The sequence below is a fragment of the Siphateles boraxobius genome, unplaced genomic scaffold (genome assembly GCF_051911475.1).
Source record: "Siphateles boraxobius isolate OS27281-9 unplaced genomic scaffold, OSU_SipBor_1 19, whole genome shotgun sequence".
NCBI classification, from domain to species: Eukaryota; Metazoa; Chordata; class Actinopteri; order Cypriniformes; family Leuciscidae; genus Siphateles; species Siphateles boraxobius.
The window spans coordinates 797,179-867,891 of record NW_027508799.1 but is presented as its reverse complement, the minus strand read 5'-3'; the positions used below and the strand labels follow the sequence as shown (position 1 = coordinate 867,891).

The window sequence follows — 70,713 nt, the reverse complement described above, 5'->3', positions numbered from 1 at the left end:
TTTCTTTTCAGCATATCATGATGGAGCGGATCTTTGTCAAAAGTATGAAATATTGTCTTGTAACTTTTGTCAAAGTGGGTTGAGTATTGTCCAAGATGCCTAATAAATAATGTGCTTATAGTGGAACTCAAGACAAAGAGATAACTGAGTTGAATTGCCTAATTATAAGAGTACATTGAAATTTATTGTGAGAAAAATGCAAAAAGTTGCAAATAATGATCAAAAGTCAAATTTATGAAAAACAAATGAGAATATATGGATTAAAGTCCTGCTGTTAATGAAGGCAGAAAGGACACCACTCAGCCCACATGACCTTTCTACAGGTAACATCGAGAAGGACAATGGGACAGATGAGCAGATGATTGAAATTATATGTTGTTGTCACTAACAAAAATAATTAAGCTTTAATTTACAGATAGCAGCAGCTCAATTCCAGGAAGGATTCTGGGACGAGTCTGACAAAAAGAACCAGTAACTATGCTTTGTAATTTCAGAAGAAGTGATCAACAGTGTGACATTTGAGTCCATGCCTCTCAACTTAAAATAAACCAACTGACTTCAGCAAGCCCCCACAACTGAAGTGAGGGATCAAGGACATGCTGACAATGAGAGAAAGAGTCCATTGCAACGAACGACTCACTGGAGACACCCTGGTGAAAGATGTAATGATTGATGACAAGGTTAACAGAATAATCAAATCATGAATGGAAGAAAAGACAAACTTAACCAGAAACACAGGAATGAGAAGAACTGTGCAAAAGAGAGACTCAACAGAGATGAGTACAAGCTCAAACAATAGTCAACATCAACCAACTTTCCTATGATTGAATGTTCAGCCCTTGAATAGATTCAGTAGCAACTTAATAATAACCCCACCATAACAAAAATGATTGAAAGTAAAAATATATTAAAGCAACATAGAAAACAATGATAATGAAAAAAAGAAAAGAAACTAAAATAATGTTAACAATTAATTTAAGAAATTGATATAGCATAATGGGAATTAAGACAATACATGAAAGAAAATTTTAGAACTAAAAATAACTTTAAAATAAATCTTAACGGGTACTCAGATGTAACTTGTCAATACAAGGATATACTTAATTAATTTAAGGCTACAGTTGAAATTAAAGCAAGTATTAACACTGGGTATTAACAAATATTCAATGTCAAAATTGAATTTATAAGATTTGATTCAATAGGCAATTGACTAATATTAAGTAGTACTTATAGAAAGTTTATAGACTTACAAGAAGTTATTGAAATTCAGTAACAAACAAGCCCTTGTGAACAATCTAAATGGCACCAGAGGGGGGTCAAAAATAGATATTTGGCATTTCACATGAAGGACAGATTGTCGAACCAATGAATACTTTTGAATATTCTCAGTCCAGATGCGCAATGGTTTTAAACCAGTGCGCAAAGGGGGGAGTAAGATAAGGAAATTAAAAATTAAAATGAAGATAAAATTAAAGGCATTTTAAATTAAAAGGCATTTTTGCAAAGTTTTGTGAAATTTGTGGCAAAAACAAAGTTAAGAAAAGAACAGCGACAAAAATAGGCCATATATCAGTATACCATGTGGACATGATATAGATGGGTAAAAGCAATGAAATCAACAGAGGAGGGCAGGAACAGAAATTAAATCTCTGACAGAGAAGTAATCCTTAGATTGGAAGTCTAAGCAAAAATAACGTCAGATAATGGGTCAACTAAACAGAAGTATTGAAGATTGAAAATAAATTGCATACGAATACAAGGAAGTTTTAATAATAATTAAGTTATAATGCTAATGGTTTAAAAGGATGATAGACAAACTTTTAGATTGTTAGATATAAAGAAAAAGAAATGTACATATAAGGAATATGTAAGAGTGCAAAAAGTTGTTCTCTAGAGTTATTTTTCTAATTGTCTAATAAGTTTATTGAATGACTTTTATGAGATAAATGTAACATTGCTCTGAAGCTTTCTTAGTTAGAGTGATTACATGACACATAATTAGTTTATTCATGATAGTTTATTTAGAAATTAGTAGAAACGAAGAAAATGTATTCAGTTTAGTCTTGAACTGAGGAGCTACAATGAGAATGAGAAGCAACACGCAAGATTAAAAAGGTCAAAATGGAATTTATTGTTTAAATTTGGTAATAAAATAGAAAGTAAGTGAAATGTATTGCAATTTATTAGATGGGTGTAAAGTGTTCTGTTCACTAAAATTGACTGACTAAAAGATGGATTCTTCGAATCTAAGAAATGATATTCTCTCATAAGAAGTGATAAAAATGAGAGAGTTATGTTTACCCAGCCATATTTTGAATTAATAGTCATATGGATCAAGTAGAACAAAAATGCATAATAAATCAATTAGACTACTATAATAAGCAGATATTTATTATAATGCTTTGTCTGCATTAGGAGAAAAACAATTATATGAAAAAAGTAGAATGACTTATGTTTGGTGATCAGTGTTGCACTTTTACTAAACAATATTGCGCAGGGAGGAAAATTTAGCGATTATGATCATGTTAAAAAACCTTAAGAGCAAAAGTTAAGGAAAACTTAATGTAAAGTCTGGAAAATTATGATTTTCTCAATTAGAGATATTGAAAGTGGGTTATTATTCTGTTGTGTACTTTGTATATTAAGATCACTAGTTGGAAAACCACGGTTAAACGAATGAAAATGCGGGAAAAAAGATAATGAAAACTAATTTGAGAAGGCAACCAAATTGATATTTACAAACCCTGGATGTTGATTCCATTAAATGAGGAATTGAGGACGAAGAAGATAATTGATGAGCCAGACCCTAGAGGACATCTGCACCGCAAGAAAACTTTCAATAGTATAAGAGACTTTTATGTTTGATATAGTCTACATAACTGTGACAATAACATGCAATACAAGAACAAAGGTATACACACACTTATAACAATGTTTCAGTTTGTCTGACTAGGAGACCTCGATTCTTTTACTTTTTCCAATAAACAAAAAAGAAAGAACAACTAAAAGAAATAAAATGTATGGAAGAAGATGTTTGGCTCGAGTGCTCCTCCGGAGTGTGGTGGCTTAATCCAGTAATTGGAAAGGAGAATGAGTGACTCAAATTGAGTCACCAGGTAGCATAACTGAGGGAGCTGGATTTTGAAATTACACTCTGGAAAAAGCTAGTGAAAGTGAGGCTTAGATAAGCCTCAGAGGAGGGAATGTAGAAGATTTTATTATTTAGAAAACAAGTAATTTTGCTATATATTTGGACACAATTATTTCTTCTGTCTGTGACTTTGGATTTCCTCTGTGTATGTGAAAGACCTTGAATGGAATGTTGTTTGCTGCAGAAAATTCTATTCTGAGAAGTCACATGGTAAAAGACCTTTACCCAAAACTATCTATAGGGTGTGTTACCTTCTTTGGAAGAAGAAGTATGTATATAACTCTGAACCAAAATGTACTCGGGAGCGCACTGGAAGGCCAGAGGGCCAGAGAGCGTTAGAGCGCCGTTCTATGGAACGGGACGGCGTTCGAAAATAAAGTCTAATTATTTCTGGCATCAAAGATCTCTGTGAAGTTATTTTTCAGAAAGATTGAAAACCACAACATTGGCCCTCCCTGCCAACACGATCTTCCTCCTATTGGCCTCCTCAGTTGGCATAAACAGAATGTTACATAGCTGTCATATTCCTACTGAAAGTATTTTACTACAGCATTTCTTTTTTATGTAATTAATTATTATAATATTATAATAATTAATGAATATTATTATTATTATTATGAGCATAAGCATTATTTTTTTTTATACAACTGTGAATCACTTTGAATTGCCTTGTGTACAAATTGTAAATAGTGTGATGAACTTATTAATAAGAAAATAAATAACACTTCTTGGTACAATCTTGCTGGTATCATGCCATGCTTAAATCGTTTTGTTTTGTTTAGCTTTTGTGGCAGAGATTACTAAGAAACACCAAATATAACATAAAGGCGTTTATGACAATTCATAATAATATGATCATCAAACAGATCTAAAACTTAAAATGGTATATCAAATCGTTTTGGTATATCTTTTATAACATAGTTTAGAATCATTTGTTGAAACAAAAAAACACTTGTTTTTGCCTATTCATGTCTTTTTAAATATGTATAACATAGTATTTAAAAAGATAACATAAATATGTATACTGGTGTATAACATAGTATAGTATAACATGAATTAAACTTTTTTTTTTAAAGGTTTTAGTAAAAATCTTCTTGTGGTCAAAATAATGTAATGAATGACACAAAAAAATACTAAATTAACAACAACAAAAAAATGGTTTAAGGAGGATATAGCTTTATTAGCGGTCGGCTAATTATCTTGACAGTAGTGGCATGTTTTTTACTGTATATCATGGTAAAGTTGCAGGTTCACATGTACAGAAGAAAACGTGTGCTATTACACGCTAGCTAGCTTTATTGGCATGTTTAATTGTCTAAAAACAAACACTGTTTATGAATAAATAATGATCGATTATACAGTCGTGAAGAATAGACTTACCTGTTGCAAAGATGACGATAATTACTACTGATGACGACTACTTCCTGCTCAGCTACTGTTCGGACGCTCTCGCTTACTGCTCCGCGCTTTGCTCTATCGCTTTTATATTTCTATATTTTATCTCCTTTTATCACCTAATTTTAACTTCAGCAAATCAGCACAGTGCTCAAACGATTGGATTACTACAAAAAAAAGCAGAATTATTTTATTCGACCAGCCTCCCACTGAAAGCTTACATTCCGGGGAAGAGAAAACACAACTGCCTACATTCATAAGGATAAGAAAATGCCTCCTCTGGAATCTACTTGCTGCTCCAACTGCCACAGACTTTTACAAAGGATTGCAATTCTTGAAACAAAGTTAATTGCGGGACCACCAAACCAGACGGAACACACAACAGAGCTTCGTCATGGACGTCCTCAGCATACAGCCGGTGAGTCCCATGAATCTAGTGCTTCTCGACAGGCCATACTGAGTGTAGAGAAACAAGCCGATCGTTTTACTAATCGATGGCACAAACAGGGTGCGAGACCCAAAGGCACTCGAGACATCAGATTGTCACGAGCATCACATATTACTGCAGTAGCATCCTCTACCCCAGATACGGCTCTGACAAGGACTGCAAACACTGGTCTCCTACCACCGCCTATACATCTTGAGAACAGATTTGAAGTATTAATGAATGAGGAATCCCCAAATTTGATGAATGTGATCGCACACAGACAGAATCAGCCAGTAGCTAACACTGATGCTAACTGGGGCTCAAGGTCGAGCAGACAGCGGCACTCAGCTCACAGTGCAGCCGAGCCCAGGACTCTGATAGTGGGCGACTCCGTAATCAGAAACATTAATAGCAGGGATACAACAACGTGCTGCCTTCCACAAGCAACAACTTCTGATGTAAACAGGGAACTTCAGAACATTCTGATGAAACATAAGACTGCAAATCGACTCATCATTCATGTGGGGAAGAATGATATTCATAAAGAGCAGTCGGAACTTCTTAAAAAGGATTTCAATGAACTTTTTGAAACACTTAAAAGACTGAAAGTTCAAACATTCATCAGTGGACCACTCCCAGCAAGAGGAACAAACAGGTTTTCACGGTTGCTTTGGCTTAATACATGGCTGCAAAAAACCTGCAATATAAAAGGAGTGAACTTTATTGACAACTTCAATCTTTTCTGGAGTCAGAGGCAACTGTTTCAACAGGATGGCCACCACCCAAACAAACTTGGTTCAAGAGTGCTAAAGGACAATATCTACTTCTCCCTCCGTCATCCTTCTGCAATGTGTGCCAATCCACTCAACCTGAATGTCACACACACACCTGGATACAGTATGAATGACCACAGGATTTCACTTCAGCACCTGAATGGACATGCGGTTGACACATCACACAAGGACAGTGATAACACCACTCAGCCACAACAACCTCTGCTCACGGACACAATCTCAGCTGAGCCCTGCCCACAGAGCTCACCACAGACAGACTGTGACATACCAGCACTGCTCCAAGATACAGCACCCATAGACGACTTTCTGGAAAACAGCCAGGGAAACCAGGACAGCATATTACAGCCTCCAATAACACCAGAGCAAAAATCCCTCTCACCGGAAACATTATCACTCTCTCCAGCATCTCCACTTCTGTGCTTCTCAGAGAAAATGGAACAACTGGTGCATGCTGGAACTAGACTATCCCACTCTTTTGCTGCGAGCCCCCAGATACCAACCAAAAAAACGCCAGGCCCCACAACCACCAAAGCCTGCGGGCCCAGCTCGCCCTCCCCCTCCTCCTGTGAGAGCTCTTCGGCCTCAAATGGTAAATTAGCTCAAATGGTAGAGCGCTTGCTTAGCATGCGAGAGGTAGCGGGATCGATGCCTGCATTCTCCAGGGCTGTCCATCCTTTTTACGCCCCCCCTTCAAGGGGCACTACCTAGATGAGCTCTTGCGGCTCAGTGCTGCCGAAAAAGTTTTTTTGAACGAGGTACTGCACACATTCCTGGAAAAGCAGGTCCCACCGAGATTTGAACTCGGATCGCTGGATTCAGAGCCAAGAGTGCTAACCATTACACCATGGAACCTTGGCGTGTGTCAACTTTTCCCATGAGCACCAGAGATTTAAGTCATTGAGTCCAGAAGCACGATAGCAAGGAGCAAATGAAGCCTTTGCTTTTAAGCCCATGTTTCCCCGATTCCGACTCGGTTTGAGAGTTCCAATTTCACCGCCACGTCAGCAGTTGCGCATCACCTCTGTTTTTTCCCTACCTTCCACAAAGAACCTAAAAAGGTTCCACCGAGATTTGAACTCGGATCGCTGGAGTCAAAACGCAATTTTTTGATTAAATCTACAATTAAAAGGTAGCCAGTGCAAAGTTGCAAGCACAGAGGAAATGCGGCCTGTTTTTTTGTGGTCATTGGAAATCACGCTGCAGCACCTGCACACGTGCTAGGGATCGCGCCTCGTCTTTGTCTTTGAGAGCGATGGACACCTCTTCTCCATCATGGAGGGGAGTTAGCTCAAATGGTAGAGCGCTCGCTTAGCATGTGAGAGGTAGCGGGATCGATGCCTGCATTCTCCAGTGCTGTCCATCCTTTTTACGCCCCCCTTCAAGGGGCACTACCTAGATGAGCTCTTGCGGCTCACTGCTGTCGAAAAAGTTTTTTTGAACGAGGTACTGCACACATTCCTGGCAAAAGCAGTGAAGCAAATTTATTTGCTGTGAAGCAAATAAATGCTTCCCCCGCGCCAACGGTTCACATTGGTCGCCAGCAGTGGCCTGTTCTTAGTGGCAGTAGGTGGAGGAGGAACAGTCACAGTGGCAGTGGGCACAGCAGCAGTGAGGACAGATGCAGTGGGCACAGTGGTGGTGGGCACGTGGGCTAGAGCCTGCCTCTTCAGCACGTATGCTTTGAAAAGGGCCATATTGGTGTTAGGCCTGGCCTTTGCCTTCTTCAGGTAGGTGATGAGAGCCTGGGCCTCCTTGCTTGGGTCCTCATACACCTCCTTCATTGACCTACCCTTAAAATCCCCAAACTCCACCATCAGACATCCAGAGTCTCCTGTCCTCTGGGCCTCCTGCAGCATGACCTGTTTTTTTCTGATACACCTCTACAGCCTCGCCTACCTCCCTGATCTGCGAGGTGTATCTGAGGAACAGGTGTTTGTTGTCCGACAGCGGGTTATCCCTCTCCTCCTCCCCCAAAACGCTGCTGACCAGATAGCAGGCATACCCCAGTGAGTTCTCCAGCAGCCACAGGAACCTCTGACCCTGGTGTTTCCCAAACTGGATCTTGCAGTGAGCCAGAACCAGGAACTGGTCTCCAGGATTCCCTCCATTCTGCCTCAAATAGGCAGTGGCCTCAGCCAGGACCTCCTCCTTACACCTGGCCCTCCCTGCCAACACGATCTTCCTCCTATTGGCCTCCTCAGTTGGCCCCATAAGGAGTCGACCCTCAGAGGTTCTTCGTAAAACCGGGTATGCATACATAATCTGAAAGGACACAGGCATAAACAGAACGTTACATAGCTGTCATATTCCAACTGAAAGTATTTTGCTACAGCATTTGTTTTTTATGTAATTAATTATTATAATATTATAATAATTAATGAATATTATTATTATTATTATGAGCATAAGCATTATTGTTTTTTATACAACTGTGAATCACTTTGAATTGCCTTGTGTACAAATTGTAAATAGTGTGATGAACTTATTAATAAGAAAATAAATAACACTTCTTGGTACAATCTTGCTGGTATCATGCCATGCTTAAATCGTTTTGTTTTGTTTAGCTTTTGTGGCAGAGATTACTAAGAAACACCAAATATTACATAAAGGCGTTTATGACAATTCATAATAATATGATCATCAAACAGATCTAAAACTTAAAATGGTATATCAAATCGTTTTGGTATATCTTTTATAACATAGTTGAGAGTCATTTGTTGAAACAAAAAAACACTTGTTTTTGCCTATTCATGTATTTTTAAATATGTAAAACATAGTATTTAAAAAGATAACATAAATATGTATACTGGTGTATAACATAGTATAGTATAACATATATGAATTAAACTTTTTTTTTAAAAGGTTTTAGTAAAAATCTTCTTGTGCTCAAAATAATGTAATGAATGACAAAAATGAGGATGGAGGAATCGAATGAAAGCTTTTTTATACATTGGAATACTTGATCACTCGAGCGTCACTTCATAGCGTCATCAGCAGCGCTCAAAGGATCTGCCCTCATGTTGTTGCAGTTTGTTTATTTAAGAAATTCATAATAAATAATAATAAAGCAAGATACCCTGTTGAAATATGTGTAATGTGTGGTTTATATAAACTGCAAAGGTAAAGTACACTTTAAAACAGATTGTGACCGATGTGAAGGGGGAGGAGAATGTATACGTGCGTCACGTTTAGTCAATAAAACACTTCCGCATAGGATACACCTGTGTATCCTCGCTCATGACTCCTCTGAAAGCCTCCTCACTCCTCGATCCTCGCCTCCTCGCGGTGCAATTAGAGAATTGAGATGTCCTTCAAGATGGCTGAGCTCGATCGGTTTCCGGGTCATAGGATGGAGGACAGAGGAACGAGGAGACGAGGAGGGATATTGAGAAGCACCCTATGTTTCCCCAATTCCGACTCGGTTTGAGAGTGCCAATTTCACCGCCACGTCAGCAGTTGCGCATCACCTCTGTTTTTTCCCTCCCTTCCGCGAAGAACCTAAAAAATGTTCTACTGAGATTTGAACTCGGATCGCTGGATTCAAAGCCCGGAGTGCTAACCATTACACCATGGAACCAACACACCCTCCCAGCTGTCTGTCTGAGAGGCAGATAGCGATGAGGCTAGGTGGAATCAGGTAGCCTAAAGGAGGCGGGCGTGGTTCCTCTGCCGAAACCCGAGATTGAACCAGGGACCTTTAGATCTTCAGTCTAACACTCTCCCAACTGAGCTATTTCGGCCAGATACTCGTGCTGTTTAGCCTGGCAAATGAAGGTCCCACCGAGATTTGAATTCGGATCACTGGATTCAGAGCCCAGAGTGCTAACCCTTACACCATGGAACCTCGGCGTGTGTCAACTTTTCCCATGAGGTGCAGAGATTTAAGTCATTCAGTCCAGAAGCGCGATAGCAAGGAGCAAAAGAAGCCTTTGCCTTTTAAGCCCATGTTTCCCCAATTCCGACTCGGTTTGAGAGTGCCAATTTCACCGCCACGTCAGCAGTTGCGCATCACCTCTGTTTTTCCCCTCCCTTCCGCAAAGATCCTAAAAAGGTTCCACCGAGATTTGAACTCGGATCGCTGGATTCAAAGCCCAGAGTGCTAACCATTACACCATGAAACCAAAACACCCTGCTAACTGGCTGTCTGAGAGGTGGAATAAGGTAGAGTAAAAGAGGCGGAGGTTGTTCCTCTGCCGAAACCAGGATTGAACCAGGGACCTTTAGATCTTCAGTCTAACGCTCTCCCAACTGAGCTATTTTGGCCAGGTACTTGTGTGGTTCAGCCAGCATGGATGTATGGGAGACCGCCCGTCATTTTCGAGAAGAGCAGAACGAAGGTCACAGAGAGGCCCGTAAAGGGATCGAACCCGCGACCTTGGTGTTATTAGCACCACGCTCTAACCAACTGAGCTAACCGGCCTCTCTCTGGCACATTTTATCCCCAATTGCTCAGAAATATCCTGGTTGCCCTAATCAGGCTGAAGAGATTAAAAGCAAAGCCTAATAATGGGCTCGTCCGGGATTTGAACCCGGGACCTCTCGCACCCTAAGCAAGAATCATACCCCTGGACCAACGAGCCAAAACATACATCCTCCATGCTGCTGTCGGGCCGCAAACATTTCAGCTTCCATGGCTTAAAGCGCAATTTTCTGATTAAATCAACAATTAAAAGGTAGCCGGTGCAAAGTTTCCAGCACAGAGGAAATGGGGCCTCTTTTTTTGTGGTCATTGGAAATCACGCTGCAGGACCTGCACACAAATAATGAGAAGCTTACTTACAGGAGCCTGGTCTGCAACACTGGACCCAGTTGATGTTGCAGGAGCAGAGGCAGCACTTGGCTGGACAGAAGGCTGTGGAGGAGACTGCAGAGGAGGCTGAGCAGGGCGCAGAGGAGGAGACTGCAGAGGAGGCTGGGCAGGGCGCAGAGGAGGAGACTGCAGAGGAGGCTGGGCAGGGTGCACAGGAGGAGACTGCAGAGGAGGCTGGGCAGGGTGCAGAGGAGGAGACTGCAGAGGAGGCTGGGCAGGGCGCTGCAGTCCTGTGGGTGGCTGTAGTGAGGATGGTCCTGGTGCAAAAGGACAGGGGTTGAAAGCCTTGCTGGAAAGATGGGAGATGCTCTTTCCAGTGGACAGGAAGCTCTGCAGGCGACTGGGACACCTGGCCAGGGGTCCACAATGCTGGAGGAGCAGGATAAGGGGCAGGAGCAGGGGCAGTAGCACGAGCCGGGGCAGGAGCAGGGCCTCTCGAGCCTGCAGTGGCTGGAGAAAAAAGAAAAAACTTACCCACTTACAGGGTATGGCTGGAGACAAAATCTTTTGTGCCAGCTGTGAAGCAAATAATTGCTTCCCCCGCGCCAACAGGGCCTTCACATTGGTCGCCAGCAGTGGGCTGTTCTTAGTGGCAGTAGGTGGAGGAGGAACAGACACAGTGGCAGTGGGCACAGCAGCAGTGAGGACAGATGCAGTGGGCACAGTGGCGGTGGGCACGTGGGCTGGAGCCTGCCTCTTCAGCACGTATGCTTTGAAAAGGTCCATATTGGTGTTAGGCCCGGCCTTTGCCTTCTTCAGGTAGGTGATGAGAGCCTGGGCCTCCTTGCTTGGGTCCTCATACACCTCCATTATTGACCTACCCTTAAAATCCCCAAACTCCACCATCAGACACCAAGAGTCTCCTGTCCTCTGGGCCTCCTGCAGCATGGCCTGTTTTTTTCTGATACACCTCTACAGCCTCGCCTACCTCCCTGATCTGCGAGGTGTATCTGAGGAACAGGTGTTTGTTGTCCGACAGCGGGTTGTCCCTCTCCTCCTCCCCCAAAATGCTGCTGACCAGATAGCAGGCATACCACAGTGAGTTCTTCAGCAGCCACAGGAACCTCTGACCCTGGTGTTTCCCAAACTGGATCTTGCAGTGAGCCAGAACCAGGAACTGGTCTCCAGGATTCCCTCCATTCTGCCTCACAAAGGCAGTGGCCTCAGCCAGGACCTCCTCTTTACACCTGGCCCTCCCTGCCAACACGATCTTCCTCCTATTGGCCTCCTCAGTTGGCCCCATAAGGAGTCGACCCTCAGAGGTTCTTCGTAAAACCGGGTATGCATACATAATCTGAAAGGACACAGGCATAAACAGAACGTTACATAGCTGTCATATTCCAACTGAAAGTATTTTACTACAGCATTTTTTTTATGTAATTAATTATTATAATATTATAATAATTAATGATTATTATTATTATGAGCATAAGCATTATTGTTTTTTATACAACTGTGAATCACTTTGAATTGCCTTGTGTACAAATTGTAAATAGTGTGATGAACTAATTAATAAGAAAATAAATAACACTTCTTGGTACAATCTTGCTGGTATCATGCCATGCTTAAATCGTTTTGTTTTGTTTAGCTTTTGTGGCAGAGATTACTAAGAAACACCAAATATAACATAAAGGCGTTTATGACAATTCATAATAATATGATCATCAAACAGATCTAAAACTTAAAATGGTATATCAAATCGTTTTGGTATATCTTTTATAACATAGTTGAGAATCATTTGTTGAAACAAAAAAACACTTGTTTTTGCCTATTCATGTCTTTTTAAATATGTATAACATAGTATTTAAAAAGATAACATAAATATGTATACTGGTGTATAACATAGTATAGTATAACATATATGAATTAAACTTTTTTTTTTAAAGGTTTTAGTAAAAATCTTCTTGTGCTCAAAATAATGTAATGAATGACACAAAAAATACTAAATTAACAACAACAAAAAAATGGTTTAAGGAGGATATAGCTTAATTAGCGGTCGGCTAATTATCTTGACAGTAGTGACAATTTTTTTTACTGTATATCATGGTAAAGTTGCAGGTTCACATGTACAGAAGAAAACGTGTGCTATTACACGCTAGCTGGCTTTATTGCCATGTTTAATTGTCTAAAAACAAACACTGTTTATGAATAAATAATGATCGATTATACAGTCGTGAAGAATAGACTTACCTGTTGCAAAGATTGCAAAGATGACGATAATAACAGCGGTCGCCGATTGGTCAAAAGTAAGCCACAGGAGCAGAGCCAGGAGAGAAACGCGATTGGTCAAAAGTAAGCCACAGGAGAGAAAGGCGATTGGTCAAAAGTAAGCCACAGGAGAGAACAAGATTGGTCAAAAGTAAGCCACAGCAGAGAAACACAATTGGCTCACGTGGGCTTACTTTGGGCTTACTTTGGCTCAATCGGTAGGAAGCAGTAGGCGCAAGCGAGAGGTAGTGGGATCGATGCCTGCATTCTCCAGTGCTGTCCATCCTTTTTACGCCCCACTTCAAGGGGCACTACCTAGATGAGCTCTTGCGGCTCAGTGCTGCCGAAAAAGTTTTTTCGAACGAGGTACTGCACACATTCCTGGCAAAAGCAGGTCCCACCGAGATTTGAACTCGGATCGCTGGATTCAGAGCCCAGAGTGCTAACCATTACACGATGGAACCTTGGCGTGTGTCAACTTTTCCCATGAGCAGCAGAGATTTAAGTCATTGAGTCCAGAAGCACGATAGCAAGGATTTAAGTCATTGAGTCCAGAAGCACGATAGCAAGGAGCAAATGAAGCCTTTGCTTTTTAAGCCCATGTTTCCCCAATTCCGACTCGGTTTGAGAGTGCCAATTTCACCGCCACGTCAGCAGTTGCGCATCACCTCTGTTTTTTCCCTCCCTTCAGCAAAGAACCTAAAAAGGTTCCACAGAGATTTGAACTCAGATTTCTGGATTCAAAGCCCAGAGTGATAATCATTACACCATGGAACCAACACACTCTGCTAGCTGGCTGTCTGAGAGGCAGATAGCGATGAGGCTAGGTGGAATCAGGTAGACTAAAAGAGGCAGACGTGGTTCCTCTGCCGAAACCCGGTATTGAACCAGGGACCTTTAGATCTTCAGTCTAACGCTCTCCCAACTGAGCTATTTCGGCCAGATACTTGTATGGTTTAGCCAGCAGGCATGTCTGGGAGACCGCCCGTCATTTTAGAGAAGAGCAGAGCAAAGGTCCCAGAGAGAAAATGAGTGGCCCGTACGGGGATGAAAACCCGCCACCTTGGCGTTATTAGCACCACGCTCTAAGCAACTGAGCTAACCGGCCTCTCTCTGGCACATTTTATCCCCAATTTCTCACAAATATCCTGGTTGCCCTAATCAGGCTGAAGAGATTAAAAGCAAAGCCTAATAATGGGCTTGTCTGGGATTTGAGCCCGGGACCTCTCGCACCCTAAGCGAGAATCATACCCCTAGACCAACGAGCCGAAACATACATCCTCCCTGCTGCTGCCGGGCCGCAAGCATTTCAGCTTCCATGGCTTAAAGCGCAATTTTTTGATTAAATCTACTATTAAAAGGTAGCCAGTGCAAAGTTTCCAGCACAGAGGAAATGCGGCCTCTTTTTTTGTGGTCATTGGAAATCATGCTGCAGGACCTGCACACGAATAATGAGAAGCTTACTTACAGGAGCCTGGTCTGCAACACTGGACCCAGTTGATGTTGCAGGAGCAGAGGCAGCACTTGGCTGGACAGAAGGCTGTGGAGGAGACTGCAGAGGAGGCTGAGCAGGGCGCAGAGGAGGAGACTGCAGAGGGGCTGGGCAGGGCGCAGAGGAGGAGACTGCAGAGGAGGCTGGGCAGGCCGCAGAGGAGGAGACTGCAGAGGAGGCTGGGCAGGGCGCAGAGGAGGAGACTGCAGAGGAGGCTGGGCAGGGCGCTGCAGTCCTGTGGGTGGCTGTAGTGAGGATGGTCCTGGTGCAGAGGGACAGGGGTTGAAGGCCTTGCTGGAAAGATGGAAGTTGCTCTTTCCAGTGGACAGGAAGCTCTGCAGGCGACTGGGACACCTGGCCAGGGGTCCACAATGCTGGAGGAGCAGGATAAGGGGCAGGAGCAGGGGCAGTAGCACGAGCCGGGGCAGGAGCAGGGCCTCTCGAGCCTGCAGTGGCTGGAGCGTAAAAAAACACAACAAAATTATCTTATTGTTTTAGACTTTCACTGCATGACTTTCTCAGCTCTGCTGGACAGCTACTGCGATTACAAGGTTTACTGCAAAGCATGTATGATTAGTAGAGAGATGACAAGATGATGAAAAGATGGAAGGAAGCAGTGAAAATCATCCTGTTTTTCATCCAAGCACCATTAGAAGAAATACAAGAAGAAAAAAAGATGGGATCAGCCAAGTGTGAAGCGAAGCAGACCAAACACTACAACAGCCACTTATTCCAAGGGGAGTGGGGAAAGTCTGAGATGACAAGAATGAGCTTTAGTCAATGATTACGATAAAAAATGAAATAAAACCTTTTACATACACCTTTAAATTATCTTTTTTCCTTTGAGGATGTTCACTCAAAGAGTGAATGTAGATTGACACCTGAGAAGTGCCATTCCTCTGTGTTGTGAAATAAAATAATATGTCATTTAAAAAATACTGTTTTGTTTTATTTGTAATTGTTTGTAAAATATTGTTTAAGATTTACATACCTTGAGGAAGTTGTTCCTCAGCTTGCGAGGCTACAGTTGCCATCTCCAGGTCATCTTCCTCCTCAAAAAAATCCGTAGCAGCAGAGTCTGTAAAATAACATAAAACACTAAGCACATGTCACCAACACACTTGTATGCGTTAAGTGATACTCACTACATGTAAAGAGCTGTCTCCGGGCTGCGGACTCAGACGCAGGATGTACACGTGGTCCTGCAGCTGTTGAACACGTATTTTCGTTAGACATATATACTGCATAATATATACTGTAATGATTTTAAAGCTTGCAAATCACTTACAGGGTTTGGCTGGAGCCAAAATCTTTTGTGCCAGCTGTGAAGAAAATAAATGCTTCCCCCGCGCCAACAGGGCCTTCACATTGGTCGCCAGTAGTGGCTTGTTCTTAGTGGCAGTAGGTGGAGGAGGAACAGACACAGTGGCAGTGGGCACAGCAGCAGTGAGGACAGATGCAGTGGGCACAGTGGTGGTGGGCACATGGGCTGGAGCCTGCCTCTTCAGCACGTATGCTTTGAAAAGGGCCATATTGGTGTTAGGCCTGGCCTTTGCCTTCTTCAGGTAGGTGATGAGAGCCTGGGCCTCCTTGCTTGGGTCCTCATACACCTCCTTCATTGACCTACCCTTAAAATCCCCAAACTCCACCATCAGACATCCAGAGTCTCCTGTCCTCTGGGCCTCCTGCAGCATGGCCTGTTTTATATGATACACCTCCACAGCCTCGCCTACCTCCCTGATCTGCGAGGTGTATCTGAGGAACAGGTGTTGGTTGTCAGACAGCGGGTTGTCCCTCTCCTCCTCCCCCAAAATGCTGCTGACCAGATAGCAGGCATACCCCAGTGAGTTCTCCAGCAGCCACAGGAACCTCTGACCCTGGTGTTTCCCAAACTGGATCTTGCAGTGAGCCAGAACCAGGAACTGGTCTCCAGGATTCCCTCCATTCTGCCTCACAAAGGCAGTGGCCTCAGCCAGGACCTCCTCCTTACATCTGGCCCTCCCTGCCAACACGATCTTCCTCCTATTGGCCTCCTCAGTTGGCCCCATAAGGAGTCGACCCTCAGAGGTTCTTCGTAAAACCGGGTATGCATACATAATCTGAAAGGACACAGGCATAAACAGAACGTTACATAGCTGTCATATTCCAACTGAAAGTATTTTACTACAGCATTTCTTTTTTATGTAATTAATTATTATAATATTATAATAATTAATGATTATTATTATTATGAGCATAAGCATTATTGTTTTTATACAACTGTGAATCACTTAGTATTGCCTTGTGTACAAATTGTAAATAGTGTGATGAACTTATTAATAAGAAAATAAATAACACTTCTTGGTACAATCTTGCTGGTATCATGCCATGTATCATGTATCATGGTAAAGTTGCAGGTTCACATGTACAGAAGAAAACGTGTGCTATTACACGCTAGCTAGCTTTATTGGCATGTTTAATTGTCTAAAAACAAACACTGTTTATTAATAAATAATGATCGATTATACAGTCGTGAAGAATAGACTTACCTGTTGCAAAGATGACGATAATTACTACTGATGACGACTACTTCCTGCTCAGCTACTGTTCGGACGCTCTCGCTTACTGCTCCGCGCTTTGCTCTATCGCTTTTATATTTCTATATTTTATCTCCTTTTATCACCTAATTTTAACTTCAGCAAATCAGCACAGTGCTCAAACGTTTGGAATACTACAAAAAAAAAGCAGAATTATTTTATTCGACCAGCCTCCCACTGAAAGCTTACATTCCGGGGAAGAGAAAACACAACTGCCTACATTCATAAGGATAAGAAAATGCCTCCTCTGGAATCTACTTGCTGCTCCAACTGCCACAGACTTTTACAAAGGATTGCAATTCTTGAAACAAAGTTAATTGCGGGACCACCAAACCAGACGGAACACACAACAGAGCTTCGTCATGGACGTCCTCAGCATACAGCCGGTGAGTCCCATGAATCTAGTGCTTCTCGACCGGCCATACTGAGTGTAGAGAAACAAGCCGATCGTTTTACTAATCGATGGCACAAACAGGGTGCGAGACCCAAAGGCACTCGAGACATCAGATTGTCACGAGCATCACATATTACTGCAGTAGCATCCTTTACCCCAGATACGGCTCTGACAAGGACTGCAAACACTGGTCTCCTACCACCGCCTATACATCTTGAGAACAGATTTGAAGTATTAATGAATGAGGAATCCCCAAATTTGATGAATGTGATCGCACACAGACAGAATCAGCCAGTAGCTAACACTGATGCTAAATGGGGCTCAAGGTCGAGCAGACAGCGGCACTCAGCTCACAGTGCAGCCGAGCCCAGGACTCTGATAGTGGGCGACTCCGTAATCAGAAACATTAATAGCAGGGATACAACAACGTGCTGCCTTCCACAAGCAACAACTTCTGATGTAAACAGGGAACTTCAGAACATTCTGATGAAACATAAGACTGCAAATCGACTCATCATTCATGTGGGGAAGAATGATATTCATAAAGAGCAGTCGGAACTTCTTAAAAAGGATTTCAATGAACTTTTTGAAACACTTAAAAGACTGAAAGTTCAAACATTCATCAGTGGACCACTCCCAGCAAGAGGAACAAACAGGTTTTCACGGTTGCTTGGGCTTAATACATGGCTGCAAAAAACCTGCAATATAAAAGGAGTGAACTTTATTGACAACTTCAATCTTTTCTGGAGTCAGAGGCAACTGTTTCAACAGGATGGCCACCACCCAAACAAACTTGGTTCAAGAGTGCTAAAGGACAATATCTACTTCTCCCTCCGTCATCCTTCTGCAATGTGTGCCAATCCACTCAACCTGAATGGCACACACACACCTGGATACAGTATGAATGACCACAGGACATGCAGTTGACACATCACACAAGGACAGTGATAACACCACTCAGCCACAACAACCTCTGCTCACGGACACAATCTCAGCTGAGCCCTGCCCACAGAGCTCACCACAGACAGACTGTGACATACCAGCACTGCTCCAAGATACAGCACCCATAGACGACTTTCTGGAAAACAGCCAGGGAAACCAGGACAGCATATTACAGCCTCCAATAACACCAGAGCAAAAATCCCTCTCACCGGAAACATTATCACTCTCTCCAGCATCTCCACTTCTGTGCTTCTCAGAGAAAATGGAACAACTGGTGCATGCTGGAACTAGACTATCCCACTCTTTTGCTGCGAGCTCCCAGATACCAACCAAAAAACGCCAGGCCCCACAACCACCAAAGCCTGCGGGCCCAGCTCGCCCTCCCCCTCCCCCTCCCCCTCCCCCTCCTCCTCCTCCTCCCCCTCCTCCTGTGAGAGCTCTTCGGCCTCTGCCACAGTGCCAGGGCCCACACCCTCCTCCAGCGGCTCGAGGTGAACCAAAAACAACTGATACCAGCTCTCAGTGATATGTGTCGGGTCCCCGCTATGATAACAATAACTTTCTCAAATGTTTACAGAACAAGCGGGAACCCAGTGTGCCTGTATCTTTTTCTATTGCTGTTCGATTACATGATAGAAAGTCTAAGGCCTTCAAAAGCCGTACAGCAAACCCATCTAATCTGGTGCCTATTACACGATATACCAAGATTGCTGTGGGGACAAAAAGTAAGACTGTTAAGTTAGCACTTTTAAACATCCGCTCACTTAAAAATAAATCACTTTTAGTCAACGACTTAATAACCACATACAACCTGGATTTTATGTTGCTAAATGAAACTTGGCTAGAAGAAAGTTGCAGTGCAACAGTCCTCAATGAAACAGCCCCTCCTAACTTTACTTGTATGAGTGTCTGCAGAGCTGTCAGAAGAGGCGGAGGTTTAGCTGCTCTTTATAAAGATGTCTATCAATGTAAGCAAATATCATTTGGGAATTACCCGTCTTTCGAGTATCTGGGTATTGTGTTAAAAGGTGCTCCACGCATTTTACTTATCATTGTTTACAGGCCTCCAAAATACTCTCCAGCTTTTGCTGAGAACTTAACAGAACTGTTATCAACAATTTCCTCAGAGTTTGACTGCTTTGCCATTGCTGGAGATTTTAACATTCACATAGATAATGCAGAAAACAATATGGCAAAAGAAATCAAAACTGTTTTAAAAACTTTTGATCTGACTCAGCATGTACATGGACCCATACATAATCGTGGACACACTCTAGATTTACTTATCAGTAAGGGTCTAAACATTTCATCAATTGTTATTAAGGATGTAGCACTGTCTGATCATTTTTGTATTTTCTTTGATATATTGATCTCTCCTGCCATTGAAGCTAGATCTGTGTCTGTCAAGAAGAGATGCTTAAATGAGAACACTAGTGTACTATTTATGAAGGCTATATCTTTAACACCAAGCATATCTGCTGACTCTGTTGATTTTCTCCTTGATTCTTTTAACTCAAAAGTTAAGAGTGTAATTGATGATATTGCTCCTGTGAAAGTCAGGAAGAAGAGTGGCAGACAAAAAGCACCTTGGAGAAACTCAACAGCAGTGCAAAATATGAAAAGACAATGCAGAAAAGCAGAGCGCATGTGGCGGAAGACAAAACTTGTAGTCCATTATAACATCTACAAAGACAGCATCCATGCTTTCAATAAGGAACTAAGCAAAGCTAGACAGACTTTTTCTCGAATATTATAAACAGCAATATAAACAACACGCGCACTCTTTTTGCTACTGTAGAGAGACTGACAACCCCCCCAAGCCAGATTCCCAGTGAAATGCTCTCAGTGAGAAAGTGCAGTGAGTTTACTTCTTTCTTCTCTGAGAAAATCAATAATATCAGAAAGGTGATCAGCTCATCCTTGAGTTGCGCTGGGGTCAGGCAGATCAGACAACAGCACGAGAAAGTAGCCACTATGTCTGATTTCGAAGAAATTGATGGCAAAATTTTGGAAGAAACCGTACAGCAACTAAAAACATTAACCTGCGCCCTTGACGCACTTCCCACATCTTTTTTCAAAAATGTGTTACACAGCTTAGAAGCAGATCTCCTGGAAGTGGTAAATGCCTCACTTCTCTCTGGGAGTTTTCCGACCTCCCTGAAAACTGCTGTCGTCAAGCCCCTCCTGAAAAAGAGCAATCTGGATAAGACCATATTAAACAACTATAGACCGATATCAAATCTTCCTTTCATAGGCAAGATCATTGAAAAAGTTGTCTTCAATCAGCTGAACAAATTCTTAAGCTCGAATGGATACTTTGACCATTTTCAATCTGGTTTCCGACCGCACCACAGTACAGAGGCCGCGCTCATAAAGATAATAAATGATATTCGCTTAAATACTGATACAGGCAAATTATCAGTGCTGGTACTACTCGACCTCAGTGCTGCATTTGACACTGTCGATCACAAAATACTTCTTGACAGGCTGGAAAACTGGGTCGGGCTTTCTGGGATAGTCCTAAAATGGTTCAGGTCATACTTAGGAGGCAGAGGTTATTATGTGAGTATAGGAGACCATAAGTCTGAGTGGACATCCATGACATGCGGAGTCCCTCAAGGCTCAATTCTTGCGCCACTCCTATTCAACCTGTACATGCTCCCAATGAGCCAAATAATGAGAAAGAACCAAATCGCTTACCATAGCTATGGAGACGACACAGCTCTACTTATCCCTATCGCCTAACGATTACAGCCCCATTGACTCCCTTTGCCAATGCATTGATGAAGTAAACAATTGGATGTGCCAAAACTTTCTTCAGTTAAACAAAGACAAAACTGAAGTCATTGCGTTTGGAAACAAAGATGAAGTTCTCAAGGTGAACGCATACCTTCAGTCTAGGGGTCAAACAACTAAAAATCAAGTCAGGAATCTGGGTGTGTCTCTAGAGTCAGACCTTAGTTTCAGTAGTCATGTCAAAGGAATAACTAAATCAGCATATTATCACCTGAAAAATATTGCAAGAATTAGATGCTTTGTTTCCAGTCAAGACTTAGAAAAACTTGTGCATGCTTTCATCACCAGTAGGGTGGATTATTGTAATGGACTTCTCACTGGCCTTCCCAAAAAGACCATAAGACAGTTGCAGCTCATACAGAACGCTGCTGCTAGGATTCTGAGCAGAACCAGAAAATATGAACACATCACACCAGTCCTCAGGTCTTTACACTGGCTGCCAGTTACATTTAGGATTGATTTTAAAGTATTATTACTGGTATATAAATCATTCAATGGCCTAGGATATGCTCAGTGAATATAAACCCAACAGATCACTCAGATCATTAGGATCACATCGGCTAGAAATACCAAGGGTTCACTCTAAGCATGGCGAGTCTGCTTTTAGCTACTATGCCAGCCGCAGCTGGAACCAGCTTCCAGAAGAGATCAGATGTGCTCCTACAGTAGTCACATTCAAATCCAGACTCAAAACACATCTGTTTAACTGTGCATTTACGGAATGAGCACTGTGCCACTGTTCGTCCGACTGTTTGCACTGTATTTTATTTTATGTTTTAATTATTCTGATTTCATTTGATTATTTCTGTATTTTATCTTTTATTCCAAACTGTTTTAATTATTCTGATTTCTTTTGATTATTTTAATTTCTTCTATGTAAAGCACTTTGAATTACCATTGTGTATGAAATGTGCTATATAAATAAACTTGCCTTGCCTTGCCTTGCCTAATAATAGCGGTCGCCGATTGGTCAAAAGTAAGCCACAGGAGCAGAGCCAGGAGAGAAACGCGATTGGTCAAAAGTAAGCCACAGGAGAGAAAGGCGATTGGTCAAAAGTAAGCCACAGGAGAGAAACACGATTGGTCAAAAGTAAGCCACAGGAGAGAACGCGATTGGTCAAAAGTAAGCCACAGCAGAGAAACACGATTGGCTCACGTGGGCTTACTTTGGGCTTACTTTGGCTCAATCGGTAGGAAGCAGTAGGCGCAAGGGAGAGGTAGTGGGATCGATGCCTGCATTCTCCAGTGCTGTCCATCCTTTTTACGCCCCCCTTCAAGGGGCACTACCTATATGAGCTCTTGCGGCTCAGTGCTGCCGAAAAAGTTTTTTCGAACGAGGTACTGCACACATTCCTGGCAAAAGCAGGTCCCACCGAGATTTGAACTCTGATCGCTGGATTCAGAGCCCAGAGTGCTAACCATTACACCATGGAACCTTGGCGTGTGTCAACTTTTCCCATGAGCAGCAGGATTTAAGTCATTGAGTCCAGAAGCACGATAGCAAGGATTTAAGTCATTGAGTCCAGAAGCACGATAGCAAGGAGCAAATGAAGCCTTTGCTTTTTAAGCCCATGTTTCCCCAATTCCGACTCGGTTTGAGAGTGCCAATTTCACCGCCACGTCAGCAGTTGCGCATCACCTCTGTTTTTTCCCTCCCTTCCGCAAAGAACCTAAAAAGGTTCCACCGAGATTTGAACTCGGATCGCTGGATTCAAAGCACAATTTTTTGATTAAATCTACAATTAAAAGGTAGCCAGTGCAAAGTTGCCAGCAGAGAGGAAATGCGTCCTGTTTTTTTGTGGTCATTGGAAATCACGCTGCAGCACCTGCACACGTGCTAGGGATCACGCATCGTCTTTGTCTTTGAGAGCGATGGACACATTCTCTCCATCATCGAGGGGAATTAGCTCAAATGGTAGAGCGCTTGCTTAGCATGCGAGAGGTAGCAGGATCGATGCCTGCATTCTCCAGGGCTGTCCATCCTTTTTGCACCCCCCCTTCAAGGGCACTACCTAGATGAGCTCTTGCGGCTCAGTGCTGCCGAAAAAGTTTTTTTGAAGCCCAGAGTGCTAACCATTACACCATGGAACAAACACACCCTGATAGCTGGCTGTCTGAGAGGCAGATAGCGATGAGGCTAGGTGGAATCAGGTAGATAAGAGCTGGCGTTTGGTCAATAGACCACCTCGACTCAGAGAGGCGGACGTGGTTCCTCTGCCGAAACCCGGGATTGAACCAGGGCCCTTTAGATCTTCAGTCTAACGCTCTCCCAACTGAGCTATTTCGGCCAGGTACTTGGGCGGTCTAGCCAGCAGCCATGTCTGGGACACCGCCAGTCATTTTCGAGAAGAGCAGAGCGAAGGTCCCAGAGAGAAAATGAGTTGCCCATACGGGGATTGAACCCTTGACCTTGGCACTATTAGCACCACGCTCTAACCAACTGAGCTAACCGGCCTCTCTCTGGCTCATTTTATCCCCAATTTCTCAGAAATATCCTGGTTGCCCTAATCAGACTGAAGAGATTAAAAGCAAAGCCTGATAATGGGCTCGTCCGGGATTTGAACCCGGGACCTCTCGGGATTCAAGAGATTTAAGTCATTGAGTCCAAAAGCACGATAGCAAGGAGCAAATGAAGCCTTTGCTTTTCAAGCCCATGTTTCCCCAATTCCGACTCTGTTTGAGAGTGCCAATTTCACTGCCACGTCAGCAGTTGTGCATCACCTCTGTTTTTTCCCACCCTTCCGCAAAGAACCTGAAAAGGTTCTACCGAGATTGGAACTTGGATCGCTGGATTCAAAGCCCAAAGTGCTAACCATTACACCATGGAACCAACACTTCCTGATAGCTGGCTGTCTGAGAGGCAGATAGCGATGAGGCTAGGTGGAATCAGGTAGACTAAAAGAGGCGGACGTGGTTCCTCTGCCGAAACCCGGGATATAAATATCCTGGTTGCCCTAATCAGGCTGAAGAGATTAAAAGCAAAGCCTAGTAATGGGCTCGTCCGGGATTTGAACCCGGGACCTCTCGCACCCTAAGCGAGAATCATACCCCTATACCAATGAGCCGAAACATACATCCTCCCTGCTGCTGCCGGGCCGCAAACATTTCAGCTTGCATGGCTTAATGCGCAATTTTTTGATTAAATCTACAATTAAAAGGTAGCCAGTGCAAAGTTTCCAGCACAGAGGAAATGCGGCCTCTTTTTTTGTGGTCATTGGAAATCACGCTGCAGCACCTGCACACGAATAATGAGAAGCTTACTTACAGGAGCCTGGTCTGCAACACTGGACCCAGTTGATGTTGCAGGAGCAGAGGCAGCACTTGGCTGGACAGAAGGCTGTGGAGGAGACTGCAGAGGAGGCTGAACAGGGCGCAGAGGAGGAGACTGCAGAGGAGGCTGGGCAGGGCGGAGAGGAGGAGACTGCAGAGGAGTCTGGGCAGGGCGCAGAGGAGGAGACTGCAGAGGAGGCTGGGCAGGGCGCAGAGGAGGAGACTGCAGAGGAGGCTGGGCAGGGCGCTGCAGTCCTGTGGGTGGCTGTAGTGAGGATGGTCCTGGTGCAGAGGGACAGGGGTTGAAGGCCTCGCTGGAAAGATGGGAGTTGCTCTTTCCAGTGGACAGGAAGCTCTGCAGGCGACTGGGACACCTGGCCAGGGGTCCACAATGCTGGAGGAGCAGGATAAGGGGCAGGAGCAGGGGCAGTAGCACGAGCCGGGGCAGGAGCAGGGCCTCTCGAGCCTGCAGTGGCTGGAGCGTAAAAAAACACAACAAAATTATCTTATTGTTTTAGACTTTCACTGCATGACTTTCTCAGCTCTGCTGGACAGCTACTGCGATTACAAGGTTTACTGCAAAGCATGTATGATTAGTAGAGAGATGACATGATGATGAAAAGATGGAAGGAAGCAGTGAAAATCATCCTGTTTTTCATCCAAGCACCATTAGAAGAAATACAAGAAGAAAAAAAGATGGGATCAGCCAAGTGTGAAGCGAAGCAGACCAAACACTACAACAGCCACTTATTCCAAGGGGAGTGGGGGAAGTGTGAGATGACAAGAATGAGCTTTAGTCAGTGATTACGATAAAAAATTAAATAAAACCTTTTACATACACCTTTAAATTATCTTTTTTCCTTTGAGGATGTTCACTCAAAGAGTGAATGTAGATTGACACCTGAGAAGTGCCATTCCTCTGTGTTGTGAAATAAAATAATATGTCATTTAAAAAATACTGTTTTGTTTTATTTGTAATTGTTTGTAAAATATTGTTTAAGATTTACATACCTTGAGGAAGTTGTTCCTCAGCTTGCGAGGCTACAGTTGCCATCTCCAGGTCATCTTCCTCCCCAAAAAAATCCGTAGCAGCAGAGTCTGTAAAATAACATAAAACACTAAGCACATGTCACCAACACACTTGTATGCGTTAAGTGATACTCACCACATGTAAAGAGCTGTCTCCGGGCTGCGGACTCAGACGCAGGATGTACACGTGGTCCTGCAGCTGTTGAACACGTATTTTCGTTAGACATATATACTGCATAATATATACTGTAATGATTTTAAAGCTTGCAAATCACTTACAGGGTTTGGCTGGAGCCAAAATCTTTTGTGCCAGCTGTGAAGTAAATAAATGCATCCCCCGCGCCAACAGGGCCTTCACATTGGTCGCCAGTAGTGGCTTGTTCTTAGTGGCAGTAGGTGGAGGAGGAACAGACACAGTGGCAGTGGGCACAGCAGCAGTGAGGACAGATGCAGTGGGCACAGTGGTGGTGGGCACATGGGCTGGAGCCTGCCTCTTCAGCACGTATGCTTTGAAAAGGGCCATATTGGTGTTAGGCCTGGCCTTTGCCTTCTTCAGGTAGGTGATGAGAGCCTGGGCCTCCTTGCTTGGGTCCTCATACACCTCATTCATTGACCTACCCTTAAAATCCCCAAACTCCACCATCAGACATCCAGAGTCTCCTGTCCTCTGGGCCTCCTGCAGCATGGCCTGTTTTATATGATACACCTCCATAGCCTCGCCTACCTCCCTGATCTGCGAGGTGTATCTGAGGAACAGGTGTTTGTTGTCCGACAGCGGGTTGTCCCTCTCCTCCTCCCCCAAAATGCTGCTGACCAGATAGAAGGCATACCCCAGTGAGTTCTCCAGCAGCCACAGGAACCTCTGACCCTGGTGTTTCCCAAACTGGATCTTGCAGTGAGCCAGAACCAGGAACTGGTCTCTAGGATTCCCTCCATTCTGCCTCACAAAGGCAGTGGCCTCAGCCAGGACCTCCTCCTTACACCTGGCCCTCCCTGCCAACACGATCTTCCTCCTATTGGCCTCCTCAGTTGGCCCCATAAGGAGTCGACCCTCAGACGTTCTTCGTAAAACCGGGTATGCATACATAATCTGAAAGGACACAGGCATAAACAGAACGTTACATAGCTGTCATATTCCAACTGAAAGTATTTTACTACAGCATTTATTTTTTATGTAATTAATTATTATAATATTATAATAATTAATGATTATTATTATTATGAGTATAAGCATTATTGTTTTTATACAACTGTGAATCACTTTGAATTGCCTTGTGTACAAATTGTAAATAGTGTGATGAACTAATTAATAAGAAAATAAATAACACTTCTTGGTACAATCTTGCTGGTATCATGCCATTCTTAAATCGTTTTGTTTTGTTTAGCTTTTGTGGCAGAGATTACTAAGAAACACCAAATATAACATAAAGGCGTTTATGACAATTCATAATAATATGATCATCAAACAGATCTAAAACTTAAAATGGTATATCAAATCGTTTTGGTATATCTTTTATAACATAGTTGAGAATCATTTGTTGAAACAAAAAAACACTTGTTTTTGCCTATTCATGTCTTTTTAAATATGTATAACATAGTATTTAAAAAGATAACATAAATATGTATACTGGTGTATAACATAGTATAGTATAACATATATGAATTAAACTTTTTTTTTTAAAGGTTTTAGTAAAAATCTTCTTGTGCTCAAAATAATGTAATGAATGACACAAAAAAAATACTAAATTAACAACAACAAAAAAATGGTTTAAGGAGGATATAGCTTAATTAGCGGTCCGCTAATTATCTTGACAGTAGTGGCATGTTTTTTACTGTATATCATGGTAAAGTTGCAGGTTCACATGTACAGAAGAAAACGTGTGCTATTACACGCTAGCTAGCTTTATTGGCATGTTTAATTGTCTAAAAACAAACACTGTTTATGAATAAATAATGATCGATTATACAGTCGTGAAGAATAGACTTACCTGTTGCAAAGATTGCAAAGATGACGATAATAATAGCGGTCGCCGATTGGTCAAAAGTAAGCCACAGGAGCAGAGCCAGGAGAGAAACGCGATTGGTCAAAAGTAAGCCACAGGAGAGAAAGGCGATTGGTCAAAAGTAAGCCACAGGAGAGAAACACGATTGGTCAAAAGTAAGCCACAGGAGAGAACGCGATTGGTCAAAAGTAAGCCACAGCAGAGAAACACGATTGGCTCACGTGGGCTTACTTTGGGCTTACTTTGGCTCAATCGGTAGGAAGCAATAGGCGCAAGCGAGAGGTAGTGGGATCGATGCCTGCATTCTCCAGTGCTGTCCATCCTTTTTACGCCCCCCTTCAAGGGGCACTACCTAGATGAGCTCTTGCGGCTCAGTGCTGCCGAAAAAGTTTTTTAGAACGAGGTACTGCACACATTCCTGGCAAAAGCAGGTCCCACCGAGATTTGAACTCGGATCGCTGGATTCAGAGCCCAGAGTGCTAACCATTACACCATGGAACCTTGGCGTGTGTCAACTTTTCCCATGAGCAGCAGAGATTTAAGTCATTGAGTCCAGAAGCACGATAGCAAGGATTTAAGTCATTGAGTCCAGAAGCACGATAGCAAGGAGCAAATGAAGCCTTTGCTTTTTAAGCCCATGTTTCCCCAATTCCGACTCGGTTTGAGAGTGCCAATTTCACCGCCACGTCAGCAGTTGCGCATCACCTCTGTTTTTTCCCTCCCTTCCGCAAAGAACCTAAAAAGGTTCCACCGAGATTTGAACTCGGATCGCTGGACTCAAAGCGCAATTTTTTGATTAAATCTACAATTAAAAGGTAGCCAGTGCAAAGTTGCCAGCACAGAGGAAATGCGGCCTGTTTTTTTGTGGTCATTGGAAATCACGCTGCAGCACCTGCACACGTGCTAGGGATCGCGCCTCGTCTTTGTCTTTGAGAGCGATGGACACCTTCGCTCCATCATCGAGGGGAATTAGCTCAAATGGTAGAGCGCTCGCTTAGCATGCGAGAGGAAGCGGGATCGATGCCTGCATTCTCCAGTGCTGTCCATCCTTTATACGCCCCCCTTCAAGGGGCACCAACTAGATGAGCTCTTGCGGCTCAGTGCTGCCGAAAAAGTTTTTTCGAACGAGGTACTGCACACATTCCTAGCAAATGCAGGTCCCACCGAGATCTGAACTCGGATCGCTGGATTCAGAGCCCAGAGTGCTAACCATTACACCATGGAACCTTGGCGTGTGTCAACTTTTCCCATGAGCACCAGAGATTTAAGTCATTGAGTCCAGAAGCACGATAGCAAGGATTTAAGTCATTGAGTCCAGAAGCACGATAGCAAGGAGCAAATGAAGCCTTTGCTTTTTAAGCCCATGTTTCCCCAATTCCGACTCGGTTTGAGAGTGCCGATTTCACCGCCACGTCAGCAGTTGCGCATCACCTCTGTTTTTTCCCTCCCTTCCGCAAAGAACCTAAAAAGGTTCCACCGAGATTTGAACTCGGATCGCTGGATTCAAAGCGCAATTTTTTGATGAAATCTACAATTAAAAGGTAGCCAGTGCAAAGTTGCCAGCACAGAGGAAATGCGGCCTATTTTTTTGTGGTCATTGGAAATCAGGCTGCAGCACCTGCACACGTGCTAGGGATCGCGCCTCGTCTTTGTCTTTGAGAGCGATGGACACCTTCGCTCCATCATCGAGGGGAATTAGCTCAAATGGTAGAGCGCTCGCTTAGCATGCGAGAGGAAGCGGGATCGATGCCTGCATTCTCCAGTGCTGTCCATCCTTTTTACGCCCCCCTTCAAGGGGCACCAACTAGATGAGCTCTTGCGGCTCAGTGCTGCCGAAAAAGTCTTTTCGAACGAGGTACTGCACAGATTCCTAGCAAATGCAGGTCCCACCGAGATTTGAACTCGGATCGCTGGATTCAAAGCCCAGAGTGCTAACCATTACACCATGGAACCAACACACTCTGCTAGCTGGCTGTCTGAGAGGCAGATAGCGATGAGGCTAGGTGGAATCAGGTAGACTAAAAGAGGCGGATGTGGTTCCTCTGCCGAAACCCGGGATAGAACCAGGGACCTTCAGATCTTCAGTCAAACGGTCTCCCAACTGAGCTATTTTGGCCAGGTACTTGTATGGTTTAGCCAGCAGGGATGTCTGGGAGACCGCCCGTCATTTTCGAGAAGAGCAGAGCGAAGGTCCCAGAGAGAAAATGAGTGGCCCGTACGGGGATCGAACCCGCGACCTTGGCGTTATTAGCACCACGCTCTAACCAACTGAGCTAACCGGCCTCTCTCTGAGACATTTTATCCCCAATTTCTCAAAAATATCCTGGTTGCCCTAATCAGGCTGAAGAGATTAAAAGCAAAGCCTAATAATGGGCTCGTCGGGGATTTGAACCCGGGACCTCTCGCACCCTAAGCGCGAATCATACCCCTAGACCAACGAGCCGAAACATACATCCTCCCTGCTGCTGCCGGGCCGCAAACATTTCAGCTTGCATGGCTTAAAGCTCAATTTTTTGATTAAATCTACAATTAAAAGGTAGCCAGTGCAAAGTTTCCAGCACAGAGGAAATGCGGCCTCTTTTTTTGTGGTCATTGGAAATCACGCTAGAGGACCTGCACACGAATAATGAGAAGCTTACTTACAGGAGCCTGGTCTGCAATACTGGACCCAGTTGATGTTGCAGGAGCAGAGGCAGCACTTGGCTGGACAGAAGGCTGTGGAGGAGACTGCAGAGGAGGCTGAACAGGGCGCAGAGGAGGAGACTGCAGAGGAGGCTGGGCAGGGCGCAGAGGAGGAGACTGCAGAGGAGGCTGGGCAGGTCGCAGAGGAGGAGACTGCAGAGGAGGCTGGGCAGGGCGCAGAGGAGGAGACTGCAGAGGAGGCTGGGCAGGGCGCTGCAGTCCTGTGGGTGGCTGTAGTGAGGATGGTCCTGGTGCAGAGGGACAGGGGTTGAAGGCCTTGCTGGAAAGATAGGAGTTGCTCTTTCCAGTGGACAGGAAGCTCTGCAGGCGACTGGGACACCTGGCCAGGGGTCCACAATGCTGGAGGAGCAGGATAAGGGGCAGGAGCAGGGGCAGTAGCACGAGCCGGGGCAGGAGCAGGGCCTCTCGAGCCTGCAGTGGCTGGAGCGTAAAAAAACACAACAAAATTATCTTATTGTTTTAGACTTTCACTGCATGACTTTCTCAGCTCTGCTGGACAGCTACTGCGATTACAAGGTTTACTGCAACGCATTTATGATTAGTAGAGAGATGACATGATGATGAAAAGATGGAAGGAAGCAGTGAAAATCATCCTGTTTTTCATCCAAGCACCATTAGAAGAAATACAAGAAGAAAAAAAGATGGGATCAGCCAAGTGTGAAGCGAAGCAGACCAAACACTACAACAGCCACTTATTCCAAGGGGAGTGGGGGAAGTGTGAGATGACAAGAATGAGCTTTAGTCAGTGATTACGATAAAAAATGAAATAAAACCTTTTACATACACCTTTAAATTATCTTTTTTCCTTTGAGGATGTTCACTCAAAGAGTGAATGTAGATTGACACCTGAGAAGTGCCATTCCTCTGTGTTGTGAAATAAAATAATATGTCATTTAAAAAATACTGTTTTGTTTTATTTGTAATTGTTTGTAAAATATTGTTTAAGATTTACATACCTTGAGGAAGTTGTTCCTCAGCTTGCGAGGCTACAGTTGCCATCTCCAGGTCATCTTCCTCCTCAAAAAAATCCGTAGCAGCAGAGTCTGTAAAATAACATAAAACACTAAGCACATGTCACCAACACACTTGTATGCGTTAAGTGATACTCACCACATGTAAAGAGCTGTCTCCGGGCTGCGGACTCAGACGCAGGATGTACACGTGGTCCTGCAGCTGTTGAACACGTATTTTCGTTAGACATATATACTGCATAATATATACTGTAATGATTTTAAAGCTTGCAAATCACTTACAGGGTTTGGCTGGAGCCAAAATCTTTTGTGCCAGCTGTGAAGCAAATAAATGCTTCCCCCGCGCCAACAGGGCCTTCACATTGGTCGCCAGCAGTGGCCTGTTCTTAGTGGCAGTAGGTGGAGGAGGAACAGACACAGTGGCAGTGGGCACAGCAGCAGTGAGGACAGATGCAGTGGGCACAGTGGTGGTGGGCATGTGGGCTGGAGCCTGCCTCTTCAGCACGTATGCTTTGAAAAGGGCCATATTGGTGTTAGGCCTGGCCTTTGCCTTCTTCAGGTAGGTGATGAGAGCCTGGGCCTCCTTGCTTGGGTCCTCATACACCTCCTTTATTGACCTACCCTTAAAATCCCCAAACTCCACCATCAGACACCAAGAGTCTCCTGTCCTGTGGGCATCCTGCAGCATGGCCTGTTTTTTTCTGATACACCTCTACAGCCTCGCCTACCTCCCTGATCTGCGAGTGAGTTCTCCTACCACAGTGAGTTCTCCAGCAGCCACAGGAAAATCTGACCCTGGTGTTTCCCAAACTGGATCTTGCAGTGAGCCAGAACCAGGAACTGGTCTCCAGGATTCCCTCCATTCTGCCTCACAAAGGCAGTGGCCTCAGCCAGGACCTCCTCCTTACACCTGGCCCTCCCTGCCAACACGATCTTCCTCCTATTGGCCTCCTCAGTTGGCCCCATAAGGAGTCGACCCTCGGAGGTTCTTCGTAAAACCGGGTATGCATACATAATCTGAAAGGACACAGGCATAAACAGAACGTTAAATAGCTGTCATATTCCAACTGAAAGTATTTTACTACAGCATTTCTTTTTTATGTAATTAATTATTATAATATTATAATAATTAATGAATATTATTATTATTATTATGAGCATAAGCATTATTGTTTTTTATACAACTGTGAATCACTTTGAATTGCCTTGTGTACAAATTGTAAATAGTGTGATGAACTTATTAATAAGAAAATAAATAACACTTGTTGGTACAATCTTGCTGGTATCATGCCATGCTTAAATCGTTTTGTTTTGTTTAGCTTTTGTGGCAGAGATTACTAAGAAACACCAAATATAACATAAAGGCGTTTATGACAATTCATAATAATATGATCATCAAACAGATCTAAAACTTAAAATGGTATATCAAATCGTTTTGGTATATCTTTTATAACATAGTTGAGAATCATTTGTTGAAACAAAAAAACACTTGTTTTTGCCTATTTATGTCTTTTTAAATATGTATAACATAGTATTTAAAAAGATAACATAAATATGTATACTGGTGTATAACATAGTACAGTATAACATATATGAATTAAACTTTTTTTTTAAAAGGTTTTAGTAAAAATCTTCTTGTGCTCAAAATAATGTAATGAATGACAAAAATGAGGATGGAGGAATCGAATGAAAGCTTTTTTATACATTGGAATACTTGATCACTCGAGCGTCACTTCATAGCGTCATCAGCAGCGCTCAAAGGATCTGCCCTCATGTTGTTGCAGTTTGTTTATTTAAGAAATTCATAATAAATAATAATAAAGCAAGATACCCTGTTGAAATATGTGTAATGTGTGGTTTATATAAACTGCAAAGGTAAAGTATACTTTAAAACAGATTGTGACCGATGTGAAGGGGGAGGAGAATGTATACGTGCGTCACGTTTAGTCAATAAAACACTTCCGCATAGGATACACCTGTGTATCCTCGCTCATGACTCCTCTGAAAGCCTCCTCACTCCTCGATCCTCGCCTCCTCGCGGTGCAATTAGAGAATTGAGATGTCCTTCAAGATGGCTGAGCTCGATCGGTTTCCGGGTCATAGGATGGAGGACAGAGGAACGAGGAGACGAGGAGGGATATTGAGAAGCACCCTATGTTTCCCCAATTCCGACTCGGTATGAGAGTGCCAATTTCACCGCCACGTCAGCAGTTGCGCATCACCTCTGTTTTTTCCATCCCTTCTGCGAAGAACCTAAAAAGGTTCTACCGAGATTTGAACTCGGATCGCTGGATTCAAAGCCCATAGTGCTAACCATTACACCATGGAACCAACACACCCTCCCAGCTGTCTGTCTGAGAGGCAGATAGCGATGAGGCTAGGTGGAATCAGGTAGCCTAAAGGAGGCTGGCATGATTCCTCTGCCGAAACCCGAGATTGAACCAGGGACCTTTAGATCTTCAGTCTAACACTCTCCCAACTGAGCTATTATATACAAGCCTGGTGCTTGTGCTGTTTAGCCTGGCAAATGAAGGTCCCACCGAGATTTGAATTCGGATCACTGGATTCAGAGCCCAGAGTGCTAACCCTTACACCCTGGAACCTCGGCGTGTGTCAACTTTTCCCATGTGGTGCAGAGATGTAAGTCATTCAGTCCAGAAGCGCGATAGCAAGGAGCAAAAGAAGCCTTTGCTTTTTAAGCCCATGTTTCCCCAATTCCGACTCGGTTTGAGAGTGCCAATTTCACCGCCACGTCAGCAGTTGCGCATCACCTCTGTTTTTCCCCTCCCTTCCGCAAAGATCCTAAAAAGGTTCCACCGAGATTTCAACTCGGATCGCTGGATTCAAAGCCCAGAGTGCTAACTATTACACCATGGAACCAAAACACCCTGCTAACTGGCTGTCTGAGAGGTGGAATCAGGTAGACTAAAAGAGGCGGAGGTTATTCCTCTGCCGAAACCCGGGGTTGAACCAGGGACCTTTAAATCTTCAGTCTAACGCTCTCCCAACTGAGCTATTTCGGCCAGGTACTTGTGCGGTTTAGCCAGCATGGATGTATGGGAGACCGCCCGTCATTTTCGAGAAGAGCAGAGCGAAGGTCACAGAGAGAAAATGAGTGGCCCGTACAGGGATCAAACCCGCGACCTTGGCGTTATTAGCACCACGCTCTAACCAACTGAGCTAACCGGCCTCTCTCTGGCACATTTTATCCCCAATTGCTCAGAGATATCCTGGTTGCCCTAATCAGGCTGAAGAGATTAACAGCAAAGCCTAATAATGGGCTCGTCCGGGATTTGAACCCGGGACCTCTCGCACCCTAAGCGAGAATCATACCCCTAGACCAACGAGCCGAAATATACATACTCCCTGCTGCTGTCGGGCCGCAAACATTTCAGCTTCCATGGCTTAAAGCGCAATTTTTTGATTAAATCAACAATTAAAAGGTAGCCAGTCCAAAGTTTCCAGCACAGAGGAAATGGGGCCTCTTTTTTTGTGGTCATTGGAAATCACGCTGCAGGACCTGCACACGAATAATGAGAAGCTTACTTACAGGAGCCTGGTCTGCAACACTGGACCCAGTTGATGTTGCAGGAGCAGAGGAAGCATTTGGCTGGACAGAAGGCTGTGGAGGAGACTGCAGAGGAGGCTGAGCAGGGCGCAGAGGAGGAGACTGCAGAGGAGGCTGGGCAGGGCGCAGAGGAGGAGACTGCAGAGGAGGCTGGGCAGGGCGCAGAGGAGGAGACTGCAGAGGAGGCTGGGCAGGGTGCAGAGGAGGAGACTGCAGAGGAGGCTGGGCAGGGCGCTGCAGTCCTGTGGGTGGCTGTAGTGAGGATGGTCTTGGTGCAGAGGGACAGGGGTTGAAAGCCTTGCTGGAAAGATGGTGATGAGAGCCTGGGCCTCCTTGCTTGGGTCCTCATACACCTCCTTTATTGACCTACCCTTAAAATCCCCAAACTCCACCATCAGACACCAAGAGTCTCCTGTCCTGTGGGCATCCTGCAGCATGGCCTGTTTTTTTCTGATACACCTCTACAGCCTCGCCTACCTCCCTGATCTGCGAGGTGTATCTGAGGAACAGGTGTTTGTTGTCCGACAGCGGGTTGTCCCTCTCCTCCTCCCCCAAAATGCTGCTGACCAGATAGCAGGCATACCACAGTGAGTTCTTCAGCAGCCTGAGGAACCTCTGACCCTGGTGTTTCCCAAACTGGATCTTGCAGTGAGACAGAACCAGGAACTGGTCTCCAGGATTCCCTCCATTCTGCCTCACAAAGGCAGTGGCCTCAGCCAAGACCTCCTCTTTACACCTGGCCCTCCCTGCCAACACGATCTTCCTCCTATTGGCCTCCTCAGTTGGCCCCATAAGGAGTCGACCCTCAGAGGTTCTTCGTAAAACTGGGTATGCATACATAATCTGAAAGGACACAGGCATAAACAGAACGTTACATAGCTGTCATATTCCAACTGAAAGTATTTTACTACAGCATTTTTTTATGTAATTAATTATTATAATATTATAATAATTAATGATTATTATTATTATGAGCATAAGCATTATTGTTTTTTATACAACTGTGAATCACTTTGAATTGCCTTGTGTACAAATTGTAAATAGTGTGATGAACTAATTAATAAGAAAATAAATAACACTTCTTGGTACAATCTTGCTGGTATCATGCCATGCTTAAATCGTTTTGTTTTGTTTAGCTTTTGTGGCAGAGATTACTAAGAAACACCAAATATAACATAAAGGCGTTTATGACAATTCATAATAATATGATCATCAAACAGATCTAAAACTTAAAATGGTATATCAAATCGTTTTGGTATATCTTTTATAACATAGTTGAGAATCATTTGTTGAAACAAAAAAACACTTGTTTTTGCCTATTCATGTCTTTTTAAATATGTATAACATAGTATTTAAAAAGATAACATAAATATGTATACTGGTGTATAACATAGTATAGTATAACATATATGAATTAAACTTTTTTTTTAAAAGGTTTTAGTAAAAATCTTCTTGTGCTCAAAATAATGTAATGAATGACACAAAAAATACTAAATTAACAACAACAAAAAAATGGTTTAAGGAGGATATAGCTTAATTAGCGGTCGGCTAATTATCTTGACAGTAGTGACATGTTTTTTACTGTATATCATGGTAAAGTTGCAGGTTCACATGTACAGAAGAAAACGTGTGCTATTACACGCTAGCTGGCTTTATTGCCATGTTTAATTGTCTAAAAACAAACACTGTTTATGAATAAATAATGATCGATTATAGAGTCGTGAAGAATAGACTTACCTGTTGCAATGATTGCAAAGATGACGATAATAACAGTGGTCGCCGATTGGTCAAAAGTAAGCCACAGGAGCAGAGCCAGGAGAGAAACGCGATTGGTCAAAAGTAAGCCACAGGAGAGAAAGGCGATTGGTCAAAAGTAAGCCACAGGAGAGAAACTAAATTGGTCAAAAGTAAGCCACAGGAGAGAACGCGATTGGTCAAAAGTAAGCCACAGCAGAGAAACACAATTGGCTCACGTGGGCTTACTTTGGGCTTACTTTGGCTCAATCGGTAGGAAGCAGTAGGCGCAAGCGAGAGGTAGTGGGATCGATGCCTGCATTCTCCAGTGCTGTCCATCCTTTTTACGCCCCACTTCAAGGGGCACTACCTAGATGAGCTCTTGCGGCTCAGTGCTGCCGAAAAAGTTTTTTCGAACGAGGTACTGCACACATTCCTGGCAAAAGCAGGTCCCACCGAGATTTGAACTCGGATCGCTGGATTCAGAGCCCAGAGTGCTAACCATTACACCATGGAACCTTGGCGTGTGTCAACTTTTCCCATGAGCACGAGAGATTTAAGTCATTGAGTCCAGAAGCACGATAGCAAGGATTTAAGTCATTGAGTCCAGAAGCACGATAGCAAGGAGCAAATGAAGCCTTTGCTTTTTAAGCCCATGTTTCCCCAATTCCGACTCGGTTTGAGAGTGCCAATTTCACCGCCACGTCAGCAGTTGCGCATCACCTCTGTTTCTTCCCTCCCTTCCGCAAAGAACCTAAAATGGTTCCACCGAGATTTGAACTCGGATTTCTGGATTCAAAGCCCAGAGTGCTAATCATTACACCATGGAACCAACACACTCTGCTAGCTGGCTGTCTGAGAGGCAGATAGCGATGAGGCTAGGTGGAATCAGGTAGACTAAAAGAGGCAGACGTGGTTCCTCTGCCGAAACCCGGTATTGAACCAGGGACCTTTAGATCTTCAGTCTAACGCTCTCCCAACTGAGCTATTTCGGCCAGATACTTGTATGGTTTAGCCAGCAGTGATGTCTGGGAGACCGCCCGTCATTTTCGAGAAGAGCAGAGCGAAGGTCCCAGAGAGAAAATGAGTGGCCCGTACGGGGATGAAAACCCGCCACCTTGGCGTTATTAGCACCACGCTCTAAGCAACTGAGCTAACCGGCCTCTCTCTGGCACATTTTATCCCCAATTTCTCACAAATATCCTGGTTGCCCTAATCAGGCTGAAGAGATTAAAAGCAAAGCCTAATAATGGGCTCGTCTGGGATTTGAACCCGGGACCTCTCGCACCCTAAGCGAGAATCATACCCCTAGACCAACGAGCCGAAACATACATACTCCCTGCTGCTGCCGGGCCGCAAACATTTCAGCTTCCATGGCTTAAAGCGCAATTTTTTGATTAAATCTACTATTAAAAGGTAGCCAGTGCAAAGTTTCCAGCACAGAGGAAATGCGGCCTCTTTTTTTGTGGTCATTGGAAATCACGCTGCAGGACCTGCACACGAATAATGAGAAGCTTACTTACAGGAGCCTGGTCTGCAACACTGGACCCAGTTGATGTTGCAGGAGCAGAGGCAGCACTTGGCTGGACAGAAGGCTGTGGAGGAGACTGCAGAGGAGGCTGAGCAGGGCGCAGAGGAGGAGACTGCAGAGGGGCTGGGCAGGGCGCAGAGGAGGAGACTGCAGAGGAGGCTGGGCAGGCCGCAGAGGAGGAGACTGCAGAGGAGGCTGGGCAGGGCGCTGCAGTCCTGTGGGTGGCTGTAGTGAGGATGGTCCTGGTGCAGAGGGACAGGGGTTGAAGGCCTTGCTGGAAAGATTGGAGTTGCTCTTTCCAGTGGACAGGAAGCTCTGCAGGCGACTGGGACACCTGGCCAGGGGTCCACAATGCTGGAGGAGCAGGATAAGGGGCAGGAGCAGGGGCAGTAGCACGAGCCGGGGCAGGAGCAGGGCCTCTCGAGCCTGCAGTGGCTGGAGAAAAAAGAAAAAACTTACCCACTTACAGGGTTTGGCTGGAGACAAAACCTTTTGTGCCAGCTGTGAAGCAAATAAATGCTTCCCCCGCGCCAACAGGGCCTACACATTGGTCGCCAGCAGTGGCCTGTTCTTAGTGGCAGTAGGTGGAGGAGGAACAGACACAGTGGCAGTGGGCACAGCATCAGTGAGGACAGATGCAGTGGGCACAGTGGTGGTGGGCACGTGGGCTGGAGTAATGTATATAATAATGTAATGAATGACACAAAAAAATACTAAATTAACAACAACAAAAAAATGGTTTAAGGAGGATATAGCTTAATTAGCGGTCGGCTAATTATCTTGACAGTAGTGGCATGTTTTTTACTGTATATCATGGTAAAGTTGCAGGTTCACATGTACAGAATAAAACGTGTGCTATTACACGCTAGCTATCTTTATTGGCATGTTTAATTGTCCAAAAACAAACACTGTTTATGAATGAATAATGATCGATTATACAGTCGTGAAGAATAGACTTACCTGTTGGAAAGATTGCAAAGATGACGATAATAATAGCGGTCGCCGATTGGTCAAAAGTAAGCCACAGGAGCAGAGCCAGGAGAGAAACGCGATTGGTCAAAAGTAAATCACAGGAGAGAAAGGCGATTGGTCAAAAGTAAGCCACAGGAGAGAAAAACGATTGGTCAAAAGTAAGCCACAGGAGAGAACGCGATTGGTCAAAAGTAAGCCACAGCAGAGAAACACGATTGGCTCACGTGGGCTTACTTTGGGCTTACTTTGGCTCAATCAGTAGGAAGCAGTAGGCGCAAGCGAGAGGTAGTGGGATCGATGCCTGCATTCTCCAGTGCTGTCCATCCTTTTTACGCCCCCCTTCAAGGGGCACTACCTAGATGAGCTCTTGCGGCTCAGTGCTGCCGAAAATGTTTTTTCGAACGAGGTACTGCACACATTCCTGGCAAATGCAGGTCCCACCGAGATTTGAACTCGGATCTACAATTAAAAGGTAGCCAGTGATCGCACCTCGTCTTTGTCTTTGAGAGCGATGGACACCTCCTCTCCATCATCGAGGGGAATTAGCTCAAATGGTAGAGCGCTCGCTTAGCATGCGAGAGGTAGCGGAATCGATGCCTGCATTCTCCAGTGCTGTCCGTCCTTTTTACGCCCCCCTTCAAGAGGCACTACCTAGATGAGCTCTTGCGGCTCAGTGCTGCCGAAAAAGTTTTTTCGAACGAGGTACTGCACACATTCCTGGCAAAAGCAGGTCCCACCGAGATTTGAACTCGGATCGCTGGATTCAGAGCCAAGAGTGCAAACCATTACACCATGGAACCTTGGCGTGTGTCAACTTTTCCCATGAGCAGGAGAGATTTAAGTCATTGAGTCCAAAAGCACGATAGCAAGGAGCAAATGAAGCCTTTGCTTTTTAAGCCCATGTTTCCCCAATTCCGACTCTGTTTGAGATTGCCAATTTCACTGCCACGTCAGCAGTTGCGCATCACCTCTGCTTTTTCCCACCCTTCCGCAAAGAACCTAAAAAGGTTCTACCGAGATTGGAACTTGGATCGCTGGATTCAAAGCCCAAAGTGCTAACCATTACACCATGGAACCAACACTTCCTGATAGCTGGCTGTCTGAGAGGCAGATAGCGATGAGGCTAGGTGGAATCAGGTAGACTAAAAGAGGCGGACGTGGTTCCTCTGCCGAAACCTGGGATATAAATATCCTGGTTGCCCTAATCAGGCTGAAGAGATTAAAAGCAAAGCCTAATAATGGGCTCATCCGGGATTTGAACCAGGAACCTCTCGCACCCTAAGCGAGAATCATACCCCTATACCAATGAGCCGAAACATACATCCTCCCTGCTGCTGCCGAGCCGCAAACATTTCAGCTTGCATGGCTTAAAGTGCAATTTTTTGATTAAATCTACAATTAAAAGGTAGCCAGTGCAAAGTTTCCAGCACAGAGGAAATGCGGCCTCTTTTTTTGTGGTCAATGGAAATCACGCTGCAGCACCTGCACACGAATAATGAGAAGCTTACTTACAGGAGCCTGGTCTGCAACACTGGACCCAGTTGATGTTGCAGGAGCAGAGGCAGCACTTGGCTGGACAGAAGGCTGTGGAGGAGACTGCAGAGGAGGCTGAACAGGGCGCAGAGGAGGAGACTGCAGAGGAGGCTGGGCAGGGCGCAGAGGAGGAGACTGCAGAGGAGGCTGGGCAGGGCGCAGAGGAGGAGACTGCAGAGGAGGCTGGGCAGGGCGCAGAGGAGGAGACTGCAGAGGAGGCTGGGCAGGGCGCAGAGGAGGAGACTGCAGAGGAGGCTGGGCAGGGCGCAGAGGAGGAGACTGCAGAGGAGGCTGGGCAGGGCGCTGCAGTCCTGTGGGTGGCTGTAGTGAGGATGGTCCTGGTGCAGAGGGACAGGGGTTGAAGGCCTTGCTGGAAAGATGGAAGTTGCTCTTTCCAGTGGACAGGAAGCTCTGCAGGTGACTGGGACACCTGGCCAGGGGTCCACAATGCTGGAGGAGCAGGATAAGGGGCAGGAGCAGGGGCAGTAGCACGAGCCGGGGCAGGAGCAGGGCCTCTCGAGCCTGCAGTGGCTGGAGCGTAAAAAAACACAACAAAATTATCTTATTGTTTTAGACTTTCACTGCATGACTTTCTCAGCTCTGCTGGACAGCTACTGCGATTACAAGGTTTACTGCAAAGCATGTATGATTAGTAGAGAGATGACATGATGATGAAAAGATGGAAGGAAGCAGTGAAAATCATCCTGTTTTTCATCCAAGCACCATTAGAAGAAATACAAGAAGAAAAAAAGATGGGATCAGCCAAGTGTGAAGCGAAGCAGACCAAACACTACAACAGCCACTTATTCCAAGGGGAGTGGGGGAAGTGTGAGATGACAAGAATGAGCTTTAGTCAATGATTACGATAAAAAATGAAATAAAACCTTTTACATACACCTTTAAATTATCTTTTTTCCTTTGAGGATGTTCACTCAAAGAGTGAATGTAGATTGACACCTGAGAAGTGCCATTCCTCTGTGTTGTGAAATAAAATAATATGTCATTTAAAAAATACTGTTTTGTTTTATTTGTAATTGTTTGTAAAATATTGTTTAAGATTTACATACCTTGAGGAAGTTGTTCCTCAGCTTGTGAGGCTACAGTTGCCATCTCCAGGTCATCTTCCTCCTCAAAAAAATCCGTAGCAGCAGAGTCTGTAAAATAACATAAAACACTAAGCACATGTCACCAACACACTTGTATGCGTTAAGTGATACTCACCACATGTAAAGAGCTGTCTCCGGGCTGCGGACTCAGACGCAGGTGGTACACGTGGTCCTGCAGCTGTTGAACACGTATTTTCGTTAGACATATATACTGCATAATATATACTGTAATGATTTTAAAGCTTGCAAATCACTTACAGGGTTTGGCTGGAGACAAAATCTTTTGTGCCAGCTGTGAAGCAGATAAATGCTTCCCCCACACCAACAGGGCCTTCACATTGGTCGCCAGCAGTGGCCTGTTCTTAGTGGCAGTAGGTGGAGGAGGAACAGACACAGTGGCAGTGGGCACAGCAGCAGTGAGGACAGATGCAGTGGCCACAGTGGTGGTGGGCACGTGGGCTGGAGCCTGCCTCTTCAGCACGTATGCTTTGAAAAGGGCCATATTGGTGTTAGGCCCGGCCTTTGCCTTCTTCAGGTAGGTGATGATAATAGCCTGGGCCTCCTTGCTTGGGTCCTCATACACCTCCTTCATTGACCTACCCTTAAAATCCCCAAACTCCACCATCAGACATCCAGAGTCTCCTGTCCTCTGGGCCTCCTGCAGCATGGCCTGTTTTATATGACACACCTCCACAGCCTCGCCTACCTCCCTGATCTTCAAGGTGTATCTGAGGAACAGGTGTTTGTTGTCAGACAGCGGGTTGTCCCTCTCCTCCTCCCCCAAAATGCTGCTGACCAGATAGAAGGCATACCCCAGTGAGTTCTCCAGCAGCCACAGGAACCTCTGACCCTGGTGTTTCCCAAACTGGATCTTGCAGTGAGCCAGAACCAGGAACTGGTCTCCAGGATTCCCTCCATTCTGCCTCACAAAGGCAGTGGCCTCAGCCAGGACCTCCTCCTTACACCTGGCCCTCCCTGCCAACACGATCTTCCTCCTATTGGCCTCCTCAGTTGGCCCCATAAGGAGTCGACCCTCAGAGGTTCTTCGTAAAACCGGGTATGCATACATAATCTGAAAGGACACAGGCATAAACAGAACGTTACATAGCTGTCATATTCCAACTGAAAGTATTTTACTACAGCATTTCTTTTTTATGTAATTAATTATTATAATATTATAATAATTAATGATTATTATTATTATGCGCATAAGCATTATTGTTTTTATACAACTGTGAATCACTTTGAATTGCCTTGTGTACAAATTGTAAATAGTGTGATGAACTTTTTAATAAGAAAATCAATAACACTTCTTGGTACAATCTTGCTGGTATCATGCCATGCTTAAATCGTTTTGTTTTGTTTAGCTTTTGTGGCAGAGATTACTAAGGTACACCAAATATAACAAAAAGGCGTTTATGACAATTCATAATAATATGATCATCAAACAGATCTAAAACTTAAAATGGTATATCAAATCGTTTTGGTATATCTTTTATAACATAGTTGAGAATCATTTGTTGAAACAAAAAAACACTTGTTTTTGTCAGGAATCAATCAGATTCATTCCCATCCACCACTCAAAGGTCACTCTCCCCGGAATATTAACCAGTCACACCTGTTCACAATCAGTCACCTCGTTACCCAGCCCTATAAAACACTCACGCACACCCCAGTCATTGTCAAGCCTCCAACAGGAGAAGACCGTTACCCACGATTTCCCGAAGTTTCCAAGTCTGCCAACGAAGATCCATCACGTAACTATACTCACCCCTGAATATACTCACCTTTGTCTCCCTGTCTTGCTGTCTCCAGTATTCCAGTCTGGTTCCCTGTTTCCCGAGTCCTGCCATTTGAATCCAAGTGCTCCACGTGTCCACCGAGATCTCCCTGTTCCTCCCTGGATCTGAAACAGAAAAGTATTCGTATCACTGGACATTGTCTACCCACGTCCAACTCTCTGAAGAAGGGTCTGCTCACCTGGGATCCTCTGCACGACGTGATCGTCAACGCACCTGCACATGAACTTTGTCTCTGCACATATATCACTGTAAATAAACTCACGTTTGCTTTCACTTACCTCCGCCTCTGTGCCTGTATCCTGACAGAAGGCTTGACCAGAACAGAAAAGTGAAACAGCGCGATGGAAGCTACCCGCCATGGTGATAACCCTGTACAGTCTACAGCCGCTGTTCAAAATTCCGGTCAGTCTACGCTCAGCACTTCCGCAGACTCCACTTCTTCGATGATATGCTTCGCTAACCAAGCATCACGTCCAGCGCCATTCTCCGGACGGGCGGAGGATTGCAACGGGTTCCTGCTTCAGTGTTCGCTCGCTCTGGAACAGCAAAATCAGTTATATCCCACAGAAAGATCGAAAATCGCTTTTATCATCCAACAGTTATCCGGGGCTGCTTTGAGATGGGCTGAAACCATGTGGTTACAGGAGTCCACTACAACCTCATCGGTACAAGGGTTTGTAGACCATTTTAAAGAAGTTTTCGGACGACCAGTTGATGATTCTTCCACCAGTGACAAACTACTGCAACTATACCAAGGTCGAAGATCGGTTTCTGAGTATTCGTTGGAATTTCGCACTTTAGCCTCTGCAAGTGGGTGGAACGAGAAGGCGCTCATTTCTGTTTACCGACGTGGTCTGAATCCTGCTCTCCGTCTGCAAATGGCGATATATGATGACAGTCTGGGTGTTGAAAAATTTATCCAACAAGCTCTCCGTGTGCATCAACGATCTCAGGGCTGTTATCTAGAAAATCGCCGACCCACTAGTAATTCTCAGTATCCCACGGAAGCTCCGCCCGAAGCAGATGGAGAAAAGATGCAATTGGATACTTACCGACGGTCCCCAGCGGAACGTGCCCGGCGCCGTGAACTCAGGTTATGTCTGTATTGTGGAATGGGAGGACACTTTCGTCAGTCATGTCCGACTCGACCCCCCAGAATGCTTGTGAGTTCTGTCTTTACGGCCGATTCGGTATCAGCCCCACTAACTATTTCAGTGATCTTAAAATCCACGACTTTCCATGTTTCTGCCACAGCCATAGTGGACTCCGGGTCGGCAGGAAACTTCATTTCCGGACGGCTCTGCCAAAAACTCCAGCTCGAGAAATCAGCCACCGCCAGACCATACTCCATCCATGCAGTGACGGGTGAAACCATAAATAAGGGGTATGTCACAGCTCAGATTAAACCCATCATCCTGGGTGTCGAAAATACACATCACGAACTTTTTGAACCTTTCATATTAGAGAACAGTCAGACTGATCTAATTCTGGGTCGCCCATGGCTTATTCGACATCAACCCAATATCAACTGGTCATCTGGTAAGATCCTGAACTGGGGGTGTAGGTGTGCATCCAGAACTGCCGAGTTGGCGACCACATCCATCGTTGATGCACCTAACATTGTCCCAGTAAACTCAACCTCCATCGAAAGCCCCACTGAGAGTCTGTCCGTTTCCATACCTACCTGTTATTCCTCGTTTGCAGATGTGTTCAATCCTGTCGAGGCTGCTAAATTACCCCCTCATCGAGCTTGGGATTGTGCGATCGACCTTGTTCCAGGAGAACCCATTCCTAAGGGACGAATCTACTCCCTGTCTATTCCCGAACAGAAAGCCATGCAACAGTACATTGAAGAGGCTCTGAAACAGGGGTATATCCGTTCCTCCACGTCACCTGCTGCTGCCAGCTTTTTCTTTGTTCCTAAGAAGGATGGCGGACTACGTCCTTGTATCGACTATCGAACCCTGAACAGAATAACCTTGAAGTTCAGCTATCCACTACCGTTGGTTCCTTCCTCACTGGAGCAGCTGCGTGAGGCCAAGATGTTCACTAAACTGGACTTGAGGAGCGCATATAACCTCATCCGAATTCGAGAAGGCGAAGAATGGAAAACCGCGTTCATCACCCCTGCTGGCCACTACGAATATTTGGTTATGCCGTATGGACTGGTCAACGCTCCTTCCATCTTTCAAAGCTTTATGGACGAGGTACTCCGAGATTATCTGAACCGATTCGTAATAATCTACATCGATGACATTTTAATCTATTCCAAGGATCCAGTGGAACACCAACGACACGTCTCCTTAGTCCTCCAACGGCTACGTGAGTTCTCTTTGTTCCTAAAAGCAGAAAAATGCTCATTTCACCAAACTTCAGTCGAATTCCTAGGCTATCAACTCAGTGAAAGAGGAGTACAGATGGACGATCGCAAGACCAAGGCGATCACTTCCTGGCCAACCCCACAGACGGTAAAAGAATTGCAAAGATTCCTTGCCTTTGCCAACTTTTATCGGAGGTTCGTTCACCAGTACAGCCTGCTAACAGCTCCTCTAACGTCACTCCTAAAGGGAAAGCCAAAAACGCTGCTCTGGACTGAGGAAGCCGACCACGCATTCCAGTCTTTGAAAACCGCCTTCACCACTGCCCCTCTACTCCGACATCCTAATCCCGAAGAGATGTTCATCGTAGAAGTCGATGCCTCCACCACTGGAGTAGGAGCAGTGTTGTCTCAGTATTCCAATTTGTCACCCAAACCTATGCCATGTGCGTTCTTCTCCCACAAGTTGTCACCCGCCGAAGTAAACTATGATATCGGCAATCGGGAACTCCTGGCGGTAAAACTTGCGCTTGAAGAATGGCGACACTGGTTGGAGGGCGCCAAACACCCGTTCCTGGTTCTCACCCACCATAAGAACCTCCAGTATCTGAAAGAAGCAAAACGACTCAATCCACGCCAGGCTAGATGGGCGCTTTTCTTCACTCGATTTCACTTCCAGATCTCCTATCGTCCAGGCTCCAAGAACGTCCGAGCGGATGCTCTGTCTCGTCTCCATGCTCCTGAAACTCACCATGAAGAACCCGAGAACATCTTGCCAGAGAAAATCTTTGTCAATCCCATTCAGTGGGACTTAAACGAACAACTGATGGAATTGTCTCGAAACCAACCCAGTCCTACGGAATGCCCAGCTGGGAAAATCTACGTACCCGATGAATTCCGTATATCACTTATCTCCTCAGCGCACTCCTCCGTTGGTACGGGTCACCCAGGAGTCACCAAAACCTGCTCCACTCTCCAAAACTGCTACTGGTTGCCCAACATGCTCCGAGACGTCAAATCATTCATCCAGGGGTGCATCCTATGTGCAATGAACAAAAACCCTCGTCATTTGCCCGCAGGAAAACTCATGCCTCTACCCGTTCCCCAAAGACCCTGGTCGCACATTGGGGTGGATTTTGTGACTGATCTTCCACCCTCCGAAGAGAACACCTGCATCCTGGTGGCCGTCGACCGCTTTTCGAAAGCGTGTAAGCTGATTCCCCTGAGAAACTTACCCACAGCATTTGCAACCGCAGAACTTTTAATGGAACATGTCTTCCAGAATTTCGGCCTCCCAGAGGACATTGTATCAGATAGGGGGCCTCAATTCATTTCAAAAGTTTGGCGAGCCTTCTTTGCACTGATGAATGTCACCGTAAGTCTCACTTCAGGGTATCACCCACAGGCTAATGGTCAGGCAGAACGAAAAATCCAGGATGTCAGCCGTTTCCTCCGAACTTTCTGCCATGCCAATCAGTACCTCTGGAGTCGTTACCTCGTGTGGGCAGAGTATGCCCAAAATTCCCTTAGACAAACCTCCACCAACCTGACTCCGTTCCAATGCATTCTGGGTTACCAACCTCCACTGTTCCCGTGGTCCGGGGAACCCTCAGAAGTCCCAGCAGTTAACGCCTGGTTCCGGGACAGTGAGAGAATATGGAACCAAGCTCACCATCACCTCCAACAAGCCATAAACCGTCACAGTCACTTTGCAGACACTCACCGAAGCAACACCCCCGAATACCAACCTGGACAATTAGTTTGGCTCTCAACAAAAGATATCCGGTTGAGACTACCCTGTCGCAAGTTAAGTCCAAGATACATCGGTCCGTTTCCCATAACAAGACAAATCAATCCAGTTACCTACCAGCTCCGTCTGCCAAGTCACTACCGCATCCACCCCTCATTCCATGTTTCCCTCCTGAAGCCCCATCACTCACCTGTTCCAGTCCCCTCTACAGATCTAGCACAAGATGAAAATCCTCCGGTACCCCCCATTGAAACAGAATCCATCTTCGCTGTAAGAGAGATCCTGGACTCCCGACGTCGGGGTGGTCTACTCGAGTATCTGGTTGACTGGGAAAATTATGGACCGGAAGAGAGGTGTTGGATACCTCGTAAGGACATCCTTGATCCCATGCTACTCACTGCCTTCCACGAACAACACCCTGACAAACCTGCTCCTCGACCTCGAGGTAGACCCCCACGACGTCGGGGTCCTAGGTCCGCTGGCGCGGACGCTGGAGGAGGGGGTAGTGTCAGGAATCAATCAGATTCATTCCCATCCACCACTCAAAGGTCACTCTCCCCGGAATATTAACCAGTCACACCTGTTCACAATCAGTCACCTCGTTACCCAGCCCTATAAAACACTCACGCACACCCCAGTCATTGTCAAGCCTCCAACAGGAGAAGACCGTTACCCACGATTTCCCGAAGTTTCCAAGTCTGCCAACGAAGATCCATCACGTAACTATACTCACCCCTGAATATACTCACCTTTGTCTCCCTGTCTTGCTGTCTCCAGTATTCCAGTCTGGTTCCCTGTTTCCCGAGTCCTGCCATTTGAATCCAAGTGCTCCACGTGTCCACCGAGATCTCCCTGTTCCTCCCTGGATCTGAAACAGAAAAGTATTCGTATCACTGGACATTGTCTACCCACGTCCAACTCTCTGAAGAAGGGTCTGCTCACCTGGGATCCTCTGCACGACGTGATCGTCAACGCACCTGCACATGAACTTTGTCTCTGCACATATATCACTGTAAATAAACTCACGTTTGCTTTCACTTACCTCCGCCTCTGTGCCTGTATCCTGACAGTTTTTGCCTATTCATGTCTTTTTAAATATGTATAACATAGTATTTAAAAAGATAACATAAATATGTATACTGGTGTATAACATAGTATAGTATAACATATATGAATTAAACTTTTTTTTTAAAGGTTTTAGTAAAAATCTTCTTGTGCTCAAAATAATGTAATGAATGACACAAAAAAATACTAAATTAACAACAACAAAAAAAATGGTTTAAGGAGGATATAGCTTAATTAGCGGTCGGCTAATTATCTTGACAGTAGTGGCATGTTTTTTACTGTATATCATGGTAAAGTTGCAGGTTCACATGTACAGAAGAAAACGTGTGCTATTACACGCTAGCTAGCTTTATTGGCATGTTTAATTGTCTAAAAACAAACACTGTTTATGAATAAATAATGATCAATTATACAGTCGTGAAGAATAGACTTACCTGTTGCAAAGATGACGATAATTACTACTGATGACGACTACTTCCTGCTCAGCTACTGTTCGGACGCTCTCGCTTACTGCTCCGTGCTTTGCTCTATCGCTTTTATATTTCTATAATTTATCTCCTTTATCACCTAATTTTAACTTCAGCAAATCAGCACAGTGCTCAAACGCTTGGATTACTACAAAAAAAAGCAGAATTATTTTATTCGACCAGCCTCCCACTGAAAGCTTACATTCCGGGGAAGAGAAAACACAACTGCCTACATTCATAAGGATAAGAAAATGCCTCCTCTGGAATCTACCTGCTGCTCCAACTGCCACAGACTTTTACAAAGGATTGCAATTCTTGAAACAAAGTTAATTGCGGGACCACCAAACCAGACGGAACACACAACAGAGCTTCGTCATGGACGTCCTCAGCATTCAGCCGGTGAGTCCCATGAATCTAGTGCTTCTCGACAGGCCATACTGAGTGTAGAGAAACAAGCCGATCATTTTACTAATCGATGGCACAAACAGGGTGCGAGACCCAAAGGCACTCGAGACATCAGATTGTCATGAGCATCACATATTACTGCAGTAGCATCCTCTACCCCAGATACGGCTCTGACAAGGACTGCAAACACTGGTCTCCTACCACCGCCTATACATCTTGAGAACAGATTTGAAGTATTAATGAATGTGGAATCCCCAAATTTGATGAATGTGATCGCACACAGACAGAATCAGCCAGTAGCTAACACTGATGCTAACTGGGGCTCAAGGTCGAGCAGACAGCGGCACTCAGCTCACAGTGCAGCCGAGCCCAGGACTCTGATAGTGGGCGACTCCGTAATCAGAAACATTAATAGCAGGGATACAACAACGTGCTGCCTTCCACAAGCAACAACTTCTGATGTAAACAGGGAACTTCAGAACATTCTGATGAAACATAAGACTGCAAATCGACTCATCATTCATGTGGGGAAGAATGATATTCATAAAGAGCAGTCGGAACTTCTTAAAAAGGATTTCAATGAACTTTTTGAAACACTTAAAAGACTGAAAGTTCAAACATTCATCAGTGGACCACTCCCAGCAAGAGGAACAAACAGGTTTTCACGGTTGCTTGGGCTTAATACATGGCTGCAAAAAACCTGCAATATAAAAGGAGTGAACTTTATTGATAACTTCAATCTTTTCTGGAGTCAGAGGCAACTGTTTCAACAGGATGGCCACCACCCAAACAAACTTGGTTCAAGAGTGCTAAAGGACAATATCTACTTCTCCCTCCGTCATCCTTCTGCAATGTGTGCCAATCCACTCAACCTGAATGGCACACACACACCTGGATACAGTATGAATGACCACAGGATTTCACTTCAGCACCTGAATGGACATGCGGTTGACACATCACACAAGGACAGTGATAACACCACTCAGCCACAACAACCTCTGCTCACGAACACAATCTCAGCTGAGCCCTGCCCACAGAGCTCACCACGGACAGACTGTGACATACCAGCACTGCTCCAAGATACAGCACCCATAGACGACTTTCTGGAAAACAGCCAGGGAAACCAGGACAGCATATTACAGCCTCCAATAACACCAGAGCAAAAATCCCTCTCACCGGAAACATTATCACTCTCTCCAGCATCTCCACTTCTGTGCTTCTCAGAGAAAATGGAACAACTGGTGCATGCTGGAACTAGACTATCCCACTCTTTTGCTGCGAGCCCCCAGATACCAACCAAAAAACGCCAGGCCCCACAACCACCAAAGCCTGCGGGCCCAGCTCGCCCTCCCCCTCCTCCTGTGAGAGCTCTTCGGCCTCTGCCACAGCGCCAGGGCCCACACCCTCCTCCAGCGGCTCGAGGTGAACCAAAAACAACTGATACCAGCTCTCAGTGATATGTGTCGGGTCCCCGCAATGATAACAATAACTTTCTCAAATGTTTACAGAACAAGCGGGAACCCAGTGTGCCTGTATCTTTTTCTATTGCTGTCCGATTACATGATAGAAAGTCTAAGGCCTTCAAAAGCCGTACAGCAAACCCATCTAATCTGGTGCCTATTACACGACATACCAAGATTGCTGTGGGGACAAAAAATAAGACTGTTAAGTTAGCACTTTTAAACATCCGCTCACTTAGAAATAAATCACTTTTAGTCAACGACTTAATAACCACATACAACCTGGATTTTATGTTGCTAAATGAAACTTGGCTAGAAGAAAGTTGCAGTGCAACAGTCCTCAATGAAACAGCCCCTCCTAACTTTACTTGTATGAGTGTCTGCAGAGCTGTCAGAAGAGGCGGAGGTTTAGCTGCTCTTTATAAAGATGTCTATCAATGTAAGCAAATATCATTTGGGAATTACCCGTCTTTCGAGTATCTGGGTATTGTGTTAAAAGGTGCTCCACGCATTTTACTTATCATTGTTTACAGGCCTCCAAAATACTCTCCAGCTTTTGCTGAGAACTTAACAGAACTTTTATCAACAATTTCCTCAGAGTTTGACTGCTTTGCCATTACTGGAGATTTTAACATTCACATAGATAATGAGGAAAACAATATGGCAAAAGAAATCAAAACTGTTTTAAAAACTTTTGATCTGACTCAGCATGTACATGGACCCACACATAATCGTGGACACACTCTAGATTTACTTATCAGTAAGGGTCTAAACATTTCATCAATTGTTATTAAGGATGTAGCACTGTCTGATCATTTTTGTATTTTCTTTGATATATTGATCTCTCCTGCCATTGAAGCTAGATCTGTGTCTGTCAAGAAGAGATGCTTAAATGAGAACACTAGTGTACTATTTATGAAGGCTATATCTTTAATACCAAGCATATCTGCTGACTCTGTTGATTTTCTCCTTGATTCTTTTAACTCAAAAGTTAAGAGTGTAATTGATGATATTGCTCCTGTGAAAGTCAGGAAGAAGAGTGGCAGACAAAAAGCACCTTGGAGAAACTCAACAGCAGTGCAAAATATGAAAAGACAATGCAGAAAAGCAGAGCGCATGTGGCGGAAGACAAAACTTGTAGTCCATTATAACATCTACAAAGACAGCATCCATGCTTTCAATAAGGAACTAAGGAAAGCTAGACAGACTTTTTTCTCGAATATTATAAACAGCAATATAAACAACACGCACACTCTTTTTGCGGAAGTGGAAGTGGTAAATGCCTCACTTCTCTCTGGGAGTTTTCCGACCTCCCTGAAAACTGCTGTCGTCAAGCCCCTCCTGAAAAAGAGCAATCTGGATAAGACCATATTAAACAACTATAGACCGATATCAAATCTTCCTTTCATAGGCAAGATCATTGAAAAAGTTGTCTTCAATCAGCTGAACAAATTTCAAAAGCTCGAATGGATACTTTGACCATTTTCAATCTGGTTTCCGACCGCACCACAGTACAGAGGCCGCGCTCATAAAGATAATAAATGATATTCGCTTAAATACTGATACAGGCAAATTATCAGTGCTGGTACTACTCGACCTCAGTGCTGCATTTGACACTGTCGATCACAAAATACTTCTTGACAGGCTGGAAAACTGGGTCGGGCTTTCTGGGATAGTCCTAAAATGGTTCAGGTCATACTTAGGAGGCAGAGGTTATTATGTGAGTATAGGAGACCATAAGTCTGAGTGGACATCCATGACATGCGGAGTCCCTCAAGGCTCAATTCTTGCGCCACTCCTATTCAACCTGTACATGCTCCCAATGAGCCAAATAATGAGAAAGAACCAAATCGCTTACCATAGCTATGCAGACGACACACAGCTCTACTTATCCCTATCGCCTAACGATTACAGCCCCATTGACTCCCTTTGCCAATGCATTGATGAAGTAAACAATTGGATGTGCCAAAACTTTCTTCAGTTAAACAAAGACAAAACTGAAGTCATTGCGTTTGGAAACAAAGATGAAGTTCTCAAGGTGAACGCATACCTTCAGTCTAGGGGTCAAAAAACTAAAAATCAAGTCAGGAATCTGGGTGTGTCTCTAGAGTCAGACCTTAGTTTCAGTAGTCATGTCAAAGCAATAACTAAATCAGCATATTATCACCTGAAAAATATTGCAAGAATTAGATGCTTTGTTTCCAGTCAAGACTTAGAAAAACTCAGTGGTGGTAAGTAACGAAGTAGAAATACTTCGTTACTTTACTTAAGTATTTTTTTCGGGGATCTGTACTTTACTTGAGTATGTTTTATTTGCATCTACTTTTACTCTTACTCCACTACAATATTAAAGACAAAGTTTACTTTTTACTCCGTTACATTTCCCAATGCTCGCTCCAAGTATTTAATACACTGGCTTTCCAAACCAATGAAAAACTTGGTTTTATTTTGAAAAAAAAAAAACGCACGAGCTCTTTGCAAGCATACACTCTCATTAACAGTCAGTTCGCCATTGTGGAAGATGACCGCAGAAACAGGTGAAGGTGCAGCTCTGCCCAGCAATGATCCTGAGATCCCTTGTATCTTGCACATCTTCTGTTTGATGCAGCTAATGTTATGGAACATGTCTATTGCAGAGCTGCCAACTCTCACTCATTCAGTGTGAGACTCACGCAATTGACACTTTCCACACGCTCTCACGACACACATCCATTTTCTCACGCAGAGAAAAATCGCGAAGCAAAGAGGACATTGACACCGACAGACAGGACAGAGTGGGTTACTTTTGATATGAAATAAATTCTCAGCTCTCAGATTCTGTCAATTTTATTACGAAATTCAAACAATAAATACCATTTTGGAGCTTTTAAATGTGACGTGACAGATAGCTAGCGCCTGCTATGGGGTGCCGTTAATCTCTTTACTACTAGTTAATTGTAAATAAAAGCAAATGAACAATAATAGGTAGCCTGTGTTGAAAGATACAGTACAACTTACCGAAATGTATATACCTTATACATAATATCAATAAATCAGTGTTTTTCAACCGCAGGAAGAGGTCAGTAAAACAGCTGGAGAACAATATATTACATAACGTTACATTTACCTCAGAAAAAAAAAAAAAAAACATTTAATGACCATAGCACGTTAGTTTGCTAGAAAAATTTGTATTTTATAATATATTTAATATTAGTATAAATTAGTATTTTGCTAAATATGTGCACTATATATTTATTATATTTTTTACTTATATCATTAAAATATTATAAAGTTGTTATTATAATAAAAATCACATGTATTTTTAACATGTAATAATACCAGCTGACAGGGCTCTCTGTAGCCTATGTTTACAGAATTAGGTGAGATTTTCTTAATTTAAAAATTAACATGCATCTACTGTACCAAATATTTATGAAAATGAATCTATATTGAATCAAGATCGGAATCAAACCACAATAATTGAATTGAAATTGTAAAATTTGTATCAAATAATGGCCTACCAGTCATTGCACCATAATATGCTGTCACTAAACTTAATGAAATTGTTTAGAATTGATGCAAGGTGCTTCATTGTCTCTTATGATTGCAAATCTAACAAATTCTTAATTGCAGTATCTAATAATTTGTTCAATTAAAACATTGCATATCACTCCCAAAACAATTGATCTGTTTAATTATTTATATTTATAGTTTGAATATTTACTTTTTACTTTCGGTACTTAAGTACGTTTTAAATCGGATACTTTTGTACTTTTACTCAAGTGATGTTTGAATGGAGGACTTTCTACTTTTACTGGAGTAATTTTTTATTTAGGTATATATACTTTTACTCGAGTATAATTTTTGAGTACTTTTACCACCCCTGGAAAAACTTGTGCATGTTTTCATCACCAGTAGGGTGGATTATTGTAATGGACTTCTCACTGGCCTTCCCAAAAAGACCATAAGACAGTTGCAGCTCATACAGAACGCTGCTGCTAGGATTCTGAGCAGAACCAGAAAATATGAACACATCACACCAGTCCTCAGGTCTTTACACTGGCTGCCAGTTACATTTAGGATTGATTTTAAAGTATTATTACTGGTATATAAATCATTCAATGGCCTAGGACCTCAATACATTGCAGATATGCTCAGTGAATATAAACCCAACAGATCACTCAGATCATTAGGATCACATCGGCTAGAAATACCAAGGGTTCACTCTAAGCATGGCGAGTCTGCTTTTAGCTACTATGCCAGCCGCAGCTGGAACCAGCTTCCAGAAGAGATCAGATGTGCTCCTACAGTAGTCACATTCAAATCCAGACTCAAAACACATCTGTTTAACTGTGCATTTACTGAATGAGCACTGTGCCACTGTTCGTCCGACTGTTTGCACTGTATTTTATTTTATGTTTTAATTATTCTGATTTCATTTGATTATTTCTGTATTTTATCTTTTATTCCAAACTGTTTTAATTATTCTGATTTCTTTTGATTATTTTAATTTCTTCTATGTAAAGCACTTTTAATTACCATTGTGTATGAAATGTGCTATATAAATAAACTTGCCTTGCCTTGCCTAATAATAGCGGTCGCCGATTGGTCAAAAGTAAGCCACAGGAGCAGAGCCAGGAGAGAAACGCGATTGGTCAAAAGTAAGCCACAGGAGAGAAAGGCGATTGGTCAAAAGTAAGCCACAGGAGAGAAACACGATTGGTCAAAAGTAAGCCACAGGAGAGAACGCGATTGGTCAAAAGTAAGCCACAGCAGAGAAACACGATTGGCTCACGTGGGCTTACTTTGGGCTTACTTTGGCTCAATCGGTAGGAAGCAGTAGGCGCAAGCGAGAGGTAGTGGGATCGATGCCTGCATTCTCCAGTGCTGTCCATCCTTTTTACGCCCCCCTTCAAGGGGCACTACCTAGATGAGCTCTTGCGGCTCAGTGCTGCCGAAAAAGTTTTTTCAAACGAGGTACTGCACACATTCCTGGTAAAAGCAGGTCCCACCGAGATTTGAACTCGGATCGCTGGATTCAGAGCCCAGAGTGCTAACCATTACACCATGGAACCTTGGCGTGTGTCAACTTTTCCCATGAGCAGCAGGATTTAGGTCATTGAGTCCAGAAGCACGATAGCAAGGATTTAAGTCATTGAGTCCAGAAGCACGATAGCAAGGAGCAAATGAAGCCTTTGCTTTTTAAGCCCATGTTTCCCCAATTCCGACTCGGTTTGAGAGTGCCAATATCACCGCCACGTCAGCAGTTGCGCATCACCTCTGTTTTTTCCCTCCCTTCCGCAAAGAACCTAAAAAGGTTCCACCGAGATTTGAACTCGGATCGCTGGATTCAAAGCGCAATTTTTTGATTAAATCTACAATTAAAAGGTAGCCAGTGCAAAGTTGCCAGCAGAGAGGAAATGCGTCCTGTTTTTTTGTGGTCATTGGAAATCACGCTGCAGCACCTGCACACGTGCTAGGGATCGCGCCTCGTCTTTGTCTTTGAGAGCGATGGACACCTTCTCTCCATCATCCAGGGGAATTAGCTCAAATGGTAGAGCGCTTGCTGCGCAAAAGAAGGGGCCCAATCTTTGCGCCCCCGCACACAAGCCAAAAAGACTCGAAAAACGAGAATTTGCCCACAAATTTCCCCTGCAACATTATTAGGGCTATATTCCTGTGCGTTATAGTCACATTTGAAACAAGTCACCCTCCGCGGGCTGGATTCGAACCCGTGTTCTGCGTGTGATCAACTGCGCCTGCGTCTTCATTTATCTATGACATCATTATATTGATTTATATTTTTTTGTGTGTATTATTATTATTTTTAAATATTGCACATTACATGTTGTTGATTATTTATTAAAATGAATAAAAATGGAGGGATATGATTTGATTGACATGATTTATCAGATTTGTTTTAAGACACTTCAAATGTTTTATTAAATGTTTTTTTTTGTGTATATTATTTTTAAAAAATTGCATATTACATGTTGTTTATGATTGAATAAAATGAATAAAAATGTTTCTTCAAATATGTGTGTTTTTTGTGAGGGATATGATTTGATTGATATGATTTATTAGATTACTTTAAGACACTTTAAATGTTTTATTAAAATGAATACACACAAATATTTCAATGACACTCAAAATGTTTTATTAAAATGAATACACAAATATTTAAATGACACTTTAAATGTAAAAAAACAAATATTAAAATGAATACACACAAATAATGAAATGAGTACACAGACACAAACACACATATATACATATATATATATATATATATATATATATATATATATATATATATATATATATATATATTTATATATATATATATATATATATATATATATATATATATAGGACAATATGAAAGACTGGGTGGAACCATGTACAGTAATATATACAAAATATATACAGGAAAAAAGCAAATTGTTTATTGAGGAGGTGGAGTTTGGCTTGTATTTTGCTGGCGCTGTTCTGCCAACCAGTCATCTAAAGATTTTCCATTTGAGGCACGCAAGCAAAATGTGGCATTACCATATCGGCTATGGCCAAACTCTTTGGTTTTGGGCTGCCCACATTTGCTGCACATGTTAAAGGTTACCCCTCGCACATACTTCCTCTTATGGACTCCGCTTTCCGTCTCCTGGGCCCGCCGGCGCCTGTTCCCCTGGGTGTAACGGGAAACAGGAGCAGCAGACACAGGAGCAGGTGGAGCTGGGCCTGCACCGGATGTTGAAGCACCAGAAGGTGGAATCACCATTGACACGGTCATGTCTGGGTTAAGGACTAGTGACAATGACCCAGGTGCTGAAATGGGCTGCACAACTCCTGATGCTGTGGGGGCATTTGCAATGGGGCACACCATGGTGGTGGCAGCAGCAGGCCGTCGACCTGGTCGCAGAAGAGGAGCCTGTCCTTCTCGATTTGGCGGAAGGGTAAATGTATGTTTTGGGCGTGAGGTCGATGCCGCTTCATCCAATTTTTCCCTCGGTGGAGGAAGCTGCGTATCAGCCACAGCAATTGGGTCAGGTGGAGTCAGTCCCTGAGCGAGGACACTCATTTCCTGTTTTTTCTGCTGCCGTTGAAACCTGAAAATAAATTACATGTATTATATATATGTTTAAAAACGTATTCAGTTAATTTGAAGAAAATAATGTGCCTTGCTTACCACTGAATGAGTGTCTTCTGGTTTAGCTCAAACAGCTGGATCATTGTTTCATCCATCAGCCTGTGATTGTTAAGCACCAGCTCTCGGATGTGGTGGTAATCCGAGAGGATTTTAGACCACCTGGGGCGGCAAACTCCAGCCTTCTTGGTCGGCGACTTGTGTAAAGCACACAGCTTTGTACAAATGGCCTCAACCAAGCGGCTGGTGCTGGGCCACTGTGCTGGTCCCCCGGGATGTCCAATCAGACACCGTTTTACACTCTCCACACCCGGTGTGACTCCGGACCGCTTTGGTGCCTTAAAGCGTCCATGTGTCAGCTGAGGCTGATGTCGAGGCTGATAGTTGACCCGCTGTTTGTCTATGTCATGGAGAGCTGTCCACAGCTGAATGGCCTCTGTCACCTGCAGGTCAGTGAGGTAAGGAGCCTGACGAAGACCAACCAGGTAACCTGCCATATCCTGGACCTTGTCCCACCCAGCAATGCCATCGGGCCCAATGACTGCTCCCTAGTAAATTCAGATTAATGTTAATATATGTGGAATAAAACGAGATTGAAATTAAATAAAGCCCTTAAAGTGTTTTACCTGAGCCCCGTCGGAGAAACTGCTTCCAGTGTCAGATGGCTGTGACAACACTGAAGGGGCAGGGGCAAGTTGGTGTCCTTCTCTAGTTGATGTGGATGGCTCAGCCAGTGACACGTCAGCCATTGATACATCAGCCAGTGATGCTGGGGACTGAGGCTGAGGCAAAGATGAGGGGCTGTTTGCGAGATCATGGCAGGGGTCATTCTCGTACAGCACTGGAACTGTGATGTCCTCCGTGATCTCTTCCTCAAACCCCTCATCTTGCAGGTCTTGGTCATCAATTTCCTCCACCAGCCTGTCTTCATCCTCTGGGTTCTGGAGCACTGGAGTCAGTGTTTTGCCAGTCTGGCTGTAAAGGTACTCTATTCCTAGCAATTCACCTACGAGAATAAAAGGGGAAAAAATATGTCTTAATATTTTGTCTAGTACATTTAAGGCTAAATTGATACTTAGTAGAGTATTACAAAATAACAAATTAATGAATGTCTTGCCTGTAAATGCTCCAGGAGGGCGATAGCGCTCATCCCAGGGCTTCCCAAAGACTGTCTTGCTAAGCTGGTCCACAACCTCTCTCATGGCACTGCCATATGACCGGATGGAGGACGCTCCTTTTATGGCATCTTCCATCCGGTCATCATTCCAACGCATCAAGCCCTCAAGGAGATAGGCTTGAAAATGCGCATCACTGGCACTGGTTCCTAAAAGTAAAAAAAAAAAAAAAAAAGGGTTTTATATGTCACATATGTACAATATATTTACTACACATGAGGTGCTATGAAGTAGCTGGTTACATGTAATAGAGTTATGTAATTACATAAAAAAAATTATTGTCATTATGACCAGAGTTATTAGTGATTTGTGAGGCAAGACAGCTTTGTCAATGCTTTTATGACATCAGAAAAGAACTGTAAAAGTGTGACATTTATTAATGTGACATTAATTTAACGTAATGGAAGCAGTTACAGTGCTTATATTTTTTTACAGAAAAATTACTAATCCATATGTATGTAATACCTGGAATAAAACGGTTCAGGTGGAGGTGGAATGACTCCAAGGAGGTAGAGCCTCGAGCACACCTGTAGCAGCACAGCTCCACACCGCCTTTCTTCAGTGTCCCCTTCTTTATGTAGAGCGGAAAGTGCTCTGGGTCTTGGATACACTGTACATGCTTCCGCTGTTCTTTCCATATCTGCTGGATCCGTTCATGGTTCAGAAGTGGAACTCCCAGAGTATCCTTCCCGTCCACACTGTCAAACTGATCAATCAGTGACCCAATCAATATGGTGGTCTCCTCCTCCCCCCTGGTCCTCCTCCGGCAGTGCAGTGCCAACTCCCTCCGGTTAATGCGAGCACTGACCGCCTTTTCTGAGATGTAGCCAGTCTTCTTTGCTGCCAGCTCACCCTCCTTTGCACGGCGAAGAGCAGCCACATCCTCTGAATCCCACTGGAATATGGACATGGATAGACGTGCCATGAAGATCCCATAGAGCGGATGAGCCTCTGTCGTGACACCTGCAGCAAATCGCCGCATGAAATGCCAGATGTCCAGGCGCACTTCAAGCTCATCCCACTCCGAAAACATGGCCTTCACCTGAGACTGGCCGTGCTGATCTCTGTCCACGTACATCACCTTTGGGGATGCCTCTCCTGCCTCTCGGTAGCGTTTCATTAGGCCAGCTGCCATGGGGTCCAGTGCATGTCCCTCGGCGGCTGTTAGGACAGAGACAAGGACTTGGCCGTGTTCGTTACCAACATTTGTGCACCAGGCAGCTGTTCCTGAAGCAGCACCGGCAAGTTTTTTTGTGACCTATTGAAGAAAAAAAAGATTTTTAAAAACAAAACAAAATAAAAACTCATAACTGTGCATTATGTACACACACACACATATCCATATCTGGACAATTTCTGGATATAAACAGGGCTGTGATACCTTTTTTGTGGAGTCCATCTTGAGAACACAGCCAAATACAGATGTTATTTTGGCCTTGACCTCGTCCAGTCGCCCCAGAACATCCCTGGCGTACACAGCTAACAGCCACTTATTATTATTATTATTATTGTGTAGTAAAGGTTCAGTGTTGGTGTGATGGAAGAAGACAGGGGTCGGCGTGACTGGGACTCGTACACTTTTATTTAGTTAAGAAGAAATGCGCTGTGCGCGCTCTAACATAAATCACGTTCACGTTCAAAATATCACTCTTTCCACTATATCCAATATCACTCTTTCCAATATCAAACATCACTCTTCAGCGTCCAGCTCACGTCTCGTGCACGAGTACCCAGTCCTTCTCTCTCACGCTCTCTTGCAGCAGCCAGCTTTTATGCGATCTCCCCACGCCAATTACTGCAATCAGAGACAGGTGTTCGTCATTTTGCACTTGACCTACTTACTCACCGCTCGGCTCCGTCGTTGCTCTCGCGCTACAGACTTCGCTGAACCACGCCCCCCTCGCCACATACCCCCACCGCCCGACTCAGGCCGGGGAGCCGTCCGGCCTGCAGCCTCCCCCCTCTCCCCCCTCCTCCTGGAGAGGAAGTCAGCCACAACCATCTGTGCACCCGGCCTGTGGATCACCTTGAACTTAAAAGGCTGTAAGGCCAGATACCAACGGGTGATCCGCGCGTTGGTATCCTTCATGCGGTGGAGCCACTGCAGGGGAGCGTGGTCCGAACAGAGGGTGAACTCTCGACCCAGGAGGTAGTAGCGGAGGGTGAGAACGGCCCACTTGATGGCTAAAGCTTCCTTTTCAATGGTGCTGTACATAGTCTCTCTCTTCGAGAGCTTCCGACTAATGTACAGCACCGGCCATTCTTCGCCCTCTATCTCCTGGGACAAGACTGCGCCCAGCCCCCTGTCCGACGCGTCAGTCTGTAGGGAAAAAGGGAGAGAAAAGTTAGGAGCCTGTAGGAGCGGTCCGCCACATAGAGCAGCCTTTATCTGGGTAAAGGCCTGCTGACACCGCTCCGTCCACTGGACAGTATCTGGTGCTTCCTTTTTAGTCAGATCAGTCAGCGGGCCTGCCAGGTCCGAATAATTAGGCACAAACCTCCTGTAATATCCAGCTAGCCCCAGGAACTGTCTAACCTCCTTTTTGGTCTTAGGTCTTGGACAGGTCGCAACTGCTGCGGTTTTATCAATTTGGGGACGCACCTGTCCATGACCCAAGTGGAAGCCCAGATACCTAACTTCCACGCGCCCAATTGCACACTTCTTTGGGTTGGCGGTGAGCCCCGCCCCTCGCAGCGTCCTGAGGACAGCTCGCAAATGCTGCATATGTCGCTGCCAGTCGTTACTATAGATGATAATGTCATCCAAGTAAGCAGCAGCATATGCAGTATGCGGCCGGAGAATTCTGTCCATCAGGCGCTGGAAGGTCGCGGGAGCCCCGAACAAGCCGAAAGGAAGAGTAACAAATTGGTGTAATCCAAACGGCGTCCTGAAAGCAGTTTTTTCTTTAGATATTGGAGATAAGGGGATCTGCCAATACCCTTTTGTCAAATCCAGTGTCGAATAAAAACGAGCGGTACCGAGCCGATCAAGCAATTCGTCAACCCGCGGCATTGGATACGCATCGAATTTCGACACAGCATTCACCTTGCGATAATCCACACAGAACCGGACGGAGCCGTCGGTTTTAGGCACTAAAACTATCGGGCTTGCCCAGTCACTGTTGGATTCTTCTATTACCCCCATGTCCAGCATAGCTTCTAATTCATCCTGAACTACTTTCTTTTTATGTTCAGGTAAACGATACGGCCGGCTGCGTACTATTACGCCCGGTTCGGTCTCAACGTGGTGCTGAATGAGATTTGTCCGACCAGGTAGGGGCGAAAACACATCAGCAAACTCTGCTTGTAAATTACGTATGTCAGTGATCTGGGACGGTGAGAGGTGGTCTCCGCCAAATGCCAGAGCGAGAGATTGGGATTTTGAGCTCGCTTCTGGACCGAGATCCTCCTCCCCACTTACCACCGTCGCCAGCATCACTGACTCCGCCTCATTCCATTTTTTAAGGAGGTTAAGGTGGTAAATTTGATGTGCCCCGTCCCTATCTGATCGGACAACCTCATAGTCGAGGTCCCCGACTCGCCGTGTGACCACAAACGGCCCTTGCCACTTCGCGAGTAATTTAGAGCTGGATGTGGGAAGCAATACAAGGACTTTATCTCCCGGTGCAAATTTGCGTAGTCTAGTCCCCCTGTTGTACAGCCGACTTTGCTTGTCCTGAGCCTGTAACAAATTCTCCATAGAGAGCCGCCCCAAAGTGTGGAGTTTTGTTCTCAGGTCCAAGACATACTGAATTTCGTTTTTGCTATTCGAAGGTCCGTCCTCCCAAGCTTCTCTAAGCACGTCCAGCACCCCGCGGGGCTGACGCCCATAGAGAAGCTCGAAGGGGGAAAACCCCGTGGAGGCTTGGGGGACCTCGCGTACAGCGAACAAGAGGGGTTCTAGCCACTTATCCCAATTTTTGGCGTCTTCCCGTACGAACTTACGAATCATGGATTTTAACGTGCGGTTAAAACGTTCCACCAAGCCGTCTGTTTGTGGGTGATAGACGCTGGTGTGAATCGATTTAATGCCCAATAATTCGTACAGTTCGCGAATAGTGCGTGACATAAACGCCGTGCCTTGATCGGTGAGAATCTCTTTCGGGATTCCTACCCGGGAGATTAATTGAAACAGTGCGCTCGCCACGCTTTTAGCGGAAATATTGCGAAGCGGCACTGCTTCTGGGTATCGCGTTGCATAATCCACCAGGACTAATGCAAAGCGATGCCCCCGTGCAGATCGTTCTAATGGCCCGATGAGGTCCATTCCAATTCTTTCGAAGGGGACCTCCATTAAGGGAAGAGGGCACAAAGGTGCTTTTGGGTTGGCCGGTGGATTCACCAACTGACATTCACGACAAGACGCGCACCACTTGCGCACGTTCTCGTGAATGCCCGGCCAGAAAAATCGGGTCATTAAACGATTTAGTGTAGCTGCCTGCCCTAAATGACCAGCCATCGGATTACAGTGAGCCGCCTGGAAAAGCATTTCCCGACGGCTCTTTGGAACTAATAACTGAGTTGTATCTTGCTTTGACTGGGTGTCTTGGGTCACCTGATACAACTTATCTTTTATGATAGCAAAATAAGGATATGAGGGCGGTCGGTCGGGGTGGAGGGGCTGCCCGTCGATCGTACGGACCTGGTCAAACGCATTTTTAAGCGTCTCATCTCGGGACTGTTCCAGAGGAAAGTCATCACGCTCTGAAAGAATCCTTCTTTCAACCGCGTTCCGAACCTCTGGGACAGATACCGAGGGCCCCGGCACAGCCTCTCCAACCTGAGCGACCGCTCCCCTCTCCTGCTTCCTTTTTGTCCCAGAAGCACCCGCACACAAATAACCCAATAGTGTTTTAAACCCCGGCCAATTGGTCCCCAAAATTAACGGGTGCCGGAGGTGTTGGCTAACGGCCACCTCCACACTATGCTTTTGGCCCCGAAATTGGATAAGGACTGGCATTAAAGGGTAATCCATCACCTCCCCGTGCACACACCGAACCCTAACCGTGCGGCTCTTATCCAATGCCTCTGGTTGTATCAGATTTTGATGGATGGAGGTTTGGTTACAGCCTGAATCCACCAAAGCCTGATAGGTACCCCCCTTAATACTCACAGGTATTTGGTACAACCCAGCTTGATCGGGGGCAGCCTGCGGTGTGTCAGGGACCCTGACCAGTGTCCCCACCTCCATTACGGGGCACCGATCGATAAAATGTCCAGGGTCCCCGCAACGCCAACAGGCCGGCCCAGTCCTTCCCGCCGCCCCAATGGCGGGAAGTGGGTCAAGCGATTGGCGTGGGGAGAGCGGGGGTGCAGGAGGCGCAGTGGCGGAGGCTGTTCCCCTGGACGGCGTTCTGGGTGCGGGAACAGGCTCAGCCGTAGGTCCGGTCCTCCAGCGGGGCGCTGGCCTGGGCAGGAATCCTCCACGGGACCTGGGTAGAGGGACAGGGCGAGAAGAGAGAGAGAGAGAGAGAGAAGCTGCTGGAAGGGGTTCGCCGACCCCTGGGCACGCCACCATCTGGTCCTCCGCCAACTGGATGGCCTGGTTCAGCGACGTCGGGCGGTGGCACTGGACCCACTGCGCGGTCTTCCGGGGGAGCCGCGCGACGAATTGCTCCAGTACCACGTGGTCTATAATTCCCTCGACGTCGCGTCCGTCGGCCATCAACCACTTGCGGCACGCGTCCCGGAGCTGCTGCGCAAAGGCGAAGGGTCGGCCGGATTCCCCGAGCTCCAGTGACCGGAACCGCTGTCTGCTCTGCTCCGGGGTCCGGCCAACCCGCTGCAGAATGGCGCGCTTGAGGTCTTCATAGACCAGGAGGTTCTGGACTGGCAGCTGTTGTGCGGCGATCTGGGCTTCTCCGGCCAGCAGCGGGATCAGCCGCATCGGCCAGTCCGTGGACGGCCAGCCCCAGGCCTCGGCCGACCTCTCGAACAGCTCGAGGAAGGCTTCGGGATCGTCTCCTGGACCCATTTTGTGGAGGTGCATGGGCTGGGCCGAGGCTGGAGCTGGCGATGATGGTGTGGCCCGAACCTCCTGGTCCATCCAGCTCCGGAACTGCTCACGGTCCTCCTGCTGGGCCCGGAGGAGTGTCTCGAACCGACGCTCCTGGTGCTCCTCCATGGCCAGCAGGGCCCGATGTTGTTGCTGGTGGAGTCCCGCGAGCGCGTGGATGATGTCCGCAAGTGGGGACGGGGGCTGTGTGGCGGCGGCCTCTTCTTCCATCCCGGGTTTCGGCACCAGTGTAGTAAAGGTTCAGTGTTGGTGTGATGGAAGAAGACAGGGGTCGGCGTGACTGGGACTCGTACACTTTTATTTAGTTAAGAAGAAATGCGCTGTGCGCGCTCTAACATAAATCACGTTCACGTTCAAAATATCACTCTTTCCACTATATCCAATATCACTCTTTCCAATATCAAACATCACTCTTCAGCGTCCAGCTCACGTCTCGTGCACGAGTACCCAGTCCTTCTCTCTCACGCTCTCTTGCAGCAGCCAGCTTTTATGCGATCTCCCCACGCCAATTACTGCAATCAGAGACAGGTGTTCGTCATTTTGCACTTGACCTACTTACTCACCGCTCGGCTCCGTCGTTGCTCTCGCGCTACAGACTTCGCTGAACCACGCCCCCCTCGCCACATATTGTTAGACTTTATTGTCCACCTTGGTGGAAATTTGTCTTTGACTTCTCCAAACATATATGCATCAGTGACACAACAGTTAAAATGACAAAATACACACAGTTTAAAAGTATGACACTACCACCGTCAACATACAACAACAGAAAATGGAAAGCAGCGCAGCCGATTAGAAGTTATATAAAACACAAAGACGCTTTCAGTTTAAATTAAGTTCCTGTATGGCATGGGGAATAAAGGATCTCTTATAAATGTTCCGGCTCGCCCTTGGGACCCTGAATCTACGGCCAGATGGGAGCAACTCAAACTCTGAGTTGAGTGGGTGTAGGGTGTCTGCTGATATCTGTCTGGCCTTCCTGAGTACCGCCCTATCATACACATCCCCAAGCTGCCTTTGTGACTTGCCAATCACCTTCCCTGCAATATTAACAATTTTGGAAAGCTTGTTTTTGTCTTTCACATTCAGATTGCCATACCAAGCTGTTATATTGAACTGTAAAATGCTTTCTACCAGACCCCTATATGCCATCTCAAGAATGTGTTGACTGACCTTGAAGCTCCTCAGCTTTCTAATTAAAAACAATCGCTGGTTAGCTCTCTTAAAAATACTCTCTGAGTTAACATTAAAACTTAAAGTGCAATCAATGATTGTACCCAAGTACTTAAAATGTTCCACTACTTCCACAGGCCGGCTGTTAAGTACAACAGGGGTGATGTTACTGGCCCCTCTTGGTTTCGTTCGTATTATAAGTTCTTTTGTTTTAGTCACATTAATTTCCAGTTTAACAGTCTGACACCAGTCCTGCAGTAAAGTGACTTGGCTAAAATAAGCTTCCTCATGTGCTGCATTATTTTCTGTGAGAAGTCCTACCAAGGCCATGTCATCAGCATACTTAAGTAAACTAACATTGGTGCTGTGCACAGTCATGTCATTTATATAGATTGAAAACAACAGAGGTGACAACACGCAGCCTTGTGGTGGTCCAGTATTTATGACAAGCTCATCTGAGTAGACCCCATTCATTAAGACTCTCTGAGGGCGGTCAGTTAAGAAACTTCTAATCCAGTGAATGAGCCCACCATTCACATTCATCCTATGAAGTTGTTCTAAAAGAATATCAATTTGCATAGTATTAAAAGCAGATGTAAAATCAATAAAAAGAACCCGAGCAAGTGCTTTTGGTTGTTGCAGATGTTTAGCTATTTGATTTACAAGAGTAAGAGTTGCGTCCTCTGTGCCCCTGTGTGACCTATAGGCAAATTGAAGGGGGTCAAGTTGATTCCCAACAGAAGCCATAAGATGGGTGCTGACCACTCTCTCCATACACTTGGCTAAGAGTGGAGTGAGTGCCACCGGTCTAAAGTCTCCAAGGTCTGTAGCCCTAGAGACCTCAGGCACAGGTATTATTGTGGACTTCTTCCATACGTTTGGAAAAACACCACAATTCAGCAAAATTTGGAACAGCTGAGTAAGAACCCCTTTAAGCTGTTGAGAGCATACCTTTAGCACCCTTCCTTGGAGGCCATCAGGCCCAGGGGCTTTGTTTGGTCTGATTTTAGAGAGACACATGGCTACTTCTTCTTCAGAAAGCTGTATATGTTCATAACTACCAATCTGATCACAGGTAATATTGCACCCTATTTTTGGGTCTCTCACATCATATCTTCCATAGAAAATGTTTAAATCATTAACAAATTTGCCACAATCTGCCACGTTTACACTTTGTTTTTTTCTTTCCCTACCCATTATTGTATTCAATCCCTCCCATGCTTGTTTTGCATTGCCTGTACAAAATCTTTGCTCAACCTTATTCTTAAAATCTATTTTTGCTGTAAAAGCTTTACGCTTGAAATCCTTCTCTTTCTCCTTTACTAAGTCAGCTTCTCCTCTCAAAAATGCAGCCCTTTTCTCATTCAGACACATTTTAAGATCCTTTGAGAGCCATGGCTTGTTATTACTAAACACTTGAACTATCTTGGAAGTGATAACAGTTTCTTCACAGAACTTGATATAGCATGTGATTGTGTCTGTCAATTCGTGATGATCAGAGCATGCGTCAAAAAACATGCGCCAATCTGTAGAGTCAAAATAATCTCTGAGCTCCTCCTCCCCATCCTCAGTCCATTGACGTACAGTTTTCAGGAGTGGTTTTTCACGCCTGACTTTCTGTCTGTATGTTGGAAGGAGATGAATGACATTGTGATCGGACTTACCAAGAGGAGGGCGACTCACTGCCTTATATGCGTCTGGGATGTTACCGAAGCACTGATCCAGTATGCGAGTGGAGCGAGTGGGCGTGGTGACATACTGCTGCAGAGTGGGTAGATGAGGTGACAGCTGACATGTGTTGAAATCCCCCAAAATAAACACTGGCTGATCTGCTGATCGGGAGAGAGCAGCATTGAAGCTGTCGGTTATTATTTCCGCAGCTTCTTTGTTATTAGGCCCTGGGACATAAACAAGAATAATGGTGATTTGCCCAAACTCCCGCGGACGGTAAAACGGCCTGATAGATACAGACAGCAGCTCATAGTCTCTAGTGCACACTCTCTTGAGTACTTTGAATTGTGAAGCCCAAGCGCTGTCAATAAACATACAGAGTCCTCCCCCGATGGATTTTTGAGATGACACCTTATCACGATCTGCTCTTATAACTGTAAATCCCTCCATATCAATGCAAGTGCTGTCCTCGTGAAGCCATGTCTCTGTGAAGCAGAGCAAATTACTCCTCCGAAAATCCTCATCAAACCGGAGACGTGTTGTGATCTCATCCAGTTTATTATTTAATGATCTGACGTTTGACAGAGTTATGATGGGAAGCGGGTGTCTGTTTCCTCGCCTTCTCAACCTGTTACGAACGAGCCTCTTTCGAGCCTCTTTTTTTCGTTTTCCTACCTTGGGCTTTTCCATGAGGGGTTGATGATACGTGATTTAAGTCCACAGACACAGCTTTATTCCTTAGGGCAAGAAGAAATTCCCTCGAGTATTTAATCAGTGGCGACGTTCGTTCACTTCCTTCATTGTTCCCGGCTAGGGCAAAGTTCTCTCTAACGACAGCATATAGGATAAAAAAGATCACCACTGCGCGCAAGTAATCCATTTCCATGTTGCTTAACTCAAGGACGTGAACAAAACAAAAGTTTACAACACGATTAACGCCAAAAATTCACAAACAACAAACAAACGAACGGAGAAGCACAGGGTCAGCAGCCGTGCCGCGCCCCCTAGTTCCACTTAGGTTTAGGAAGGGCAGGTAAAAGGGGAGGCTCAGCAAACACAGGAGGCTGCACAAGGGAGGACCTTGTGAATGGTTCACAGGCAGTCAGGTACTGCAGGACACGCTGTGTCCATGCCTCACTGTGTTGTTCCATCAGCTTCTTGTAGAGCTGAGTCACACTGTTGCCCAGTGTCCTCTCCCTCATCATCCTCACCACCCGGTTGTCACATGAGTATCTAAAGAAACAACAGTATAATCATGCAAATGCTTTGGTTGGAAAAAATAACACAAATAAAAGCGCCTGATAATGAATGATTGTCATTATGAATTACCTGTATGTCAGCAAAGCTGGAAACTGACTGCGGTGGCCCATATCCAGCTGTCCTAAGATGTCCTCATTCCAAGCTGGATACTTCTTTTTGCAGCGTTTGCACTCCAGATACTCAGTGGCAAGGTCATACCACCCATCAATGTCCAAGACCTTGCGCACGGTACGGTAAAGTCCTGCCGCTGTAAGTCTGTGCTTACCACAGTCTGGGCGAACGCAGACAAGAGGAAACAACCACATCTTTAGCGGCATCCATAAGAAAATGGGCCGACAGAAGAAGAGGTCAGGTGAGGCGGGTGGCTGGGTGTTTATTAAAGGGGGCTGAGGAGGATACCACCAAAGCTTCAGCTGGGACACTATTTCTGGCTTTCCGGTTCGCATGTTGGCCTTAAACAGTGTGTTCCGGATCCACTCATGCTGGAAAGGTGGAAGATGATCTCTCCAGTGACTAGGAAGCTCAGCTGCTGGCTGATGATGAGGAAGAGCTGGTGTCTGTGCTGTTTCCGCTGATGGAGACGGACCGGCACAGGCCTCTGAGTGAACAGTAACATAAACAATATAAGGATGACTGTTATTTGATAGTAATATGCCATAAATGCAGTCCACAAACAGCCGGCGAAGCAGTAATTTTAAACAAGTATTAATAATAATTATGATTATATTTAGGAATAACAGTGAAGAAAATGGTATTAGTGTCAAGAAGCAAAGAACACAGTGTACACTTTATTGATGTAAGGAATATGGGATCAATATAGCTCTTTGAGAATGAGGATTAGATGGAATGAAAGAAGGAAAATGAGTCGTGATGAATTCAGTAAAAAAAAGTATGATGCCCACAGACATTAAGCATGCACACAGACACAATAAGGAAAAACGGTTCCTCTAATTATTAGAACAATGAATCTCCACCATCCTGTCTGCTCAGGTTGAGTGAGTGAGAAGAGCAAGCGGTGTGAAAAAGTTATCCAGTGATTGTTTAGCAACAGGTAAGTTCGGAAACGCAAATAAATACACTGACACCTTTGGACATCCTTAAGGTTTGGAAGAAGTGCACTCAAAGAATGCATCCCGTTTGAGGCATGATGTCACATAATTCTGTATTGTAAACAAAAAATATTTAAAAATGTTTATTTATTTTCAAAAATAATGATTCTCAGTGGGTTTCCACAAAACATTCTTATAATATTTGCATTTGTGTCATATGCCACACCTGTATTTAGCTGTGCTTCACATTGTGATGCAGCAAATACCAGCTCCTCATCATCATCTTCAGCAGTGGCAATGGAAGTGCCTGGAGCACAAATGTTAAAACTATTACTGTGATCAATACATGGAGACAAACATATGTAAGATGTTGCTTACTTACCAGTAGCGAAAAGCTGCTTTGGGACCAAATGTTTGGCTGGGGGTTCTGCTGCCGGAGGAGGTAAAGTGGACTGCAGTAATGGATCTGGAAACAACAAGTGGACAAGTTTGCCATGACGATAAATCAATACATGTAGAACTGCTGTAGGGAAAATTCTATATTTACACTCCTACTCACAGGGTTTAACTGGTGACAT

General features: G+C 44.8%; 21 non-coding genes across 21 annotated transcripts; all 21 read right to left on the bottom strand.

The window, feature by feature from the left end:
* Positions 1-6,547: 6,547 nt before the first annotated feature.
* On the bottom strand, positions 6,548-6,619 carry trnaq-cug (transfer RNA glutamine (anticodon CUG)). The gene has a single exon. It is a non-coding gene; the product is annotated as a tRNA-Gln (tRNA).
* Positions 6,620-9,434: 2,815 nt separating this feature from the next.
* On the bottom strand, positions 9,435-9,507 carry trnaf-gaa (transfer RNA phenylalanine (anticodon GAA)). Its single transcript has one exon. It is a non-coding gene; the product is annotated as a tRNA-Phe (tRNA).
* Positions 9,508-9,816: 309 nt separating this feature from the next.
* Positions 9,817-9,888, bottom strand: trnaq-uug (transfer RNA glutamine (anticodon UUG)). The gene has a single exon. It is a non-coding gene; the product is annotated as a tRNA-Gln (tRNA).
* Positions 9,889-10,113: 225 nt separating this feature from the next.
* Positions 10,114-10,187, bottom strand: trnai-aau (transfer RNA isoleucine (anticodon AAU)). Its single transcript has one exon. It is a non-coding gene; the product is annotated as a tRNA-Ile (tRNA).
* An 88-nt stretch (positions 10,188-10,275) lies between these two features.
* On the bottom strand, positions 10,276-10,347 carry trnap-agg (transfer RNA proline (anticodon AGG)). Its single transcript has one exon. It is a non-coding gene; the product is annotated as a tRNA-Pro (tRNA).
* A 2,830-nt stretch (positions 10,348-13,177) lies between these two features.
* Positions 13,178-13,249, bottom strand: trnaq-cug (transfer RNA glutamine (anticodon CUG)). Its single transcript has one exon. It is a non-coding gene; the product is annotated as a tRNA-Gln (tRNA).
* A 403-nt stretch (positions 13,250-13,652) lies between these two features.
* On the bottom strand, positions 13,653-13,725 carry trnaf-gaa (transfer RNA phenylalanine (anticodon GAA)). The gene has a single exon. It is a non-coding gene; the product is annotated as a tRNA-Phe (tRNA).
* Positions 13,726-22,349: 8,624 nt separating this feature from the next.
* trnaq-cug (transfer RNA glutamine (anticodon CUG)) lies at positions 22,350-22,421 on the bottom strand. Its single transcript has one exon. It is a non-coding gene; the product is annotated as a tRNA-Gln (tRNA).
* Positions 22,422-23,200: 779 nt separating this feature from the next.
* On the bottom strand, positions 23,201-23,273 carry trnaf-gaa (transfer RNA phenylalanine (anticodon GAA)). Its single transcript has one exon. It is a non-coding gene; the product is annotated as a tRNA-Phe (tRNA).
* A 4,443-nt stretch (positions 23,274-27,716) lies between these two features.
* Positions 27,717-27,788, bottom strand: trnaq-cug (transfer RNA glutamine (anticodon CUG)). Its single transcript has one exon. It is a non-coding gene; the product is annotated as a tRNA-Gln (tRNA).
* Positions 27,789-28,442: 654 nt separating this feature from the next.
* On the bottom strand, positions 28,443-28,514 carry trnaq-cug (transfer RNA glutamine (anticodon CUG)). The gene has a single exon. It is a non-coding gene; the product is annotated as a tRNA-Gln (tRNA).
* A 654-nt stretch (positions 28,515-29,168) lies between these two features.
* trnaq-uug (transfer RNA glutamine (anticodon UUG)) lies at positions 29,169-29,240 on the bottom strand. The gene has a single exon. It is a non-coding gene; the product is annotated as a tRNA-Gln (tRNA).
* Positions 29,241-29,496: 256 nt separating this feature from the next.
* Positions 29,497-29,570, bottom strand: trnai-aau (transfer RNA isoleucine (anticodon AAU)). The gene has a single exon. It is a non-coding gene; the product is annotated as a tRNA-Ile (tRNA).
* A 4,341-nt stretch (positions 29,571-33,911) lies between these two features.
* On the bottom strand, positions 33,912-33,984 carry trnaf-gaa (transfer RNA phenylalanine (anticodon GAA)). The gene has a single exon. It is a non-coding gene; the product is annotated as a tRNA-Phe (tRNA).
* Positions 33,985-34,077: 93 nt separating this feature from the next.
* trnai-aau (transfer RNA isoleucine (anticodon AAU)) lies at positions 34,078-34,151 on the bottom strand. Its single transcript has one exon. It is a non-coding gene; the product is annotated as a tRNA-Ile (tRNA).
* Positions 34,152-34,239: 88 nt separating this feature from the next.
* Positions 34,240-34,311, bottom strand: trnap-agg (transfer RNA proline (anticodon AGG)). Its single transcript has one exon. It is a non-coding gene; the product is annotated as a tRNA-Pro (tRNA).
* A 2,399-nt stretch (positions 34,312-36,710) lies between these two features.
* Positions 36,711-36,782, bottom strand: trnaq-cug (transfer RNA glutamine (anticodon CUG)). The gene has a single exon. It is a non-coding gene; the product is annotated as a tRNA-Gln (tRNA).
* A 241-nt stretch (positions 36,783-37,023) lies between these two features.
* trnaq-uug (transfer RNA glutamine (anticodon UUG)) lies at positions 37,024-37,095 on the bottom strand. The gene has a single exon. It is a non-coding gene; the product is annotated as a tRNA-Gln (tRNA).
* Positions 37,096-37,185: 90 nt separating this feature from the next.
* Positions 37,186-37,258, bottom strand: trnaf-gaa (transfer RNA phenylalanine (anticodon GAA)). The gene has a single exon. It is a non-coding gene; the product is annotated as a tRNA-Phe (tRNA).
* Positions 37,259-37,514: 256 nt separating this feature from the next.
* Positions 37,515-37,586, bottom strand: trnap-agg (transfer RNA proline (anticodon AGG)). Its single transcript has one exon. It is a non-coding gene; the product is annotated as a tRNA-Pro (tRNA).
* An 18,067-nt stretch (positions 37,587-55,653) lies between these two features.
* Positions 55,654-55,725, bottom strand: trnaq-cug (transfer RNA glutamine (anticodon CUG)). The gene has a single exon. It is a non-coding gene; the product is annotated as a tRNA-Gln (tRNA).
* Between the last annotated feature and the right edge of the window lie 14,988 nt (positions 55,726-70,713).